This window comes from Triticum aestivum, chromosome 2D, assembly GCF_018294505.1.
Source record: "Triticum aestivum cultivar Chinese Spring chromosome 2D, IWGSC CS RefSeq v2.1, whole genome shotgun sequence".
NCBI lineage: Eukaryota > Viridiplantae > Streptophyta > Magnoliopsida > Poales > Poaceae > Triticum > Triticum aestivum.
Window position 1 is genome coordinate 91,568,369 of NC_057799.1, and position 72,089 is coordinate 91,640,457.

The 72,089-nt window shown below is 48.6% G+C and overlaps 1 protein-coding gene across 1 annotated transcript; it reads left to right on the forward strand.

Moving 5' to 3' along the window:
- The first annotated feature begins 11,840 nt into the window (after nucleotides 1-11,840).
- On the forward strand, nucleotides 11,841-37,063 carry LOC123051877 (uncharacterized). The gene is made up of 16 exons (XM_044474868.1): nucleotides 11,841-12,076; nucleotides 12,179-12,223; nucleotides 12,924-13,041; nucleotides 13,957-14,163; nucleotides 14,264-14,362; nucleotides 14,447-14,518; nucleotides 14,602-14,750; nucleotides 19,279-19,431; nucleotides 19,510-19,783; nucleotides 19,871-19,973; nucleotides 35,039-35,153; nucleotides 35,226-35,287; nucleotides 35,370-35,553; nucleotides 35,647-35,720; nucleotides 36,495-36,596; nucleotides 36,692-37,063. Exons 4-15 carry the CDS (start codon nucleotides 14,004-14,006, stop codon nucleotides 36,544-36,546), a joined length of 1,497 nt encoding a protein of 498 aa, XP_044330803.1. The 5' UTR covers nucleotides 11,841-12,076; nucleotides 12,179-12,223; nucleotides 12,924-13,041; nucleotides 13,957-14,003; the 3' UTR covers nucleotides 36,547-36,596; nucleotides 36,692-37,063.
- The last annotated feature ends 35,026 nt before the right edge of the window (nucleotides 37,064-72,089 follow it).

Genomic DNA, 72,089 nt, shown 5'->3' on the forward strand with positions numbered 1-72,089 from the left:
GTAGCCCCCAAGTGCCGGGTTGTAAGCCTGCAGCGACTCGGGACTATTCCTTTCATTGTAGAATAAATCATATCCATTGATAAAAATAATAGCCGTTGCGCTAAAGCGACTTTGAAAACCTCAATCATAACACTGGTTATTGATAATCACAATAGAAATCCAGCCATGATGGCTATTCAAGATTTGAATAATATAATCCGGTATGAAAACCTCAATCATTCAATATCATTATGAAAGTCCAGCCAGTTTTGGCTATTAAAGATTTGAATACCTCATCGGTTGACAAGTAAATCCAGAGTTTAAATACCTGGCGGCTCATGGCCGATGACGACTTAATGCGGATTCCTTATAAGCCGGAATTTTTGTAATCCGCTGGCCTATATCCTTTGAGAAAATCAATAATTGATAACCCCTGCACATAATTAGATCACAAGATCCCTTGGCGGTTTACCGCAGGGCGGGTCATAATATCTCACATATAACCACTGTGATATTGAATTTGTACTGCCGGTTTACATGACCTGTGCAGTAAGGGTGATAACCCAATCCTTAGAAGCCAATGCTTCCACATAGATGATGATTGCCGTAAGCTGGCGATTTATCATTGAAAATCAAGCCGGGTTAAATAACAACCACTCATATACACTTTAGATATGAAAAAGAGCTTCAAATAAAATCCAAAAATTGTTTGCAAAAAGAGACTTCAAAGTTTTTGAGACTTCTGATTCGAATACGATCAGAAAACCATCCCAAAGGGGTTAAGCTAAGATTCGAATACGATCATATAGCCCCCAGTGGCTTTGGCGTTGCCGATCAAGAGGGTACCGACAGCTATGTTCTCTTTGGTTCGAATACGACCTATGTTTGAACAGGAAGCCCCCAAATGACCTTGAGAGTTGTTTAACGACGCTGATTCGAATACGATCCACGTCGGTTCCCAAAGGGGTTGAGCTATGGTTCAAATATGACCAAGAAACTCCCCAATGAGCTCGGCAGTGTGCCGATCAAAAGGGTATCGACAGCTATGTTCTCTTTGGTTCGAATACGACCTATGTTTGAACAGGAAGCCCCCTAGTGATCATGAGAATATTTAACGACTCTGATTCGAATACGATCAGGGTCACACCAAAAGGGTTAAGCTAAATTCAAAATACGATCAGCTCCCAATGGTCATTAAAGCAGGGTACCTATATTTGAGTTGTGCTTTGTAACAGACTCTCTTTGGTCCCTTTAATTTTTCCTGAGAACTCGAACTTTGCGAGAGATAACCTCTTTTTGAACCGGAAATTTGTAAACCGGATATTAAGAGCTTCAAAGCTTTATTAGATACAAATTTACCTTGAGCCGGACGTTTGAACCAGATTTGAGAGCTTCAAAACTTTGCGGGAGAAAGATATCTCTGGAACCGGATTTTAAACCGGAATCTTTATTTGAACCGGCAATTTTCTGACGGCCTTTAAAGTTTCATCAACATGGTAGCAGCCTCCGGAACCGGGTTATCATTCCCTCCAACGACCCGGGGTTCCCGAGTCACGTCACTGTATCCCTCCAACGACCCGGGGTTCCCGAGTCACGTCACTGTAGCCCCCGAGTCTAAAGATGACTCGAGGAGTTGGCTTGAGATTCTCCATATTTAACCGTGATATAAACCGGCATAACTTGTATATTATTGGTGTTGATAACACGATGTGTATCCACAGAAGGTTGAGGTGACTCCGGCGGGTTATAAATGATCCCGTATGAGCCGTGTCAGCAACTCGGCCAATGGTTCCTTCCAACTGGCTGTTCGAAGTTAACCAAACTGTAGTGGCGGTGACTCGTGCGCCTGCCCATTGAACCATCCAGTGCAGACGATGGCTGATAATATACGATAATTTGCCTCCAGTTTATTGGAAGAAAACCGGGCTTCCCAAGTAGTGACTTGCTCATAATCAATAAATAACTCATGCAGACGGGTGCGGCTCGATGCGTTGATGTAGACCAGGCCGCGAGAGACGGATGGAAAAGACGACCGCCGCGTCAGAGGCAGCTCAAACAGATGATCCGGCCGTGGCATTGTAAGCCGGCGCGGATGAGTGACTTTAACCACATCGTTTTGACGTAGTGAACAATTGTCCTGCATCAACACTACTGATGTGCCAGGCCGGAAATAATCCGCCATGAAATTAATGTCTGCTAGGTGAAGTTGAAGTCGCTCATGGGTGAACCGGCCGCGGCGTGGTAAACCGGTGCAGACGAGTGAGTCGACCGTGGCGTTGTAAGCCGGCGCAGACAGCGAGTCGGCCATGGCGTTGTAAGCTGGCGCAGACACGTGAACCGGCCGCGAGGGCGGACGGGCGAGTCGCCCGTGGCGTTGTAAGCCGGTGCAAACGGGCAAATTGTCCTCCTCGTTGTAAACCGGCGCGGTCGCAAGAAACGGCCACGGCGTGGTAAGCCGGCGCGGTCGCAAGAGACGGCTACGGTGCTGTACGCCGGTGCGGGGTCCGTTGAATAACGAAGACCACCTGTGCCAAAAGATGTTGGCGTGCCTCCATCTCCGCAGTATAGTATCACTATTTGTCATAAATAATTGCCCTGCATAAACAATATTGCAGATCAAGGCAGAGATAAGCTTGTTCTTTTGACAAAACAACATGTGCTAATAAAACAAACTTGGATGTATATCACCTGATTTGTTTGGACGACGTATGATCCGTTTATCGTGATAGAGGCGGCTCAGGCAGACCGACAACTCCATATTGCCCGGGCGGCTCAACATGGCAGAGGCGGCTCAACACAGCAGCGAAACGGAGGCATCACCATGGCGGCGGCTCAGAAACTGCAGCGGCAGCGCGTTTGAGACGGCGGAGGCGGCGACTTGAACAGCTTGACACGAACGCGAGACGACCCGGGGGCAGGCGGCGGCTCATCGTGTGACGGCGGCAGAGACGCCCGGCCGGTTCATCGGTGGAGAAAGCTCGCAGGTGGAGCAGCTATGATTCATATAGTATCTGAAGACCACCATCGATCCAATGATTATATCACAAACTATTGCGGCGAGGTGGCCAGCGCGGGACTCCAGCGTGCGACAGGTCGCGGGGGTTCGAATCCTGCCTGCGCGGAAAATTTTCTAGTGTAGCTCATCTGTTCTCAGATGAAATTACTATACGGTCTTGATTAGCAGTAGCATCAGGGAAACAACCAAAGTAGCATGCTGATTCGGTTTTACTTCTTCATGAATACAGATCGTAGCATTCCTCCAAGATGTATTCCTTCAGTATTTGTACATGAGGAGTACTAGTTGAGATAGTACTAATTGGAGTGCTTGTCTGATCCGGTCTTTACTTCACATCGAGATTTTTAGCAGGTCCCCTTGGGACGTGAGACAGCCGCGCCGCAGAGCGACTCTCAGGCGTGGCCTGGCGACTTGGCCGCGGAGGATTGAGATGGAGACCCGCAGAGGCAGAGGCGGTGACAGCGACTCGACGACGCAGGGCCACGGGGCGAGCTTTGGCCATGGCGGCTCAGAGGCGACGCCGGTCAACGGAGGCAGTCCGACGAGTCCGAGTCCACGCTGAAGTAACCAGCCAACTCAGATTTGACGTGTCTTCTTCAGAAGTCTGTCCGTTTCGGCGACTTGTAAAAAACAATTAAATAAATCATAGGAAGGCCGGGGCGGATCGACTGTAACCCTAATTCTTTTTCAACTTCAATCTCATGGATTGTAAAATCTTCATCCGAAAAATTGCAAACTCCTCGATCCTTGGGGAGATCCCTTCAAGAACTCATCACCACCGTGCGCATGCCCCACGGTGGGCGCCAACTGTCGTGGAATTAACACGTCAGATGTCCTAAGTGTAAGGACTTAGTCGTGAGGCCAACGCATATATGTAGTAGCTTGAGAGGGGTTGGTTGGGATGAGAGACGCAGGGCGGATCAATGCAGAAGACAAGGGTTTAGACAGCTTCGGGCCCCGGGAAACATCATCCGGTAACAACCCTACGTGCTGTTTGAGGCTAGGTCTCATTATGATCACGGGAGAGTCGCCGGCTCCGGCTCTCGGTGTTTAGCCCTAGAGGTTGTTTCTTGTTGCTCGTCCCTCTTTGGGGTGCCCTGCCCCTCCTTATATAAGCGAGAGGGGCGGGTTACATGTGGAGTCCTAGTAGGACTAGGACTAGTCTATCTTCTCTTACAAGTTAATTACAAGTCCGGGTCTTGCTTCCTTGTAAAGGAAATATTCTTCATCCCTTTCCTTTTAAGCCGGCCCATCATAAACGTGAGCCGGCCTTCTGGGCCTTGGGCCTAGTCTTCTATCTGACCCGCCGTTGGGGTCATCCGTGAGTCGTCTGGTAGTGAGTCGCCAGACCCGTGAGTCGCCAATCTTCCGGCGGGTCACGGTGAGGTGCCAAGTCCGGCCGGGTCATACATCTGGCCGGGTCATACCGCGGGGTATATCCCCGACACCTCTCGACACGGGCATGAGTATGAAATACCAATTTCAACTCTTGGAACATCTTATATGCTCCGTGGCGTTCAAAACATTTTTGAAGTCCCGGGTCTAAGCCGTAAAGCATGGTGCACTTAACTATCAAGTAGTCATCATACCGAGCTTTTGTCAAAACGTTCATAACGTCTGCATCTGCTCCTGCAATAGTTCTGTCACTTAGCGGTGCATCAAGGATATAATACTTCTGTGCAACAATGAGGTTAATCCTCAGATCACGGACCAAGTCCGCATCATTGCTATTAACATCTTTCAACTTAGTTTTCTCTAGGAACATATCAAAATAAAAACAGGGGAGCTAAACGCGAGCTATTGATCTACAACATAGATATGCTAATACTATCAGGACTAAGTTCATGATAAATTTATGTTCAATTAATCATATTAATTAAGAACTCCCACTTAGATAGACATACCTCTAATCATCTAAGTGATCACGTGATCCAAATCAACTAAACCATAACCGATCATCACGTGAAATGGAGTAGTTTTCAATGGTGAACATCACTATGTTGATCATATCTACTATATGATTCACGCTCGACCTTTCGGTCTCAGTGTTCCGAGGCCATATCTGCATATGCTAGGCTCATCAAGTTTAACCTGAGTATTCTACGTGTGCAAAACTGGCTTGCACCCGTTGTAGATGGACGTAGAGCTTATCACACCCGATCATCACGTGGTGTCTGGGCACGACGAACTTTGGCAACGGTGCATACTCAGGGAGAACACTTTTATCTTGAAATTTAGTGAGAGATCATCTTATAATGCTACCGTCATTCAAAGCAAGATAAGATGCATAAAAGATAAACATCACATGCAATCAATATAAGTGATATGATATGGCCATCATCATCTTGTGCTTGTGATCTCCATCTCCGAAGCACCGTCATGATCACCATCGTCACCGGCGCGACACCTTGATCTCCATCGTAGCATCGTTGTCGTCTCGCCAATCTTATGCTTCTACAACTATCGCTACCGCTTAGTGATAAAGTAAAGCATTACAGGGCGATTGCATTGCATACAATAAAGCAACAACCATATGGCTCCTGCCAGTTGCCGATAACTCGGGTACAAAACATGATCATCTCATACAATAAAATTTAGCATCATGTCTTGACCATATCACATCACAACATGCCCTGCAAAAACAAGTTAGACGTCCTCTACTTTGTTGTTGCAAATTTTACGTGGCTGCTACGGGCTTAGCAAGAACCGTTCTTACCTACGCATCAAAACCACAACGATAGTTTGTCAAGTTGGTGCTGTTTTAACCTTCGCAAGGACCGGGCGTAGCCACACTCGGTTCAACTAAAGTTGGAGAAACTGACACCCGTTAGCCACCTGTGGGCAAAGCACGTCGGTAGAACCAGTCTCGCGTAAGCGTACGCGTAATGTCGGTCCGGGCCGCTTCATCCAACAATACCGCCGAACCAAAGTGTGACATGCTGGTAAGCAGTATGACTTGTATCGCCCACAAATCACTTGTGTTCTACTCCTACATATAACATCAACGCATAAAACCAGGCTCGGATGCCACTGTTGGGGAACGTAGTAATTTCAAAAAATTTCCTACGCACAGGCAAGATCATGGTGATGCATAGCAACAAGAGGGGAGAGTGTTGTCCACGTACCCTCGTAGACTGAAAGCGGAAGCGTTAGCACAACGCAGTTGATGTAGTCATACGTCTTCATGATCCGACCGATCAAGTACCGAATGCACGGCACCTCCGACTTCAGCACACGTTCAGCCCAATGACGTCCCTCGAACTCCGATCCAGCCGAGTGTTGAGGGAGAGTTTCGTCAGCACGACGGCGTGGTGATGATGATGATGTTCTACCGATGCAGGGCTTCTCCTAAGCACCGCTACAGTATTATCGAGGTGGACTATGGTGGAGGGGGGCACCGCACACGGCTAAAAGATCAAACGATCAATTGTTGTGTCTCTAGGGTGCCCCCCGCCCCCGTATATAAAGGAGCAAGGGGGGAGATGCGGCCGGCCAGGAGGGGGCGCGCCAGGAGGAGTCCTACTCCCACCGGGAGTAGGACTCCCTCCCTTTTCCTTGTTGGATTAGGAGAAGAGGGGGAAAGAGGTGGAGGAGAAGGAAACGGGGGGGGGGGGGGGCGCCGCCCTGTCTCCTTGTCCTATTCGGACTAGGGGGGAGGGGCGCGCGGCCCTTGCCCTGGCCGCCTCTCCTCTTCTCCACTAAGGCCCACTATGGTCCATTAACCCCCGGGGGGTTCCGGTAACCCCTCCGGTACTCCGCTAAAATTCCGATTTCACCCGGAACACTTCCAATATCCAAATATAGGCTTCCAATATATCAATCTTCATGTCTCGACCATTTCGAGACTCCTTGTCATGTCCGTGATCACATCCGGGACTCCGAACAATCTTCGGTACATCAAAACATATAAACTCATAATATAACTGTCATCGAAACGTTAAGCGTGCGGACCCTACGGGTTCGAGAACTATGTAGACATGACCAACACACGTCTCCGGTCAATAACCAATAGCGGAACCTGGATGCTCATATTGGCTCCCACATATTCTACGAAGATCTTTATCGGTCAGACCGCATAACAACATACATTGTTCCCTTTGTCATCGGTATGTTACTTGCCCTAGATTCGATCATCGGTATCTCAATACCTAGTTCAATCTCGTTACCGGCAAGTCTCTTTACTCGTTCCGTAGTACATCATCCCGCAAATAACTCATTAGTTGCAATGCTTGCAAGGCTTAAGTGATGTGCATTACTAAGTGGGCCCAGAGATACCTCTCCGACAATCGGAGTGACAAATCATAATCTCGAAATACGCCAACCCAACAAGTACCTTTGGAGACACCTGTAGAGCACCTTTATAATCACCCAGTTACGTTGTGACGTTTGGTAGCACACGAAGTGTTCCTCCGGTAAACGGGAATTGCATAATCTCATAGTCATAGGAACATGTATAAGTCATGAAGAAAGCAATAGCAACATACTATACGATCGAGTGCTAAGCTAACGGAATGGGTCAAGTCAATTACATCATTCTCCTAATGATGTGATCCCGTTAATCAAAGGACAACTCTTTGTCTATGGCTAGGAAACATAACCATCTTTGATCAACGAGCTAGTCAAGTAGAGGCATAGTAGTGACACTCTGTTTGTCTATGTATTCACACGTGTATTATGTTTCCGGTTAATACAATTCTAGCATGAATAATAAACATTTATCATGAAATAAGGAAATAAATAATAACATTATTATTGCCTTTAGGGCATATTTCCTTCAATTTGCAAATTATGTTGAACCGAAGAGCTTTTGCACTTTTAGTGGCCAGAAAATGAAGTAATACATCTAAAATAGCAATCCAACTCATAACGTGACAAATACGATGGCGGCGGTGGTAGCCATAGATTTGTCATTTTTGCGCCGGCAATGGCACGGAGAGGCTCAAATCTAGGTGGGAGAGGACCGCGGTGGGGCCTATGGAGCGTCCGCGGTGGTGAGGGGCGGGAAGGATGTCGCCGGCGTAGATGCAATGAGAGTGGGGTGGGTGAGCCAACTAGGGGAGGGGATTTTTTTTCTCCAGCGGTTAGCAGCCCAGTAAATATAGGCGCCACATAGGAGCCAGAGTAAAGAATTTACCACTCTATTCGGTTTAGGGAATCGGCCAGGTGCCGGTTAGAGAAGTAAAACCGAATTTTTAATCTAACGTCGGATAGGGGATCGACTAGAGTTGGCGTAAAGCATTACAAACAATTATAACGGATCGGTTAGAGATGCTTTTAGAGCATCTCCAATAGGTGGTCCAAATGTAAAAGTAACTAACTTTTCGATCGTCTGAGACGAAAAACGCAGCTTCAACAGACGGTCCATATGTAAAAAAATAGATCGCGGCCTCCTCGTGATGTAAAATACAACACCTCGCGGTGCAAATTTACATCACGAGGTGCATCTGGTCCAAAACCAGCCGCCGCCCGCGAACGCCCAACCGCCAGTTCCTTTCCTTTCCCGCCCACCCGCCTGTGACCTCCCGCCCGTCCGCCGCCGCCCCGCCACCGCCCCGCTGCCTCCACACCCCGCCGCCGCCCCCCGCCATTGTTTGCACGCCGCCCGCCCGTCGCGGATCCGGCCACGGCCGCAGCGCACGCCGCCGCCCCGTTCGCCCCGCCCCGTCTGCCGCAGCTCCGCCCGGCCCCGGCCCGCCCGCCGTAGCTCCGACCCGCCCCGGCTCCGTCCGCCACCGCCCCGCATGCCGCCGCCGCCCCGCAGCTCCGCCCCACCCGGCTCCGTCCGCCACCGCCCCTCAGCTCCGCCCCGTCCGGCTCCGTTTGCCACCGCCCCGGCCGCACGCCGCCGCCGCTCCACCGCTCTCACTGCTCTTCGATGGCGCCGAGGAAGACGCCGAAGGGCAAGTCGGGCTTCTTCGGTGTGAGGCAGAAGCCCTCCGGTAACTTCGGAGTGGAGTTCTCCAACGCCGGGAGGCATTGTGGATCGACATGTACCCCTCCGCCCACGAGGCCGCGCGTGCCTATGACGTGGCGGTGTGGCGTGCCGAGAGGCCTCGGGAGCACCTCAACTTCCCAGAGATCGAGAGTCGGCGGAAGGGGCGGAAGCGGAGATGCTTGTGCCGCAGGGCATCAGGATGAAGGAGATCCCGACGAAGAAGAAGACGACGAAGAAGCCATCGGTTGTAGTCAGTGCCGGCGAGACCGGCGAGGAGGCGATGGCGAGGTTTGCTCGGGAGCATCCGGAGTACGTCCAGGCCGAGCTGGAGTACTACTGGAAGCATGAGGCGGAGCAGAAGAAGAAGGGGGTGAAGAAGGAGGACGAGGCATCGACTAATTGGTATTCGAATGAGTTTCTCTGTAAATGTGGACAAGATTTGTATCATAAATATGAAAACAGAGACATGATACAGTAACAGCAAGCAAATTGCTGAGTTAGAACAGAAGAGATGGAAAATACTGCTGCTGCAAGTCAGACAATACTTTCATTGTTGCGGTTTGTACAAATCCTGATGCATGAATTCCACAAACACTGTAACCTAATGTACATAAAATTATTATTGACCTAAACCCTGAAATCAACGCGCGCATGGACGATCGATCGGTTGCATCTTGCGCAATCTGACGTAGCTCTAGTGCTGAAGCCCATCTTCGACGATGATGAGTTCCCACCGGACAGTGAAGCAATCGTCCTTGAGATGCTCGGGACCTTTCGAAGGCCTCCCTCGATATGTACCTGGGGGAGCCGATGCAGACTCTGCTAGGCACGTGAGTTATCGGATTTGTACCAACAACTCTAGGATCATGATATGCAACCTGGTCGACGAAAGTGAACAGGGCGTGCACTTTCAGAGGGCGCGTGACATCCTGGATGAGAGTGAAAGAGAGAGCCATGAAATCGGCGTCCTCCGGGACTCTACCATTGGGGAAGATCTCGATTACCCAACGATAACCGCCCAGCATGAATGGGGAAGACTCTATTGCCATGCCAGTTGGTAAATCTTTGGCGCGGGAGTAGCCGACGACCTCGAACAGGTGGAACTCGCTGGGCGCTTCGGCTCCGGCAGCGGCAGCGGCATCGGCTGTTGCCCATGCCGGCGACGGCATGGGCGCATGGCGAGCTACTTTGTGCCTGACGGATATATACGGTGACTAATGGATGTTTGCTAGAGTTTCTTTTCTCTCTCATCCAACTGATTCTATATAGAGTAGCAGTGTCAACCCTGATTTGCGGATTGGTTTGTTTTGCCTTTTATTTAGCTGATTTGTTAAGATACGGTCCTCATAAACTTAGAACAGACATCTCTCGCAAAAAAAAGAAAAAAAAACTTAAAACAGTCGCCCACCTCCCCGTCGAGGGCGCCATGCGACCATTCCAAGACTGAGCCAGTAAGTTCTTCCACTCAAGGGCTCAAGCACGGCCCATACCCGAACGAGAATGGTATGAGATTTCTTCTACTCCCTCTGTCCACTTTTGTAAGTCGCTTAATACTAGGTGATGTCTTAAATATTTTGTGTTAATGTTTTTTGAGAATGATATCTTAAATATTTAAAACGTCTTACAAAAGTAAACCGAAGGAGTACTTTTTTTATTTTTTGAGGAAGTTCTATAATCTGCACTCAACCTTAATAGAACGACACGATAGCGTGGGACCAAATAGAACAATATGATAACAACGCCTTTGGTTAGCATCTCTAGAATATCCGGAAATATGCCCGGGCCGCTATAATAATCACCGTTTTTAGGTATCGGGGCGAAAAATGTCGCGTGCAGGTCTTAAAAAATAGCCCGTCCCAAAAAAACAGGAGTAGTGGTATATTTTGGCCCGAGCGCCGCATGTCTAGTTTTTGGCCCCTCTTTAGCCGTTTCCAAATAGCTAGAAAAATTTTGCGGGGTGAAAGTTTCAGCTCACGCCCTCCATTTCGTTGCGGCGTCTCGCCTTCGGTTCCTGCTCCCCCGACCACCCTGCAACGTCGAGTAGCTCCCCCGTTGTCCGACACATCTTTTCCATCAATTCGGGACCACACGGGTGGCCATTCCATCCCCACGCGCATGGCCGCCGCGGCCATGGACCAGTTGTGGGCTCCACGCGAGGTACCGTTGTAGCTGGAAGAGGGTGCTCCAGGCATGCTGACCGCGGATTTGTGCTCGCTGCCGCCGGACCCGTCGGCGCCGCGGGTTTGGTGCCGCGCATCCGTGGGGAAGTAAGGGTTTTTAAGACCTAGTTTATAAAATTTGATTCTACAATGCAAAGACTCATATATTGAACATATAAAGCCTCCTAGAGTACCCGCTTAACCAGCGCCATTGCGGTTTGAAATTGATCCTGCGCGTTCGATTGGCCTCGCTGGCTGCGGTAACAGTAGTTCTCGTCGGGCTGGTAAAGATCCCGCCGCCCGTTTTCCTGTACGTCCGGTGATAGGCCCAGGAGCAGCTGACGAGTGGGCGACCCTTGCGCGTGGGGCATCGTTGCAGCGACACGCTCGGTGCGTGTTTCGTTCGATGAAAAGCAGGGGTGGGTCGGTGGTGGGTTGTGCCCGGTGGATCGTGGGCTGTCAGGATTTTTTTTACCGTCAACCTACGCACCCGCCAGCGGCGTCTCCGCTTTAGCCGCGCCTGGCCCCATATGCCGGTCTCTTGTGTGCACCCTGCTCTGGTCATTGTTGTTCCTGTGGGTGGCTCCGCTCGGCCCGCTAGGTAAAGGAGGGTTTTCAGCTGCTGCGTGCTGCTACGCGGGCTTGCCTGCCCTTCTCTCACTGGAGGTGGTCCCTTCTTATCCTTGGTCCCACACGTCGGGAGGTTTGGGTTTCTTCTTAGGTATATGTAAAAGTAACAGCGCGTGGGAGAAGCATTCTTGACCGGGTTCGTGGTTTCCTTCTGCTCTCCCTGCCTCTCTGCCTCCTGTCTCGTCCCACTTCCCCCCGCCTGCGCCTCTTCGCCTTACTCTCGTCCGCCATCCAGCCACCATTGTCGCTCGTTCTCGTTGTTCATCGGTCATCAACGGCTCGCTCGTTGTCTGCTTACCCCGTCGTCGGCTTGTTTCGGCATGGCTCCTCGCGCTGCTGCTGTTGTGTTTGGTTAGGGTGGGTTTCTTGTTCAATTTGGTCGATTTCTGCTGCTCTCATCGTAGATTAATGTGTTCTGACTTGTTCTTGTGTGTTCCTTCCCTGTTCTTTTATTTACAGGGATGCTGCATCTGCTTGTGCGTGTTCCTCTTCATTCTTTCCGAGGTGAGGTTCTCCCCTGCTTTACAAGTGTTTGATGAAATGCGTGGCTGGGTTTTCCCCGGTTTGAGATCAATCTTTTGTTTTCCGAGCCATGGATGAGTGTTTGTCAGGTTAGATCTGTTCTGTGATGCGTCGGTTGTTTTGTTTCCTAGCCCTAGGGATTGGCTCTGTTAATTTACATGGATGAGTGCCTGCCATGTTTGATCTGACGTGTGATGCTTTCGTTGTTGCCGTTCCTAGACCAACGGATTAGCCCTATTAGTTTAGGTATGTTTTGGTTGCGCTCTTGTCTTCGTCTCCGTTATGGTTATGTCTAGGTTGGCATGGGTTCTATTGCAGGTGATTTCTAATTTTGTTTCTTCCTCGGTTGTCTAGGCTTTAATTCTCCTGACCGTCTGGCCTGTGCATGTGGTTTAATGCTTGTGCCTTTCTGAATGGAGCTTGTTTCTGTTCATTAATTATTTGTCTGCTGCTGGTAGGCATGTGTGTGCTCAGGTTGCCATTGTTCTTTGTCTGCTGCTGGTAGGCATGTGTGTGCTCAGGTTGCCATTGTTCTTTGTCTTTCTTCTTCCATCCTATTTAGTCTAGACCCTACTTTGTTTGCTGGAGAGTAAAGATATTGCAAAGGGCTGCTCGGTGGGAGGCGAGCCCATGGCCTTGTGCGCATTCGCTTATGTTCGTTCCTTTTTTTGGTGTGCTGCAGGTCTTCCTCTGTGACGTTTGGCTGCTTGGTCGCCTGGTTTTCACGCCCCCGGTTCGCCAGATTTGTGCTGTGGGTCAGCTCACATGACGCCTCTCGCTCCGTCTTCCGGCTTGGCAAGGTTTTGCCTCCTTCCCTGGCTTTTGCTTTACTGCATTCCTTTAGAATTTAGTCTTTTAATTGATTCTAATCATGTGTGTTACGTGCGTTGTGCTGTTCTGTGCTTCTATTTACTATTGTTTATTGTTCATTGTTCCTTGTGGCTCTCTTCCTTGTTTGCTCTCGGGTGCTGTTTCTTGCTTATAATTCGGTCATTCTTTTTCATGTCCAGGATGCCTGCTATGGTATCCTTTGTTTTGCCGATCCTAGAAACTGTCATGGCTCATTATGAACTTCCTCCTCCTAGCTATCTGTGTGAGGTCGATGGGAATGCCGATGTCCTTGCTGGGGTAGAGGTTGAGGTTCCTGGGGATGGTGTGTTCGAGATGCCACAGAGAGTTTTCTTTTGGAGTCCTGCGTGTCTGGGTTCTGCAGAGGCGTATGAACGGGCTGCTCTTCAGGCAATTAGTTTTTTGCAGGGACTGTATGGATTTGTAGTTAGAGATTACAACTATGACTGTGTTGTTGTCTATAGGAATTATGGAAAGGACGCGGTCGCTGTTGCTGCATCAGCTGTTCGCTATGCAGCTTATTTGGAGAGGATTCTTGCTTGCACGCGCTCGTCCGCCGCAGACCCATCTAGAAGAGTGTTCCATGCCCCGGCCCGGCCACCTGCAAATCTAGTGTTGCTGTACTCAAGCCTCCTAGCATATGTTTCCTTTATTTAGTCAGTCTGGGATGTTGTTATTGTTCCATTGTCTTGTTTAATTGATGGTAATATTGTCCTCACCGTCCTTGGGTTTGGTTCATAAATTTGAATTCTGTTGCCATGTCGATATCGCTGCCTTTTATGTTTTATAAACTGGGCTTGTCTTGTTTAATTTCCATCAACCCAACTTCAAGATTTTCTGGGTGTTTGTTTTCTTTTTTGTTGCAGCACTATGTTGTGTATTTTCTCGTGCTCTTAGTCCCTTTGCTCGTGGTATGGCTCTGCGTCGGGCTGTGTCCTCACGTTCTGCTGCTCCTTTGGGGAGGCCTCCTGCTTCGGGGCGTGTGGTTGCCCCGCGCAGGGCTACTCGTGCTGCTGCTGCATTGCCTGCTGTCCCGGCCAGCTCTGCCATTCCCCTTGTTCGGAAGAGGAAGCGTATGTTCTGTTCCGCTTGTCCACCTCTGAATTCAATTGCATGAGTTTTAGTAGCCAGCATTTGGTTCCTTAGCATTCTCTCTCTTTTCTATATCCATAGGAGATGGCTTCTTTCCTTTCCTATCTTCTATTGAGAGTGCACGGAATCGTAAGAGGTGCAAGTTCTTGTTGAAAATACTACGCGCTCATAACAAGGGTGGTCAGTTCGTATTTCCTTTAGTTGTTCATAGGTTTCTTCTTTTTTGTTATCTGGCATGTTAGTGTCTTCTTATGGTTTGCACAGAGCATACCCTTGCGTCGCCTCTGCATCCTGATTGGGTTGGGTTTTCTCCTGACGAAGTGGGAATACTTAAAGGTATGCCTGTGTGCTGTTATCAGCCATATTGCTTTCTGCCTTCCCGGTGTCATTTGTCCTTACTAGATACGGTTCTCCTACAGCTTTTTATCCAAAAAGGTCGTACTATGGAGGTCCAGACTACCGATGCAACCGCTGCCAGGCTAGCTTTTGGTGGCGCGAGAGGGTTAAGTCACAGTCTGCTATCACCAAAAGACGAGTGGCCTACAACAACTGTTGTAAGGCTGGGAAGGTCTTCGTTAAACCCTTTGAAAAACCACCTCCGTTCTTAGCAGATCTGCTTGATTATAAAGGCCCATCCCGCAGCTTAAAGTTTATTAAGCAAATACGCCAGTACAATTGCCTGTTTGCTTTTACATCTATGGGGGCAAAAATTGACCGATCTGTAAACGATGGTGGAGGTCCAAAGATTTTTAAAATTAATGGTCAGGTCTGTCATCGTATAGGCTCGCTGCTTCCAAATGAGGGTGATTCTCCCAAATATGTAGAGTTATACATACATGACAGAGAAAATGAGGTTAGCAATAGGATCGAGGCCTTAAGTCAGCAGAATGAAACTGGCGCTGGGTTAGATAAGGAGATTGTGAAGGGTCTTATGCAGATGCCTGATGCAAATAATTCTTTGGTCAAAAAATTCCGTATGGCCAGCGAGATATTGAAAAATAATAAACATGAGGTGATTTCAATAAGGCTTATAGCTCTTGGAGAAAATGATAGCGCACAGTTTAATTTGCCTGCAACTGATGAGCTAGCAGCTTTGGTTTATGGTGAGTTTACGTTGGAGGCGCCATGTAGAGACCAGATAATACGCACTAAAGCAGATCGTCTTCGTCGTATTTCCTCTTTAGATACTACTTACATGCCTTTGCAATATCCTTTGTTGTTCCCGTACGGTGAACGTGGCTTTCAGCTCGTTGTGCACTATATTGATTCTGATAGTGATGACCCGAACAAGAGGGTTAAAATGACCATGCAAGACTTCTATTGCTTCTGCTCGCATTATAAACCAGAACAACATAATCCATATCTATGCTGTGGCCTGTTTTCATCACAGGCTGCTGTTGATTTCTGAGCCTGCATCGATGAATGCCGGCTCAATTTTATTCTTAAGTGTAACAATGATATGCGGGCTGAGAATCTTCAGGGTGTTGTCGATGCGGTAGGACAGGGTATGGTTGGTGGGTCCGAGGTTGGGAAGAAGAATATTATGTCGTTGGCTTACACTGGTGGTCGCCGGTATATGTATGAAAATTTTCAAGATGCTATTGCTGTCTCACGGGTTCATGGGTCGCCGGATGTCTTCACAACTTTCACATGTAACCCAAAATGGGAAGAAATCCTTGACTCCGTTGAGCCTGGCCAAACAGCAACGGATAGGGCTGACATTGCTGTTAGGGTGTACCACATGAAACTTTTGCAGTACCTTCATCGAATTAAAAAAGGGAATGCCTTTGGTCCCGTAGTTGCTGGTACTGCCCCTTGCAATCCTCTTTCAATTCCCTTCTCCTCCTTTTATTTACTTACTGTTTCTTCCGCCTTTTCCTCCTATTTTCAGTCTTGCACACTATTGAGTTTCAGAAGAGGGGGTTGCCGCATGCACACATACTTGTTTGGCAAAAGAAGGACGACGATAGGGTCGTCACACCAGCCCTTATAAATTCTTATATCTCAGCTGAGATCCCTGATCCTGTACAGGATCCTTTGGGATATGCTCTTGTCGCTGAGTTCATGATGCACGGCCCCTGTGGCGTTGATGGTCCAAAATGCCCTTGCATGAAAAAGGGCTTTTGCTATAAAAAAATTCCAAAACCATTTCAGGATGAAACTTCCATTGATGAAAGTGGGTTCCCCTTATATAGGCGGCCTGACAATGGACGATTCGTAATGAAGAACAATGTCAGGCTTGATAATAGACATGTGGTCCCCTATAACATGCTTATATTAAAAAAAATGGCAAGCACATATTAATGTTGAATAGTGTAACAAAACGTATGTTATCAAATATCTATATAAATATGTTACCAAAGGACCAGATAAGTCAAAAACCCTGTTTGAGAACCTTAGACGTGATGGGAACCAGGATGTTGATGAGATTAAAGAGTACAGAGAGTGTCGTTATATAGTTGATTATGATTCTTTTTGGAGGGTTTACAGCTATGATATACACGGCAAAACACCATCTGTTGAGAGATTGCCTATCCATCTCCTGAACATGCACATCGTGCGCTTTCGCACACATGCTACTCTGAGTTCGGTGATTAGTGATGCCTGGCTCCAAAAAACAATGCTAACTGAATGGTTTGTGGCGAACAGGGTTCACCCTGCTGCTAGGTCCTTAACTTACTGTGATGTCCCAACTAGGTGGTCTTGGGTAGCTGAGGATAAGAGATGGAAAACTAGGACAAGGAGCGATAGAATTGGTAGAATATACTCTGTGCATCCAGCGACCGGAGAGCTTTTCTATTTTAGAATGCTCCTTATGATTGTCAAAGGTGCGACGTGCTATGAGGATGTTAGGACTTACAATGGCATCGTATACTCAACGTTCAAAGAAGCATGTGGAGCAAGAGGGTTGCTTGGCGATGACATGGAGTGGTATACTGCTTTGACGAAGCTGTTAAATGGGGTATGGGAAACCAATTGCGTCAGCTGTTCGTTACTATGATCCTTCACTGTGATGTCAATGATGAAGCTGTTTTCTTTGAAAAATACGAGATTTACTTAGCTGATGATATTAGGTACAGAATTCAGAAGTCGAAGAATAATTTCACATATGTTGTTCCTCCTGTTGAGTTAAGAGACATTCTACTTGATGAATTAGCTGTTATATTTGCTGAGAATAGTGCATGCATCCTAGATCACAAACTACCCTTAAAATCTGCATACCATGATGCTTCTGTGCAAAATGATATGCTTTCTGATGCGCTAGATGTTGATGTTGTTAGTCTTTTAAAAAAGGCAGAGGTGATGTATAATAGAGACCAGTTGCATGCTTACTGTGCTCTAATTGATTGTGTCAAATCTAGAAAACCTGGTTTTTTCTTTGTCTCTAGATATGGTGGTACTGGAAAAACATTCCTTTGGAATGCACTTGATGCTTATCTTAGAGGTAGTAAGAGGGTGGTGCTGTCGGTTGCATCCTCAGGGGTTGCTGCCTTGCTTTTGCCTGCGGGCAGAACAGCGCATTCTAGGTTCAAAATCCCTATTGATTTGCCTGATTATGGCAATTGTGAAATTAAGAGGTCTTCCATGCTCTCCACTCTAATTGAAGCGTCTGATCTTATTATATGGGATGAGGCGTTGATGTCCCATCGGAAATGCTTTGTGGCCCTGGACCGGTCATTCCGTGATGTCCTGTCAGCTAACGATCCTGCCTTAGCTAAAGTTCCTTTCGGTGGCAAGATTGTTGTGTAAAGTGGAGACCTTAGGCAAATATTACCAGTCATTGAGGGTGGATCTCGAGCACAGATTCTTGATGCTGCAATCACTAACTCTCCTATTTGGAATATTGTTGAAGTTCTGCACCTAAACATTAACATGCGTTTGACTGCGCACACACATGATCCGGTGCTCCAGTCTGAAGTGGCTGACTTTGCTGAGTGGGTTCTCAGTTTAGGTGATGGCACAGCACCTGCTGTCGCCCGTGAGGGGGAATCAGATCCATCATGGATAACTATCCCTGATGAACTTCTAGTTCATGCCGATGGTGATAAAATTGATGCTATTGTTCAGGCCGTATACAAAGAAATTCCTACTAGGTACTCTAATGTTGATTATCTAAAAGAAAGAGCAATCCTAACACCAACGAACGAAACTGCTGAAAAAATCAATGAGCATGTTCTGTCTTTAGTGCCTACCAGTGAGAGAGAGTACCTGAGTTGTGATACTATAGGGAATTCATCTGATGCGGTTCGCAATCAAGATGCTTTCTACCCTGTCGAGTACTTGAATGGGATTAAGGTCAATAACTTTCCGTACCATAGGTTAGTACTAAAGGTAGGCGTTCCCATCATGCTCTTGAGAAATCTTAACCAATCAACAGGGTTATGTAATGGCACAAGGCTTATAATCACAAAGCTTGCTGATAAGGTTATTGAGGCGATTGTCATGACTGGTTCAAACATAGGCGACGTTGTCTTAATTCCAACGATAGGGTTGACCTCCAAAGATCCTAAATGGCCTTTCACTTTGCATCGTCGACAGTTCCCTGTTAGGGTGTCCTTTGCAATGACTATTAACAAAAGTCAAGGGCAGACTCTTTCAAATGTTGGTTTGTACTTGGATACACCCGTGTTCATGCATGGGCAGCTCTATGTCGCGGTGTCTCGTGTTACTTCAAGAAATCACTAAAGATCTTGATCAAAGGAGAGGATGATGAGCCTGTTTCTCAGACAAGGAACATCGTGTTCCCTGAGATATTCGTTTCCATTCGCTAGGCGGGATTAGTAACACCCTGTAATATATAACCAATGAATTTGCTTAGGTATGTTTTTGTGGTTTCTATATTCTTCCTGCAATAGAACCGTGGTTTTTTTGCATATTTGCCGCTTCTTTTGCCCTATCTGCCATGTCCTCCAATTTCATGCATCAAAAAAACTTTTGCGCGCGTGTGTGATGCTTTCTTTACCTGCTTGCTCACATCGATTTGATTCCCCTCTACCTTCCAGCTGATCAAGTGAGTTCATGTGAATAGTATCTTTAAACTTGCTCTTTCTTTCTCTGTCTATGCTCGTTTTCTCACCTCTGCTTGTATATTGCAGATGTCGGGCCAGAGGATGAGCCTTCTCTCCCAGATCAATGACAGAGAGATGTTCTGGAATGCTAAGGTTCTGGTGTCCCGCATGTGGCACTACCGAGGTGGGACCGATGAAGGTGCCATTATGCATACTGACATTGTGGTGCTTGACAAAGAGGTTTGTTTGGTACTGCAAAATCTATGCTCATGTTGCTAATTCTAGCTTGTGCCCCTAAATTCTAATGTAAATGTGTAGGGAACCCACATGTATGGCCGGATCCCTACTGAGCCAGCTATCAGCCTGCAAGATGTCTTGCAGGAAGGCAGTGTTTATATAATGAAGAGATTCATGTGCAAACCATCAAAGCCCACTTACAGGGTTGTTGACAGCCCATTTATGATGCAGTTCACTCGCTTTACTACTGTTGATCCTGTGGTGGATGATGAAGAAGATTTCCCATACTGCACTTACAGCCTTATGTCCTTCTCGGATATCCCAATACCAGGCCCGCACACTCCTCACTTTATCGGTTAGTCATTCGATGTTGTCCTCATGTATGCCCTGCTTACTCTTGCTCTTCCATTAAATTATCTTACATTTGCTTTGCTATTTACAGATGTGATTGGCCGGATTATTGCTGTCACAGACATTATTGTTGTACACTCACAACATCAAGCTGGTCCTTCAGATACCAGGACTGTGGTTCTCCAGGATCAAATGTGAGCCCCTTGTTTGTTTTTTGTTTGTTTTGCTTTTCTTCTGCCCTTTCCTTCTATTTACTCGCTCCTGCTGGCTTGTAGCGGAAATGAAATCAGCCTTGTTCTCTGGGTGCTCGAGCCCATGAGTTCGAGGCAGAAGAGGTCCGTGCTGCAAGTGAATCCACAGTTGTCATTGCTATCTTTGTAGGAACACTGCCAAAAGCATACCGAGGTGATTGTTTGATCTATAACTCACTTTGTCGGGTGGTTGGTGCGACACTTGCCAAGGGATGGCTTATCATTGTGGGAGCCAATAAAACGTCGCCGGTGCCTAGAAACGGGATGAGGCGAAGACATGCACGCCGGCGGATCTTACCCAGGTTCGGGGCTCTCCGAGGAGATAACACCCCTAGTCCTGCTCTGCGGGGTCTCCGCATGATCACTAGATCGAGAAAGGGTAGCTACAATCGCTCCTAGAGCTGTTTGGGGTCAAGGGAGAAAAAGAACAAGGCTAGCTCTCATTTCCCTCTATCTATGGTGTGTGTGCTATGTTTGGAAGCCAACTATGCTCAGAGGCCAACCCTTTGCATGGGTGCTCCGAGGGGTTTATATAGGCCTACCCCCCGGGGATACAATGGTAATCCGGATGGGCTCTGGTCCCAGCCGTCAGTGTCTACGCTCGCCGGCTTCTCCGCCGGCTGCTGGGTCCCGCCGGCTGCCGGCTACTTGGTCGACAGGCCGACCCCACTGCCTGGGGTCTTGTCGGCGGCTGCTTACTGTAGCCGCGCCTCTGATGACGAGGGCTTTGTCGAGGTAAGCGTGGCTACAGTGGGCCACCTCGGGGGCTCTCACTGTAGCCTTACCTCGTCTTGTCTCCTTAATGGGGCTCCTGCTTCGAGGAAGGGAGTAGCCGGCTTCTGGAGGCCGGCTACGCTCTTGGCCGACTGGGAAAGGCCAGGCCGCCTTCACGCCTCTCTCTGGCTGAAGGGGCCCGCCGCCCGCGGGCCGTACGGGAGTCGGTCGTGGGTGACATCAGGGCCAGCAAGGCTAGAGTGCCGAGCCGCACGGGAGACGGCCGTCCCGTACGGCCTCCTGTAGCCATGCCCGCCTCGGGCTTTGGGGGTAGTGGGCCGCACTGTGGCCACACCCCGTCATGTCGCCGTTATGTGGGAACAGCTTGGAGTGGTTGTGGTCTCGGCCGGCTCTTTGGAGTCGGCGTCCTTCTTGGCCGGCTTCTTGGAGTCGGCCACCCTGTAATCGTCCTGGGGAGGGGTTGCTGAGGTAGGGTCGCCTTCCGGGAGTCGGCTTGAGAGGTAGCCGGCCAGGGAAGGCGGCCCGAATGCCTGGAGTGCTTGAAGGCCCAAAGGCCTGATAATTTTTCTGAAGAACCAGGGGTAGTCGGTTGGGCTACTCGTGGCCATTTACTCCGACAGTAGTCCCCGAAGCTGATTGGGCTTCGAGGTGGAGTAGGGGTTGAGAAGCTCGATCAGCTTCCTATCTTTACAAGCCGGCAGTTAGGAGCCGGCCTTGGTCAGGCGTGCCGCCTGAGTCGAAATCTTCTGGAGTCAGAGGGTGGGAGCCCGCTAGCGCGCGCACCGGGCCGCGGGCCGGCCGCTGGCCGTCTGCGAACCACGGGGCCGGAAGGCCAGCCAGCCCACGCGCGTGACGGTACGTCGCCGCAGGGAGGGGGCCCGCCACGTCCGCGCCCCGGCCCAGGCGCGGATCCTTTGTACCCCGAAACCGCCCGCACGTTCCGTGCGGCAGTTTCGGCTCGCATTTATGCGCAATAATCGCGAGACGTGGGGGGAGTGGGCGTAGTTAATCCCACGCCCCCCACGTCCGGCCTCTTCGGCCTCGTGAGGCTATAAGTAGGGGGAGGTGGAGGGCGGCAGGCCCTCGCACGCTCCTCCTACTTCCACCGTCTTCTTCCTCTTGCCAGTTCTTGCGACAGCGCCTCGCCGCCGCGCTCTTCCACCGCACGCTCCTCCGCCACCGTGCTAGCTTTCGCCATGCCTCCCACCGTAGAGCAGCTTGGCGGGGATTGGGACGGCTCCAACGTCCATGACGACCACGCCGACTTCCTCCGCGACACGCGGCGGCTGCCCAGCGCGGACAAAGTGGAGGTCCGCCTCGCGCCGGCGAAGGATATCTCGCCGAGGCCGCAGGAGGGCGAGCGGGTGGTCTTCCGCTCGCACTTCTTGTGCGGCTTTGGCCTGCCAGTGAGCGCCTTATTCCGCTCCTGGCTCGACTTCTATCAGCTTCAGCCACACCATCTCACCCCCAACGCGGTGGTACTGCTGTCCGCCTTCGTCACCCTGTGCGAGGGCTATCTCGGCGTCCTCCCCACCCTTGAGCTCTGGGGGGAGTTCTTCCAGTCGAAGCTGGGCACGCGCATTAAGGGCGTGCCGGCTCATACTGGCGCCTTCATCGCGTCGCGGAGATCGGCTGCCGACAACCCCTTCCCCGTCATCACGCTGATCCAATCGGTGAAGAAGTGGCAGAAGTCATACTTCTACGTGCAGAACATCGCTCCACGGGGCGACTACATCAACCTGCCGGCTTACGTAGCCGGCCCACCGGCGGGCAGGCTGCCCCAGTGGTCCTTCCGGGCTGTGACGCTGTCGCCGGCGGGAAACGCCGCCATCGCCCGATTGCGGGTGATGGTCCAGTCGGAGGGCCTGACGGGGCCCGATCTTCTGGCCGCGTTCGTCACGCGCCGGGTTCTTCCGCTCCAGAGCCGGCCTCATCTGATCTGTCAGATGAGCGGCCAGCTCGATCCGAGCCGAATGTGCACCAAGGAGATGCCGCGCGAGGAGGTCGCCTACATGGTGAACTACCTTGCGAACTGCAAACTCGCCGAAGCGTGGCAGTTCGGCAAGGAGCCGTATAGCCGAGCCAATCCGCCGCCTACGGTATGCTCTCCCTGTGTCTTTTTCTCTCTCTCTCAGCCTTGTTGCCGAGCATCTCTTGGCCGACTCTGACTAAGTCGGCTTGTTCTTCGACAGTGCCTTCTGCTTCGGCCGGCCGGCGGGTCAGACGCGGAGCGCCGCTTCGTGCCCGACCGGACCGAACATGACCTGGAGGACCCCGACCTGGGGGCGGTCCATATGGACGATGACGTCGAGCCGGGCGGAGGCCAAGCCGGCGGCGAAACAGGCGGCTCCGGGTTCACTGCCACCTTTGACGACTGGCCGGACGACGATGAAGCCGAAGCCGTCCCGCGCCGCCAGCCGGCATCGGGACGCGGCGCGGGCTCCTCCGCCGCGCAGCCTGCTCGGGGTGGAGGTCAGAAGCGTCGTGCCGCCCAGGGCTTGTTCGGCAGCCGAACGAAGAAACCCAGAGGCGGGGCCGCAGCCACCAGGCGGGAGGAGGCGGCCGCGAAGGCGGCTCGTTTCTGCAAGGTGGTGAAGCAACCGCAGACCGTGTCGGCGTAAGTCCGAATCTTTCTTTGTGTACTCTCTTTCTTTCTTTTCTTTGGTGGTTATTGAACTCTCGTCTTTTTCTTCAACGATCAGAGCTCCGTTGTCACTTGAGCGGGCGGCTGCCGGCTCTGTCGTCGAGTCGCCAAGGGGCTCTGGGAGCACCACCCGCCGCGTGGACCCCCGCACCGACCTCCAGGAGGCGACGGAAAGGCGGCCGCCGCCCAGGCGGTACGGGAGGAGGCGGCGAAGGCACTCCCCGAGGCTGCAGCCAGGGCCCAGGCAGAGGCTGAGGCCGCGGCGGCGGCGGGGGAGGTTTTAATGGTCACCCCGCTGCGCGTCATGGCGCCTGGGGACATGGAACCCTCGCTAGGGGAAGCCAGCAGCGACCAGCCGGGGCTGGGAGGGAAGCGGCGACGATGTCATCATCTTGGAGAAGGCGCCGGAGCCGACCCCACCAACTGGGGCGGCCCAAGGCGGCCAGCCTGATCCGCCGCCTGCACAGTCGGTGGAGGGTGAGCCGGCCGCGGGGGCTGAGGTGGCGGTCCGGATGCCGCCGAGCCGGCGCGCGGGGAAGGCCGCGTCGGAGCCACAGAAGGCCGCGTCGGAGCCACGGCCGGCCGTGGGCTTCAGCTCGTCGGCCCGAGACGCGGAGGCGGCCAGCGCTACCTCGGGGTGGACGCCAGGCAGAGGGACAGCCGTAGTGAACGTGGCTGCACAAGACGTCCGGACCCGGCTCCAAAGCCAAGCCGCGGCGCTGAGGCAGTTCACCGACGAGTTCCTCGCAACGCGGGCGGCCATCCGGGTTAGTACTCCCATCTTGTTTCTTCTTGATCTTGATTTCTTCCGTGGGGGCGCGTCAGCGCACCCACTGGGTGTAGTCCCCGAGTTCCGAGTCGGCTGCTGAGCAGGCGGCTTGGAACTTCTTGGTAGATTTGCCTTTGCTATTTTTATTCTCACTTCGGTCTTCTGTCCATCTTGCAGGACTACCACAACCTTCGAGCGGCCGCCTTCAACTCCCAGACTCGGGAGCTGACTCAGAAGACCGCCGACCTTACTGAGAGCCGAGGTACGTGACTTGATCTTTATCTCATGTGGGGGTGCGTAAGCGTACCCACTGGGTGTAGTCCCCGAGATTCGGGCCGACTGCTGAGCAGTCGGGTCGGATCTTCCTTGACGATTTCTTACTGTTCTTCTTCTTCTTCTTCCGACTTTGCAGCGGCCAACGCCAGTCTGAGGGCACAGCTGGGGGAGTCCCAGACTGCTCTTCGTGCCAAGGATGCCGAGCTCGCCGCCTTGGTGCAGGAGCGCGACCGCCTGGTCAAGAAGCTGGCCGACCAGGAGGAAGGCCACAAGGCGGCGCTGAAGGCTGTGCAGGATCGTGAAGCCACTCTCCAGGCCGAGTTCGAGACGGAGGCGGCTGGCTGGGCTGAGGCCAGGCAGACTCTGGTCTCTGGCTACGGCCAGATCGAAGATCTGGTTGACGGTAAGCCGCCTACCTCTCCGTCCTTTTTTGCCATCTGCCACATTGGCTTGTTTTCTGATTTTAGTGTTCTTTTCTTCCTTTCTTCTTCTTCGCGCAGAGTATTTCCCTGGCTATTCGACTGCCGCCAACCAGGCCATCGAGGCCCGTCGCCAAGCGCGAAGGCAGGCCGGTTTTAAGATCTCGCCAACCGCCGGCCGCTCGCTGGAGGAACAGCTCCTGGCGATCCAGGCTTGCATCCAGCCGGCTCACCGGCTGCTCCGCCGGCTTCAGCGTGCCGGGGCGCAGGTCTTGGCCGCCCTCTGGCCCGGCCAAGTGGTCCCTCGCACCCCCAGTCGGACCGCCGACTGGCTGGAGGTGGCAGTCGGCCGCTTCGAGGCTTGGAAGGTGTCGGCGGCTCGCTCCGGTGCCAGGCGGGCGCTGGAGTTCGTCGAGGCCTGGTATCCCGGCCTGAGCCTGGACCAGCTGGCTACCTGGCGGCAGCAAGTCGACACGGAGCTGGAGCCAGCGCGTCCGGCCATCATTCGGCGGGCTTCGGCGATCGCCGACTACACCGACACCAGCGTCTTCGCCCCCGAGGTGGACAACAATGGAGTCGCCCAGCCGGAAGAGTGGTTCGGGCTGGACCCGGCGTACGGTGAGGACTCGGCGGAGGAGATCGACTCCAGCGACGAGGGCGAAGAGGAGGAGGAGGAGGGTGAAGACGCCGAGCCGGCTGGTGGAGTAGCCGGCCAGCCACAGTCTGACCGCGCCTCCAGCACTACGTCGCGCGCCTCCACGCCTCCCGCCGCAGGTGGTGGTCAAGCCGGGGCCCGTTAGTCGGCCACTCCTTCAGCCGGCGAGGCTGCCTTCACCGACCAGCTCGGCCTCCATGTCGCGCCCTAGTCTGCCGTCTTTTGCTTTTCCTGTCTTGTTACTCTTTATAAACATATTTTGGTTAAATTCGCACAATTCCACCCACTGGGTGTATTCGAACTTATGTCTGTTGCCGGCCTGTTGACGGCTTTATGTATATATATGACTTATGCATTTGGCCTTTCCTTGTACTTTTTGCTTTTTGTCCTTCTGCTTTTTCCTTTGCCGCCCTCCCTTGGTTGCCGCCTCCCCAGTCAAACAGTTGCTCTGCAATCTGTAGCCGGGGGAGTGCCTGGCCGATTGGGGAGGGGGAAGTACTTTAGCTCTGCTGGACTAAAGCTAAGTTTTTTAGGAAGCCGGCCAGCCGGCTGCTCTGGTAGCCAGCAGGCATGTTTGGAGGTTGTCTCTTTGCTATATAGGTTCGTTGTTCCTTAGCCGTTTTTTGTGTGGGCGTCCTTTCTGTCTTTCCTCTTGCTAGTCGGACAGTCAGTTCTTTGAGCTGCGACTTTCAACAAGAGAGGACTCGGGAGCCGGCGCACTACTTTTCTGACTTTAGGAAAAACTTTCGATATAGCTCAAGGCGGCCAGTCCCCGGGCCGACTAGTCGAACCCGGTGCCGGACAAAAAATCAAAATGTAATAATACATTCATGGATATGACACTCGTCATTCATAGATAAATAAAAGGCAGTCCCCGAGTACTGTTCGGGGGGCCTGTTGGTTTGTACTTAATACAAAAGGGGAGCGTGATACATACTGCTTTTCAGCTGTAAAATCGTCTTAGGAGGTTTGCGTTCCATGGTCGCTCCGACTCCTTGCCGGAGTCGTCTCTCTTGCGTGCTCTTGGTTTTTGCGCGTCGATCAAGTAGTAGGAGTCGTTGCCGAGTGCCTTGCTGACGACGAAGGGGCCTTCCCAAGGGGCCGAGAGCTTGTGCTGGCCGGCTGTTCGCTGGATCAGCCGGAGCACAAGGTCGCCCTCTTGGAAGGATCTTGGCTTGACCTTGCGGTTGTAGTAGCGGCGCAGCCCTTGCTGGTAGATGGCGGACCGGCTGAGGGCTAACAGCCGGCCTTCTTCCAGTAGGTCGACGCCGTCTTCTCTTGCTTCTTTGGCTTCCTCCTCCGTGTACATGGTGATCCGAGGCGAGTCGAACTCGATGTCTGTTGGGATGACAGCCTCGGCACCGTACACGAGGAAGAATGGAGTGAAGCCGGTTGACTTGTTGGGTGTAGTGCGCAGACTCCAGAGGACAGCCGGCAGCTCTTCGAGCCAGCAGCCGGCCGATCGCTCCAGTGGTACAACCAGTCGGGGCTTGATGCCGGAGAGGATGAGTCCATTTGCTCGCTCGACCTGGCCGTTTGACTGCGGGTGGGCAACGGACGCTAAGTCCAGTCGGATGCCCTGCGTCGCGCAGAAACGTGCCAGTGCTCCTTTGGCGAAGTTCGTGCCGTTGTCGGTGATGATGCTGTGCGGCACGCCGTACCGAGTAGTGATGTCGGTGATGAATGTCACGGCAGTCGGCCCGTTCAGTTTCTTAATCGGTTTAGCTTCGATCCACTTTGTGAACTTGTCCACGGCGACCAGTAGATGTGTCAGGCCGCCGCGGGCTGTCTTGAAAGGGCCCACCATGTCTAGTCCCCAGACGGCAAAAGGCCAAGTAAGGGGAATGGTCTTGAGGGCAGAAGCCGGCAGGTGTTGCTTGGAACTAAAAACTTGACATCCTCTGCAGCTCTTGACTATTTCTTTAGCATCCTCCAAGGCAGTCGGCCAGAAGAAACCATGGCGGAAAGCCTTGGCCACAAGGGATCTTGAGGCTGCGTGGTGGCCGCATTCGCCTTGGTGGATGTCTTTGAGGATTGCCACTCCTTTTTCTGGCTCGACACAACGCTGGAAGACTCCAGTGACGCTGCGCTTCACAAGCTCTCTGTTGATTATTGTGTATGCTGCGGCTCGTCGTTGCACTAGTCTTGCTGAGATCTCGTCAGCCGGCAGCTCTCTGCTGACTAGGAACTTGAGGATGGGCTGGGCCCATGAGGGAGCTGTGACTTCTTCTTCTGTTAATGTGGCCACCATGACTCGGGTGGGTGGGTTGGGTGTTGCATTGGAGTCGGCCACCGCTTCTTGTGCCGCTGCAGTCCCCGGGCCGGGTGCGACTACGGTAGTCCCCGGGCCGGTTGTCGAAGTCCCCGTGCCGCCTGCGGGATTTCTCCAGTCGGATCCGACTATATCTGGCTCAGGCGGTACGAAAATGGAATCCGACTCTGGAGACGGCTTGATGGACGGCTTGAGGAGGCGCTGGAGGGAGACGCCAGTCGGTATGGCTTGTCGGGTGGAGCCGATCCGTGCTTGGGCATCTGCTTGGTCGTTGTCGGCCCTTGGCACGTGAAGGAACTCGCACCCTTCGAAGTATCCGCTTATCTGCTGGACGAGGAAACGATAGCTCGCCATGTTCGCGTCCTTGGCGTCCCAGTCGCCAGATGATTGCTGGACCACCAAGTCTGAGTCGCCGTAGCACAGGATCCGGCGTATACCAAGCTCTTTGGCTAGCCGGAGCCCGTGTACGAGCGCCTCGTACTCGGCGACGTTGTTGGAGGCGGCGAAGTGGATCTGCAGCGTGTACTTGAGCTTGTCGCCTTTGGGAGAGGTGAGGACGATGCCGGCTCCCAAGCCGGTGCGCATCTTGGACCCGTCAAAGTGCATCCGCCAATGGGTAGAGTCGGGAGCCGGCGGTAAGTACTGGGTCTCGGCCCAGTCGACGAGGAAGTCGGCCAATGCTTGCGACTTGATGGCGGTGCGGGGTTGATAGAAGATCGTGTAGGGCGCCAAGGCAATGGCCCATTTGGCCACCCGGCCGGATGCATCCCGGCTGCCTATGATCTCGGCGAGCGGGGCAGTGCACACGACCGTGATGGGGTGCTCTTGGAAGTAGGGCTTCAATTTCTTGGCAGCGAAGTACACCCCATAGCACATCTTTTGGTAGTGCGGGTAGTTTTGCTTTGAGCTGGAAGTACTTCGCTGAGATAGTACACCGGCCTCTGGACCAGCTGGGCTCGGCCTTCCTCCGGGCGCTGGACCACAACAACAGTGCTGACGACTCGGCTAGTCGCGGCGATGTAGAGGAGCATGGGCTCCTTCTCAGTCGGCGCTGCCAGGACAGGCGGAGTGGTCAACATTTTCTTCAACTCATGGAAGGCTTGGTCGGCTTGATCATTCCACTCAAAGTGAGTGGACTTCTTCATGAGTCGGTACAGGGGGAGAGCCTTTTCTCCTAGTCGGCTGATAAAACGATTCAGGGAGGCTAAGCAGCCAGTGAACTTCTGCACATCTCGCAGCTTGGTGGGAATCTCCATCCTCTCGATGGCCTTGATCTTGACGGGGTTGCACTCAATGCCGCGTTCGGAGACCAGGAAGCCTAGCAGCTGGCCGGCTGGCACTCCGAACACGCACTTCTCGGGGTTGAGCTTGATTTGGAATCGGCGCAAGTTGGCAAATGTTTCTCTCAGGTCTTCCAGCAAGGTACCGCGCTTCTCTGTCTTCACCACAATGTCGTCTACGTAGACGTGGGCATTTCTGCCGAGTTGTTTCAAGAGACATTTCTGCATGCAACGCTGAAAAGTGGCACCGGCATTTCTCAAGCCGAATGTCATTGTCAGGTAGCAGAAAGCTCCAAAGGGTGTGATGAAGGCAGTCTTCAGGCGGTCAGCTGGGTCCAACTTGATCTGATGATACCCTGAGTATGCATCCAAAAAACTTAACAGCTCGCATCCGGCTGTGGAGTCTATCACTTGGTCAATCCGTGGCAGGGCAAACGGATCCTTTGGGCAGGCCTTGTTCAGACTAGTGTAGTCTATACACATACGCCACTTGTTATTCTTCTTCAGAACCAGAACTGGGTTGGCAAGCCACTCTGGAAAGAACACTTCCATGATAAAGCCGGCTGCAAGGAGCCGGGCTATCTCTTCTCCCACAATTCTTCGCTTCTCTTCTGACAGTCGGCGGAGGGGCTGCTTGACCGGCTTCGCATCATCTCGGACATGTAATTTGTGCTCGGCGAAATCCTTCGGGACACCCGGCATGTCCTTTGGGGACCATGCAAAGATGTCTCGATTCTCACGGAGGAAGTCGACGAGCTCGCCTTCCTATTTACTGTCCAAGTTCGCCCCAATGACAGCGAACCTCTCCGGGTGCTCCGGGTCCAGAGGTATCTTCTTCGTCTCTTTGCAGGCTGGAAGGAGCCCTGCGCATCACAATCCTTGGGGTTGGGGGACAAGGCCGGCTGCTTGCCGGCCATGGCCACAACCCGTTCCAACATCTTCTTCTCTTCTGCCACCACGAGGGACTCGGCCAGCCGGCTACTGGCCATGGCGCACTCGATGGACTTCTTGTAGTCGCCGGCTACCGTGATGATCCCCTTCGAGCTCGGCATCTTCATCTTCAGGTAGGCGTAGTGGGGCACAGCCATGAACTTGGCCAAAGCAGGTCGGCCAAGCAATGCATGATAGGGGCTCTCCAAATCCACTACCTCGAACCATATTGCTTCCCGGCGAAAATGATCTTTGTCTCCGAAGAGAACATCCATTTTGATCTTGCCGATTGGAGAGCAAGACAGGCCGGGTACGATACCATGGAAGACGGTGCGGCTCGGCATGAGCTGCTTCGCTTTGATGTTCAGCTTCTCCATGGTATCGCGGTACAGTATGTTGATACTGCTTCCGCCGTCTATCAGGACGCGGGAAAATCTGGCAGCTCGCCTCTCCGTCGCGAGGGTGACGTCCAAGACCATTGCATAGGAGCCAGGCGAAGGCATCACCTCTGGGTGGTCGGCCTGGCTCCAGCTGATTGGCTTTTCTGACCAGTGCATGAACTCGGGGGCGCTGGTGGCGACTGCATTCACTTCTTGGTGCTGTCGGCGTCGGCTGCGCTTGTCGTCGGCTTGACTAGTGAAGACGACGTAGGCGGCGTGCTCTTCGGGGAATTCGTCTTGGATGGCGCCGACTGCTGGCCGAGCTGCCGGCTGCTGGGGGGCTGGAGGCGGCGGGCCGGGAGGCGGAGGCGGCAGCATTCCCTCGCCCTTGGTGATGCGGGTGAGCCAGTGGCATTTCCGGGTTGTGTGGTTGGACGGCTTCGCGCAGCTATGGAACTTGCAGGGGGCGTCTAGAGCTTGTTCGTAGGAGAAAGACGGCTGCCAAGGCGGCCGGCCACCCTTCTTCTTGGGAGCGGGCCGATTCTCGGGCTGCTCGTCTTCAACTGTGGCCACCTGCCTACTGGAGGAAGTCGGCATGGGGCCCTTGCGCTTGTGGTCGTTCTGGTAGGGGCGCCGATTAGGGTCGCCAGCCGGCGTCTTGGGAGCCGGAGCAATTACTTTCCCCGAGGCGTCCACTCGGAGCTCGGTCTTCATTGAGGAGTCGGCTGTGGCGTACTTGTCGGCGATGACTAGTAACTCGTCGAGGGTAGCCGGCTCGTCGCAGAGGAGTCGGTGCTTGAGGAGGGTGCCCTCTCGGCACCCGACGGTGAAGTACTTGATGGCCTGGACCTCGTGCACTCCCTCGCAGGAGTTGCGGAGCTCGGCCCATCGCGTGAGGTAGTCGCGGGTCGACTCGTTGGGCCCTTGGACGCAGAGGGAGAGCTGGCGAGGCTTGGGAGGCCGCTTGTAGGTGCTGGTGAAGTTGCGGATGAAGACTTCGGTGAAGTCCAGCCAACTGTTGATGCTGTAGGGCTTGAGGCTGTTGAGCCATGTGCGCGCCGTGCCTTGCAGCATGAGGGGGACGTACTTCACGGCGACGCGCCGATTGCCGTTGGCTATGCTGACGGCCGTGGAGTAGTCGATGAGCCAATCTTCCGGCTTCACCGAGCCGTTGTACTTGGGCGTGTCTCTGGGGAGCGAGAACCCTTTGGGGAAGGGCTCGTCGCGGATGCGGGGGCCAAAGCATGGCGGGCCGACATCGTCTTCTTCTTCTAACGCCAAGGATCGAGCAAGGCGGTCGATCCTGTGGCGGGCGTCGTTCTCGCCGACTCCTTCTCGGCGGCCGAGTCGGTCGCCAAGAGTCGGGTGTGTGATAGGCGGCGGAGTGAGGCGTCTTTCTCTTCGAGGCGGGGGAGAAGGCAGATTTCCTTGGTGCTCTACAGCTCGAGGGCGGCCATCCGCGTTGCGCTCGATGGTGATGCGAGTCCGGCTACGGCTGGCAGCCGGCTCCTTGTCTTTCTTCTGGCGCGCGCCGCTCGCAGTCGGCGAGCGGGACGTCGCGGCGTGCTCCCGGCGCGGGGGATGATTATCAGCACGGGCGCCGGCTTCGTGCCGTTCTGCAGCCGCGTCGAGCAGCTGTTGGATCCGTCTCGTCATGTAGGGGAGCTCATCGGCTCCCAGCCCATTGAGCTCTTCTGCAGCCGCCTGAGTGGCTCGCAGATTCTCGAGCGGGGTGGCGTAGACGGGGCGATCTGCGCCCAGCGCGCTGCGACGGCTGCGCCGCGCTTCTGGACGAAGCCGACTCGGCTCGCGCCGCTAGGCGGCGGCGTGCCGAAGGCGGCGCGGTCGACTTCGCGCTGGTGGGCCTCGGTGAGGCGTCTCATCGAGGCTATCTTCTGGCCCTCCGCGATGAGGGCAAGGCGGCGTGCCTCCAGGGTCTCGGCGTCGGCGTCGGCCGGGATGGGGACGGAGAGGTCGTGCATCGCCGCTTGCTGAGTGTCGCGGGCATTCTCGGCCGAGTTGGAGACGTGGCTGATGACCAGCACTTCGGTGACAGCGCTGCTCCCGCTGTCAGCTCGAGGGAGGGGGTTGTCGAAGACCACCATGTCGGAGGGGTAGGCGTCAAGCGACGCGGTGTCGGAGTCGATGAGCATCGGGTCGGTGGAGCCGACGGACTCCATGTCCGTAGCAGGCTCGCTGGAGACGTGAAGTTGGTCGAGGAGGCAGATGAGGCGGCTCTCGGGGTAGCCGGTGCCTGCGTCGGACGCAGGCTCGTCGGAGATGCGAGTCTCGCCGAGCAGATCGGCGAGGCGGCGCGCTGCGCAGGCGTCGTCGACGCCTTGCAGCGCGTCGAGGCAACCGCCATCGGGCGCAGCAGGCTGGCTGCGCTCGCGGGGGAGGAAGAGGGTTCCCGTCCAGAACAGGTCGACGGTGCACCTGGCCCCAGGGTGGGCGCCAAATGTCGGGTGGTTGGTGCGACATATGCCAAGGGATGGCTTATCATTGTGGGAGCCAATAAAACGTCGCCGGTGCCCGGAAACGGGATGAGGCGAAGACATGCACGCCGGCGGATCTTATCCAGGTTCGGGGCTCTCCGAGGAGATAACACCCCTAGTCCTGCTCTGCGGGGTCTCCGCATGATCACTAGATCGAGAAAGGGTAGCTACAATCGCTCCTAGAGCTGTTTGGGGTCAAGGGAGAAGAAGAACAAGGCTAGCTCTCACTTCCCTCTATCTATGGTGTGTGTGCTATGTTTGGAAGCCAACTATGCTTAGAGGCCAACCCTTTGCATGGGTGCTCCGAGGGGTTTATATAGGCCTACCCCCGGGGGTACAATGGTAATCCGGCTGGGCTCTGGTCCCAGCCGTCAGTGTCTACACTCGCCGGCTTCTCCGCCGGCTGCAGGGTCCCGCCGGCTGCCGGCTACTTGGTCGACAGGCCGGCCCCACCGCCTGGGGTCTTGTCGGCGGCTGCTTACTGTAGCCGCGCCTCTGATGACGAGGGCTTTGTCGAGGTAAGCGTGGCTACAGTGGGCCGCCTCGGGGGCTCTCACTGTAGCCTTACCTCGTCTTGTCTCCTTAATGGGGCTCCTGCTTCTAGGAAGGGAGTAGCCGGCTTCTAGAGGCTGGCTACGCTCTTGGCCGACTGGGAAAGGCCGGGCCGCCTTCACGCCTCTCTCTGGCTGAAGGGGCCCGCCGCCCGCGGGCCGTACGGGAGTCGGTCGTGGGTGACGTCGGGGCCAGCATGGCTACAGTGCCGAGCCGCACGGGAGACGGCTGTCCCATACGGCCTCCTGTAGCCATGCCTGCCTCGGGCTTTGGGGGTAGTGGGCCGCACTGTGGCCACACCCCGTCGTGTCGCCGTTATGTGGGAACAGCTTGGAGTGGTTGTGGTCTCGGCCGGCTCTTTGGAGTCGGCATCCTTCTTGGCCGTCTTTTTGGAGTTGGCCACCCTGTAATCGTCCTTGGGAGGGGTTGCTGAGGCAGGGTCGCCTTCCGGGAGTCGGCTTCAGAGGTAGCCGGCCGGGGAAGGCGGCCCGAATGCCTGGAGTGCTTGAAGGCCCAAAGGCCTGATAATTTTTCTGAAGAACCAGGGGTAGTCGGTTGGGCTACCCGTGGCCATTTACTCCGACACACTTAGCCCGTTGTTCAATCTGGCGGTTTGATGCACATTTTTCCTTGTCTGTGTGTCTCGATAGGTATTAAAGGCCTGAGTGGTAGCTCTGCATGCCGCTGGTACATTGATGAGGACCCGCCAGAGATGAATGCCTTTCGTGCTAGGTATTTCCTCTTTCTATGTGGTTGTCAGTCGTCGAGATTTATAGAGCTATTCTGACTCGGTTACAATTAACCATTTTTAATCCAGCCTTGCAGAAGGGCTTCCTGCCGTCACTGCTCACATCCCAGGAGAACAAGCGATTGTTCCAGCACCTGTTCACGAACCTCCTGTTGAATTGACTGTTCAGGAGTTGCTTGCCCTTGACCCATTTGACAACTTGGTACCTCCTCTCCTTACTTCTTCTATACCTTTCCCTTTTCTTTTTAGCATCCTCTCACTATACTTGTGTTCATCATTAAATGCAGAAGAAACAGTTTATTGTCAAGGTTACTATCACAGGCTTGGGCTCTGACAACCGCTGGTGGTTCCTCTCGTGCCGGAAATGCCATAAAACAGCCTACACCTCCGGATGGCAGTACCGTTGCTCAGACTATGACTGTTCTTCTATCATAGCAGATCCTTCGTGAGTGCCTTTCCCTCATAGTCTATTTTGGTTTGTCTACTGGGTTGATTCTGAGTGCATTTGCCTTGCAATGTCTAGATACTACGTGTGTACTTTCGAAAGCGATGGCGCAAATGAAGCAGAATTTATGTTCTTTGATAGGGCTGCAAAACAAGTTGTTGGCAAGCCACTCATGACTTTGATTCACTGCAAGTACCCAGGTTTTACAAGTGCGCTTGATCTTGCTTAGATAGGAGGTTCTGATGTAGGTTTGCCTGTTGAAATTTCCCGCCTTGTTACCCAGAAGTATAGGCTGGTCGTTTCTATCTCCAACAAGAATTTTCAGCCTGCAAGCACCCAGCTGTCCTTCCAAGTTGGTAGAATTGATGAAACCTTTAAGCCTGACCTTGTACCCTTTGCATCTGCTAGTGCATCATCTTCCTCTGGAGCATCGTCTTCTGCTAAGGGCTCAGACATGACAGTGCCCATTCCCACCTCTTTCTCTACAGGATCGTCTACACTCGTTGTGCTACCTCTCGATGAGGTATATATGTTGCTGGTTTCCTCTCTCAAGTTCTCTTTCACCCGTTTAATGCCTGTGTTGTTTCTTTGCCAGATGAACACTCCTATATCTGCATTCAAAGGTAAAGGACAGGCTATTGTGCCTAAAACACCCAGGTATCAATCCTCCATTTCTCCTAGCATACATTCTGAAAATACTTCTTCTTTGCCCATGACTGATGTTTTTTCTTTTTTGCAGCCGGTCCCCATGCCCAAAAAGTGCTCGCCGCAAGCTTCTTATTGGCCCCCCTAAGTCTAAGGGCACTGAACTACCTGCCTCTGTTAGCAACGTTACTGTCCAGGCTGGAAAGGTTGTCGCAGTTACCCAAACTGAAGAGGTTGCCGCCACTGGAAATGTTGTTCAGCCTACACCCATGCCAACCGTTAGTGCATGTACTTAATATGCAAACATCATTCTTATTCTGCACAAATTATGCTTGATGTGCAATAATCTTTGTTCGCACCAATCTGTACAGGTTCGACATGAGACTGAAACCACAACTGCTGAGGATCCAAAGATCATCATTCCTGACCCCTCTAAGGCCAAGAGGTAAAGGCTCATGAACTGTTACATTCAGCTACTTCTGCGCCTATGACAAAGGCATTGACTTTACTCTTGTCTTGCTCTGCCTTTTATGAAACAAACTAGGTTGTGATATTAGATTATGGAATATCTCCTGGTTTAGTATGTGCACATGGTCTGTGCTCTTTCTAATATAGTTCTATGGTCCAGTGACCATTGTATTTGCTGCTTTGTCATATCTCTTAAGAAACTGGTACATACTATTTTGTTGCCAGGTTTGCTCCCTTTTCTATGGCTCATTGGTATATGCAGATTAGTTATCTGGCCACAACAAATATTATCAACTTTTCTCTGTTTCGTTGTTCATTGATGCACTGTAAGCTAGACGCCTATACAGTTATACTAGGTCGTGATTTAGTAATCCAGTGGGTCTTTTGTTCTTTTAGATGAAAACCACCTCTCTACATGCATCTTGACTATATTTCCTTCTTCGCTGATGCATGCGATGCCATTTGATCAGGCATTTCTTTGTACGCCTGCTATTTCCACATTCATGAGAGGCTCAATAAAACATCCTTTTAGCTTCAGCATTTTTATATACGTTCTCAGTTATTTTTCCTTGCACGTCCATGCAAGATAATTAGCCATAAAGCTGGTTTTCTGCTTATTTATGTTGTTCTCCAATTCACGTGTCTAATCTTTAAATCCATGTTGTTTCTACGACATTCTATGGGTCTAGACTTTCTTGCGAAGACAAGATTATTAAAATTTCTTTTATTTTTGCCAATTGATCAAATTCAGGACAAACAACCCTAGCAAGGGTGCTGGCATCCCAAAGAAACTAAAGCAGTAGTTCTTTCATGGAGTGGTCGTTCCATGTAGTAATCTAAATATGTACATACGGTAAGACTAATACCTCTTCAATTCCATCTATTCTACATCCATGATGCATGGTATGTCGCAATATGATAATAACTGTGATTCCTCTTCTTTCTCAGGGTTTCTTCTATGTTCTGCTTGCTTATCAAGTAAAGTCTACGATGGACGGATGTCGTGCTGAACAGGCCTTCTCAACTGTACTGCATCACAGCAGCGGTTTGGCCATCGGGCCGGGTTTGAAGATCGTCGACTCAGTGCGCTTTTGGGCATGCACTGGATTTACTTTTGTGCGGCTTTATAAGATAGGGCTTTGACGCCTGCAGAATTGTGTTAAACCGCTGTCATGACAACTCCTTTATTTACGTCCTCGAACAAAGCATCATGTGTTGTAAATATCGCCGTTAGCTCTTCCTGTCTGAACTCCTTGTGACAACTATCCACTGTAAATACCGCTGGATCATGCTGCTTGCTCTAAGTCCTCTTGTTGTTCTTATGCTGTGTGCTTCTTCTTATGTCTTATATTTACTGCTACCCTTGCTAACATAATAATGGCCCTTGTCCTTCGCTGATTTATCTGCCGAGCTAAACATCATGTTCCTTCCTGTTGGTTAACTGTTCCAGATGACCATTCAAGATGTTCTTTGTGTATGTTTGAATATCAATAAGAACTCGCCACCTAATCAGGATTACGAATCACTGGTTAAACTTATTGTTTCAATATCATTCATTCTTTGGCTTTCTCCTGATGCTGTATGGTTGCTTTCTGCAAAGGGATCCTACGAATTTAGTTTCCTATCATCCTAAGCCTTTAGTTGTGTCTGCGAGTCTATGAGTCATCTGTGACCCACCTTTCGCTGCTGTGTGATTTATATCTGGGATATTTGCTGCTAGACAAAGCATATTACGTGCTTTCTGTTTTCATTTTTATTTTTTACTGGTTTTTCAGTATTTGCATACGGGTGAACTAATAATTCATTCACCAGCTCTAGACTTTTCCCATATATGAAACATTGGGAAAGAAGGTTCTATACCAACTCGCTAATTTCTGCGGCTCTTTGCTTCCCATTATATCATCTGCTCAGTGGTCTTACGACAAAATAAATCTTAGATTTATAATCAAGGCCCTGGTTTACAATCAAAGTCGAATTATGCCCTTCAAATAGCAACAGCTGCCAAAATATTATATGTACTTTATTTTAAATTCCAAATTGCCATTGTGCGTTCCAATTTGTTTACGCATAAAAAAGCTATTTTAAATTGGCGGCTGCTAGGCGTCAACCGGCTGATGCCAGGAAGATTTAAGCCGCCTTGCTGGCCGTTTGATCAGTCCCGCCACACCGTTGGATCTCTCCTCTCAGCTGGTTTGAATGGTCAACGCCAACACAATCTCTTCCTCACATCGCACAACCGCAGCACTGCATCGGAGCCCAGGTAGCCGCCGGCGACGCTTCACTGTGGCGATAACATCGGTGCGGCGGCGCTCCATCGCAGCACCGGACGCCGCCGGAGATGCTCCATTGAAACACAGCCGCTCCGGTGATGCTTCAGTGCAACTCCGGCGGCCACCGGCGAAGCTCCATTGCAGGAGTGGTGGCCCCCGGCGAAGCTCATTGTAGCACTGGACGACTCTCGACGGAGCTTCATTGCAGCACCGCCACTGGAATGGTGGTGCTCTACCGCAGCACCCCGACGACCGCCGCAGCGCTTCACTGCAGCTTCCACGTCTTCATTGCAACCTCGCCGGAGCTCCGACGACCGCCGCGGCGCTTCACTGCAGCTTCGACGGTGCTTCGTTGCAACCTCGCCGGAGCTCCGACGACCGCCGCGGCGCTTCACTGCAGCTTCGACGACGCTTCATTACAACCTCGCCGCACCCGATGGGAGCCGGCGAAGCTTCACTGCAGCACAACGCGACGGAGGCGAGGTGCTGCGACGAATCAGGCGGTGGCGACGAAGATGTTGCGACGCAGCACGCGGTGCCGCCGGAGCCCGATGTTGCCCTGCTCCTCTCCTCAGCTTCCCGATTGTAGCATGTGCGACGAGTGGCAACCCATCTCCAACACCGTCGTCATCTGCAGCTCCGGTGGCCACTACCACGCAGCCCCGCGGGATTCCGCGCCGCCGCCCCACACCATGCGCACCATCGTCCTCTTTGTTTTCAACATTGACTGGGTTGGGCGGAGGATGCAGCAAGCTAGCCGCCGGCGGCAGCCCCTGCTGTTTTTCTAGCTGCTTTGGTGGTGCTCGCCATGGGTACTCTCCTCTGGCTGTGGGGATGAATGGGATTGAAAAGGGGAAGAAAAGAAACATGTGGAGGAGGCAGCTTCCCGTTAGAGATAAGGTTGAGGGAAGCGGTGGGCTGCCTAACGAGGGCCACGTGGCGCACACAGGAGGGGGTTTACGAGAAGAAGAAATCAGTCGGTGGATCTAGAGACTTTTCCTTTTAAATTTGGCCGTAGGTTGAAAAATTATTAGCAGCGTGAAAACTTTTTCATTATTCTCAAAAGTACTCTCTTTGCGAAAGGTCAACAGTTAAAAGTTTTCCCTGTTCCAAAATTGTTCGTAAATTAAGAAATTTTGCTTCTTCTTACAAGTGTTCAAAATTCAACAGTTGTTCATTGCTGTGAAGAGTTGCCCGTAATATTTAAAAAATGCTCCTGCTTTCCCATCGTTTGTTCGCAAATTCAACAAATGTTCGTGCTTTCCTATTTTCTAAATTTTCTTCCTTTGTACCATAAAATGATCATCGTTTCAGAAAAATGTTTTTGTTTTTCAATGGTTGTCCAAATCTTCAAAATGCGTGCTATTTTACAAATTCAGAAAATTTCTAGCATTTTTTTAAAACCCGTGTCTTCTGTACCGAAAGCAATCGTGCTTTCTAAAAGAAATTGTTCACATCTTACAAGAAAAGATCCACAAAAGAAAAATTAATCCAATCTGCCGGGGTGACTAGGTCCAAAGTATTAACATTGCCATTGCACCAACAAATTGCATCAGGCCTGGTGGAATAGGAATAATGCAGAGCTTCAGCTGGGAATTCTGCTGTTCCACAGGAGCATGAGCAGTTCGCTGAGTCGAAAAAACAAGTATTCTGTTCTATTCAGGCCTAATGAACATGTAGCTATGTGCGGCCCAGATACAGCCTGCCTACAGCCCAGTCGCAGAGAGTGGAGGTGACACTAGGACCAATTATCCCCTCCGGTAAATCTTTCACGCAACAGGACACACACCTGTCCTGTGGCTACTCATTGAAACCTCGGTCACTCTCTGTTCATCGACGGTGCATGCGGTGAATCTCACCGCCGAGGCCCACAGCGGGCGAGGCGCTCTTATCCTCTCCTTCTCTGCATCTTATCCATTCCTCTCCTCCCCATTCTCTCTGGTAGCACTCTCAGATCCAACCCTCAGCGACAACCATTAGAAGCTTGTTCATCGACGGTGCATGCGGTGAATCTCACCGCCGAGGCCCACAGCGGGCGAGGCGCTCTTATCCTCTCCTTCTCTGCATCTTATCCATTCCTCTCCTCCCCATTCTCTCTGGTAGCACTCTCAGATCCAACCCTCAGCGACAACCATTAGAAGCTTGCCATGGAAGCTATGAAGACCGCCGCCGACTGACTCTTCCCCACGGTATTCCCTTCGCCGACATTGTATTTTACTACTCTACTATGTTCCCTTCTCTTACTGCAAATTGGATGCTCAAATCCGGTTTCTCATGCTTCTTTTAGATCCACGATTTTTCTGCCGACCCGCCTAGCAGTTCTTCTACCACCAGTCACCATCGTCTTCCTCAGGTATATATCTATTCCGTTCTGGTCTAATTTACTGTTAAGCTGGCTTTGAGGCACCCGTACATAATGTGGCTGAAACCCCTTGTGCCAGTGCATTTGATTTTTTTTATCCTTAGTATTGTGTCTGACTACCTAAGACGTGGTGGTGTTTTAGTGTGGTCAGGCTTAATATCCTTTCTGTCCAAGGTAAACAAAATAGATGAGAGCGATGGATCTACCTAATAATTTACTTCAATTCCACAACCTTCCTATAAGCTGTGAATTATATATTTCAGGAAAATGATAGTAGACATCCTGATCCACCTGCAGTTAGTCTTCTCATCACAAAATCCAAAATGTAGAACCCACTTGTCACCTATCATGTTTTCTTCCCCTTCCAACCCATACAGACTTGAGGCTGATACTATACTTCAAGCCAGCTCTTTGTGATAGTGACATTCTCACTCGCTTGCGGCAGGTCCGGACAATGGCTTCTGTTCCAATTTCATCTATGATCCTGCTTGATGCTATGTTAGAGAAGGTTCGCCTGCCAGGGGCCACCTACTCAGCAAGCCCAAAAGATGGTGCCCGTCTGCAAGTCACTGTTACCTTCTATCCAATCAAGATCAGGCTCAAGCGTTCACCTGTCAAGGTTTCCCTTTCTACCTCGGAGCACCAAGATCTTTAGGAAGCTCAAGATTATGTAGCTGATGCAGCAATTGAGTACATGGATGCTTATGAGGGCGTGGTTCCAAAAGACTATAGTTATGATCAACTGAAGGCTGTGGAAAAAACAAATGCACTATTGTATCAGCAGCTTAAGGCAATGAAGAGGGACAACGCATGTCTGAGACAGAAGCTAAAAGAGAGCATTGGCAAAAACAAACTCCTGAGCAAAGGATGGGATGGATCCCTGGACACAGAACAGAGCGTCACCAACAATCTTAAGCATTTGGTTAGTAGGAGGATGAGCCCAGGATCTGCTTCAGATGACCTGGAGCTTAACAATGTTCTTCTCAATGTAGAGGCCAAAGGCGAACATCTTCAGCAGTGCACTGATGACACAATGGTTAACCTTCAGGAGACTGGCGTTTATCCATACGGTCAGGAACAGCCAATAGATGAAGATGAAGGTCTGTCAACCCAAGGCGATGGAAATCCACCGTCACACCCGGAACTAAGAACCTCATTTTATGATGAGGAGATCATTGACAACAAAGGGTGCTGCTCTGATGACTTCCGTGCCCTCCCTGAAGATCGCTTCTAATCTCATAAGGACCATCAGATCGCCATCATTATCATTAGAGCCAGTCGCTGTTCCCTACTAATATAGTTATCTATAACCATGTGTCGTGTGTTTCTTATCGAACCATGGTACAATCAGTGCGTCCGAATCTATCTATTTGGTTGTGATGGTCTGTATGTAAGTGTGCACCTGATAATGTAATCTACCGTATCGAACCATATCCTATCGAACCATGGTACTCTCGGTTATGCAGCATATGCTACCAAAGCTTGGTGCTTTGTCTATTTGTTTCGCTGCACGCTATTGTATTTGAATCGTGTGTTGAATTGCATTTCTATGCTTGCAAATTTACTTGAGCATTCTGCCTTTACTATCATACTTCTGTTACTTTGCTTACATAGGTCCCTGTGATTGCCTTTAAATAGTTTTAACTTGTGCTTTATTCCCATGCCACTCAAATTTTATATAGCCCCGTCCTGCGGACATTGCCAGCTCAATGGACGATGATGATTTCATAGTCAAGGGGCTTCCACAGGTTGTGACTAGGCCATGCATATGCTTCAACATTCTTCATGTTGCCGTATCCAGTTGACTTGATAAATTCTTTCGTCTTTCTATTGAATGTAGCTCTCTGCCATCTCTGTTACCATTAGCAGAAGGTATATGCTTGAACAGGCTATCAAGCGGATCCGCGTTACAATGCATGCATTCGAGCTTACTGATGATGATGACGCCACGGTGATGGCATCAGTGAAAATCGATCTACAACCTCACAGCAAAAGCATATTGCCAACCCAACAGGTGTTCTTTGGAGAATCAACTCAATTTGCCAGCGACGCTGTTGAATCAACATGTTCTGCTGCTTTGTCCTATCTGTTGACGACGGGCATAATTACGATAGATGACTACAACTCAGCAGATCTCAATAATTGCCAGAGACAACTCAAAGCTGAGCAGTTCTGGTCATCAGAGCTATATGATCGTGTGGAGTCATTTCAAAAACAGCTCAGCTCCTTGACTACAACAAAGAAGAGGCCTCGTTCAGAGAGTAATGATGATAGCACGCCAACAGCTAAATGTGTGAATAAATTAGAGGTAATCATTGCTTTTTTGTGCTCTCCACTTGCGTTCCTCCAATACCACATACCATTTTACATACAATTGCTCATTGACTTGTAGGATGGCCTCAACGACACTCCCGGTTCGCTGCCGCCAAACAAAGAAACATCAACCAAGTAACATGCCCTCCCTCCTGCTCTTTAGACTCATGCAATTATATACATTACTCATGTCTATTGCTTTCCCAGTGAAACAGATCACAGCTCCAACAAAGAAATAAAATCTCAGCCTGTTGCCCGCAGAGCTTTACTCTTTAAAGACTAAATGCACGGATCACATGTAAGACAGCTTGTAGGATCATTTCCTGTGTAGCATTCTCAAATGCACTGCCTAGACCTTGCTCGCCTTACATACCGTTCTGTGCTTATCCTTATAAGTTGGTGTACAAATCCCGGTCCTGCACTATTAACATATGCACTTTCTTTTAGAATTGAGCATACCCTGCTTGTCATTAGCACTCTCTTTACAACATCTACATCTCTCTGTACAGAAGATTATCTGTTTCTTACTTTCCAATAGTGATCATCCTCATCCACCCATACGTCGTCTAGAAAATTATTAGAGCATTTCTTTGACAACGTAAAGCCTCGCAAAAAAACATCAAAATGTAGCGTACTAACTTGGCGTTTGTTCCCTTATCTACTGTTCCATACATATATAACCAATGTCTTTGAGTCAGCTTTTTTATCTGATATTGCATACTTCGATATCGCCTGTTGATGTGTCTTTGAATGTAAACGTCTAACTGCTTTATCATCCCCAACATCCAGGGTGCGTAGACAGCACTGATGTTGCTCAAATGTGAGCATACGTGCCCGTGTTGAAGGAGTTTTGCCCTCTGTCTATGCCTCAAGTGTCAATGATGGCTCTCCGTATTATCGCTACCATGTCTTATTTGTTTTGTTTGCTCAGCAAATGTTTTGTTGTACAAGAATTAGACGATACTGGACCTGTATAATTATGTCCTACTCATGCAGTTTATTATGTAAGTTTTGAATGATGTTATCTGTTTCTATTAATATCATATCATGTATTGGAAACTCTTCTCTAAAGTAGTCCTGCTCTATGTGAACTTTTAAATGTTTGCAGAGTTTTTGTGTTAATCCTTGAAATGTTCCAGTGGTTGTATAAATATGCTATATGTAGGTGCACCCAGCACTTCCCGCCTGCTAAAGTTATCTTTTACTAATTTTTTTGATTCTTGCTTCATTTCTTAGTGTTGTGTAGTCAGCTGTATTCCATAGAGAATTATTTCATATTCTGACAGTACTCCTATTCAAATTCCAGCGTTTGCCCATTTGACCATTTTTATAATGACTTTCTAACAATTTAAATGTATTAATATTGTACTCACAAATTATTTGTATCTGGCCCAACAAAAACACATATTCCCTGTCCACAAAAAATAGTAAACGCATCTGCTTTTGGATAATGGCACCTGTCGTGGAATTGTCACGGCAGATGTCCTCGTGCAAGGACTGAGTCATGGAGCCATCGCCGCTAGGAAGCTTAAAGGGGTTAAACGGGACAAGGAACACGAGTGTTATACTGGTTCGGCCCCTTACGGTGAAGGTAAAAGCCTACGTCAAGTTGAGGTGGTATTGCTTAGGGTTTCGATGACCAGGGAGCTTAATCGCTATTCCCGGCTCTCGATCTGTTGTCTCTCGTCCTGAACCGCCGCCGGGTCGTCCCTTTATATAGAGAGGTTGACGCCCCGCGGCTCTCAGAGTCCCGGCCGGCTTATAACAGTATCCGGCTCGGACTCTTAACTACTCTTGCCTTACATTACAAGTCTTGCCATAACGGCGGGTTATCACTACGGGCCTTAAGCCGCCTCCGGGTCTTAAGCCCATTATTGATCCGCCATCCTCAAGCTTGGTATTGGGCTTCACGTGATGATCATTATGACGTAACCCGGCCCCTCCTGGGCGGGTAACTCTAATGGTTATATCCTCAACATTAGGCCCCAGATTGATTTGAACCGGTTCATGTCAATCTTCAATCCCTTTGAAAGAAAATCTTCCGGCTTCTGCTTGTGCGAAAGTTATAACCCGCCGTGACGTCATCTTCTGGATTCTTGGTAACCCGCCGTGACGTCATCTTCCATTAAATTCATTTTTTATTCTATCATATCGCAATGGATCTTATCTTTAATGACCATCCCGAAAATCGAGGCATTTTTGTGGCGAGATAATCACGTCTTGGCCTCCTCGTTTCTGGCGCCCATTTAACAGTCACCCTTATAAATAGGCCCGGCCCATAAGCCTTCATTCACTCCTTTCTTCCATCGTCTTCCTCCTCTAACACCCGAGAGCTCGAGCTCCGCTGCCGACGCCGCGCCCCTTGTCTTCCTCAACCTTGGCCGCTGCATCACCCTGAACTGATCCAGAGGAAACGGCGGCGACCTCCGCATCTCATCAGCGCCAGTAAATCCTTGCACCTCCCTACAGTAGATTCGCATTAGGGCTATGTAGTTCTTCCTCTGTTCTTCGTAGTTCATCCCGAGTTCTTCACAGTTCTTCCACCGCGACCCCTTTTGATCTGGAAACAGGGTAGAACTCCTGCGGTAGTGGTTTCGCACTCATTTTTATGCTAGTAGATCCCTTCTGTCCGCAAAAAGACCTCGTTCTGAGCTCATGAACTTCTCTGTATCAGCTTTCTAGGTCTAGAAATTTTTCCTTTCTGGACGATCGTTTGATCCAAAATAATTACTGCGATCTGTGAAACTTTTTTGTGCCACACTTAGTCAAAAATTGCATCTGTTAGCTATGGCGGCTCATGTCTCCGGCTTAAAAGAGGCCATGCGCTGTGAAATTTCTGGCTCATTTATGATAGAGTTTTAAACAACTTGAATGACACATGAAGCCCACAGCGGCTTAGATAACCCGACACAATTAGCCATATGTCATTAGGCCCCTTCATAAGCCGCCATCTTGAATACTGAACTGTAATCTTCCTCCGGCTTATATTTGAACCGGACATTTCCCTTTGTCATAGGCTTTCGTCTTTCACAATGCCGCCCAAGGTTCCCAAGGCACCCATTACGTGCAACTGGATGAGATCCAATGTTACTGATGATACTTTAGCTGATTTCGTGAAGACGGGTTACCTGCCTAAGAAGGAGGTCATGTCTTATCGTGCCCCTGACCCGTCCGAAGAAAGACCTCAACCAAGAGATGGAGAGGTTGTGATATTTGCTGATCACATGAGCCGGGGCTTTGCTCCTCCCGGCTCAAAATTCTTCAGAGACGTTCTGAACTTTTTCGATCCGCGACCTCAAGACATTGGACCCAATTCCGTGTCGAACATTTGTAGCTTTCAAGTGTTTTGTGAGGTATACCTTGGAGAGGAACCCAGCCTGCTACTCTTTAGGGAGTTATTTTACTTGAACCGCCAGAATGAGTGCGCCAACGGGCCTAGCTTGGAACTTGGCGGAATCTCCATTCAACGACGGAGAGATTGCCTCTTTCCTTATGCTGAGCCGCCAAGCCACCCAAAGGACTGGTACCAGACATGGTTCTACTACCAAGATACTTCTCCGGCTGATCAGAACCCTTTGCCCGGCTTTCGTGCCCTGCGTCTGGAGCCAAATCACCCCCTGCCAGACAAACTATCTCAAGCTGAGCGTCAACCACTGATCCCCACCATCAACAAGATTAAGGCTCTTCTGGGAAATGGCCTTAACGGCGTCGATCTGGTCCGGGTCTGGATCTCTTGGCGGGTGATTCCCTTGAGCCGCCGCCCCGGCTTAATGTGTGATTACACGGGCCGGAAAGATGACCCTCTGCGGCACAGCCCCAACGACCTACCTAAGGACGTCGTTGACGACATGACCAAGTCCCTCTTGAACGAGAGCTTAGCAGACTACGGGAGGACCGGCTTAAGCCCCTTCTGCCAAGCTAACCCGGCTCCGGCGGTAAGCTACCAATCTGAGCACTTTACCTTCCATTTTAACAATTTTTGTTTTATCTTCAAGGAAACCTTTGTTGCTTTTTTTTTCAGGCTAATTACAAGTTCTGGAAGGTCAAGTATGACCATGAGGCTGCTAAAAAAGCCAGGAAGGCTAAGAAAGCCGCCAGGAGAGCTGCTCCCCGCAAGAAGGGGAGTAAGCCTAGTGCCTCAGAGCTGCTTCAGTTGGATGATAGCTCCGAGTCAGAGGTAGCCCTTGATTCTTTAGGCTCTTCTTTTGTTTTTCGTCTGTTTTTAACCACCTTATTGACACTGATTATTAGCAGGATGATACCGGAGCGAGTAACCCGGTGATTGAAGAGGTAACTATACTTTCCTCCGACTCGGAGCCCTTGCCAAGGCTGAAAGTCCGAAGAGTAACCCGGAAAGTAAGATTTTCACATCCTTTAGCTTATCAAGATCCTCAATTTCTTTTGAAGCAACAGATTCATGAGAGCCGGAGGCAAACCCGGGCCAGTAAGGATGCGGACCTCTCCTCCGGCTTACCCGAAGCATCAAGAAAGCGCTGGATTGAGGTTATCTCCAACTTATACCCTTTTCATCCTTTAGCGGGCGTCACTCATCAACCACTCAATTCGTCTGATTCAAACTATCAGGAAACTTCACCTTCCTCCAGTGACTCCATGCAATCTAACCTGCCGGCTTTCAAGACCGCACCCGGGTAATGATAATCACCTCATTTTGTGCTTATCTCATTTATGTTTTTTGTACTAACCTTTTGACTTTCAGTGCCCAAGCCAAGCTCAGCAAGAGGGCAAAGAAAAATAAACCGGTCGAAGAGACGGACTTAACTGAACCCAATGCCGCTGCCTCTGAGCCGCCATCTGCACCAGCTCCGGAAACCGCCGCTTCAACTGAAGAACAAACCATGGCGGGTTCTGACAACCCGGAGATTCCGAGCTCAGCTCAACCGGCCGCTGACCCGGATGTGGTGATTACCCGGACTGAATATGTTGAGCCGGGAAGACCCACTGTGCTGGCCAGATACTCTGCCAAAGAAGAACTGCTTGAGCGCCGTAGGGCTAGACTGGAGATCACTGACTATGCTAACTTGAGCATTGGAGACATTGTTTCTGGTTACATTGGTCAAGTGCACAACAGTCGGGACCTGGAGATTGATATGGTGAAGCAGATACAGCAAAAATCTGAGGTACAACTCTCTTGCTTACTCCATAGTCATCCTTACCATGCTAGCCCCCAATTCTATTACTTATGATAGAATATGTTGTAGACTTAACTTCCGGCTTACCTTCATGAACCGGCAATTATAAATAGAATCTTTCAGCATACATTAGCCCCCAAGTGCCAAGTGTCTTTGCTTGCTAAGTGCTTGGGACTTTAATGTTGCATAATAATCACTCACACTGTAACCCGGAATTTGTACAGGCTGCCTGCAAGAAATTTGAATCTGAAATCTCTGAGCTGAAGAACCGCCCGAAGACTCAGGAAACTGAGACCCGGAAGGCCAACGCCAAATTTGAGTTCAGTGTTGCTGCACAAGAAAAGCTGAAGAAGAAATTTGAAACAGAAAGAAAGACTTGGGCCGAGGAGAAAACTGCTTTGCTCAGCCGGGCCGAACAAGCAGAGGCTGCTCTGACTGAGAGAACCGCCGAACTCTCCGGCTTAAAGCGCCATGTGTCACAGATGGTCTCTGCAATCTTCGGTAAGTCATTCTGCAAGCTTTTAACAAGCTTATATTCTTTATGTCTTATAAGTCCCACAATTGCCATCAGCTCACCTGACTTTGTTATGCAGCTCCCAGAAGCTCCAACCTTAATCAAAATGTTCTGACCAAGCTGAAGGCTGTTTACACTTTGGTGGAGCAACTCTACACCGGGTCACAGCGTGCTTTAGCCGTTGTGGCTCTGTCCAATGAGGTTCCGACTCACCTGGCGGACGTACTCAGGCGGCTTGCCGTTCTTCCTCAACGCTTCCAAGAGCTGAGACGGGCTTCTGCAAGAGCCGGAGCTATAGCTGCTCTGAGCCGGGCCAAGGCTTTTCTCCCGGAGCTAGACCCGGCCGACATCGCTCTTGGATACCCCAGCCTGAAGGAAGACGGCACCCCCTTTGACCAGAAAGACTTCGCTGCCTGTGTGAAGAGCGTGCGCCCTGTGGCCACCCTGATTGGGAATGACACCGACCTTACCAAGTATCAGCTGGGCTATGACGCGGAGAATCAGAGGATCCCCACTCCACGCTATGAAGCAATCAGCTTGATCCCTCCGACTCGTAAGCATACCTTCGCCCCAGAAGTTGACCCGGCTGGGTTAATTGATGACGAGGCTCAATTTGAAGCTTTGAGCGGCATTGACTGGAAATCATCAACCTTCCAGGTCCTGGAATCAGCCGGAGGAGCGGAGAGGGATGAGCCGGAAGCTTCGACCCAACAAGCACCTTGATTTTTAGGCGGCTCATGGTTACACCTTAAAAACAATGCCTCACCTTTTGGACTCGGGGAGTCTTGTAATAGAGTAGGACAAACACTTAATTTTGTCGTGCCATCGTGCACGTGCTGAATGCTTAACTCCATTGAAGCTGCTTCTATATATTCCTCCGGGTTATAATTGATCAGTTATTTTCCTTAAGCTTGAAGAACTGTCTTTAATTGTTCTACATAGAAAAATAAATCACAAGTCTCTAGGCGGCTTACCGCATGGAGAGTCATATACTTAACCCGGAGCATAACCAAGGTCGTAAAAGACCGGCTCTCAACCGTATCTTCAGGATAACCACAATAGCCTACCTGCAAACCTTGCAAGTATATGTCCGGTTTATGTAACCCAAATAATGAGGTTGAGAACTCAACTCCGGTTCACCAGCATCGATAATGCTTATTGTGTGCTAGCAACATTGTTAATCAAAGTTAAGCCGGCGGAGTAAGAACCGCCCTTGCACAGTGTTGATATGGCCAGAAGAACTTGTTGCAAATCAGAAGATCAAAACTTAGGGGCTTCCGGTTCGAATACGACCAGAGAACCGTCCCAAAGGGGTTAAGCTAAGATTCGAATGCGATCATATAGCCCCCAGTGGCTTTGGCGTTGCCGATCAAGAGGGTACCGACAGCTATGTTCTCTTTGGTTCGAATATGACCCATGTTTGAACAGGAAGCCCCCAAATGACCTTGAGAGTTGTTTAACGACGCTGACTCGAATACGATCCACGTCGGTTCCCAAAGGGGGTTGAGCTATGATTCAAATATGATCAAGAAAAACTCCCCAATGAGCTCGGCAATTTGCCAATCAAATGGGTATCGACTGCTATGTTCTCTTTGGTTCGAATACGACCTATGTTTGAACAGGAAGCCCCCAGGTGACTATATTGTTAACGGCTAGATTCGAATACGATCGTAAGCCGGATCCACCTCCAAGTGACCATGTGATGTTGTAATGGAAATAACACGTTTACCTTTGGAGGAGAAAAGGACAGAGGTCCTGCTTTATTATTTATCATAATATATACATGGCTATAAAAATATGTACATTATGAGAGCCGGTGGCTCAAGTGTAATAAGGCCGAAGCTGAGCTATGTTCCACGGCCGACGGGTTTCTTCCTCCGACTTGCGTGAATCTTTGTGCTCCCGAACATCGATAAGGTAGTATGACCCGTTGTGCAAGTTCTTGCTGACCACAAAGGGCCCTTCCCAAGGCGGGGATAACTTGTGTGCATCTGTTTGATCTTGGATGAGCCGGAGCACCAGATCACCTTCCTGGAAGACCCGGGACTTAACCCGGCGGCTGTGATAACGGCGCAGGTCTTGTTGGTAAATCGCCGAGCGAGCTGCTGCCACATCACGCTGTTCGTCCAACAAGTCAAGAGCATCTTGGCGCGCCCGCTCATTATCCGCCTCAACATAAGCGGCCACTCGAGGCGAGTCAAGACGGATGTCGCTAGGGAGGACCGCTTCCGCCCCATAAACCATGAAAAAAGGCGTGTAGCCCGTAGACCTGTTAGGAGTAGTATTGATGCTCCATAACACGGAGGGTAACTCCTCGACCCAACAACCCGGCGCCCGTTGCAAAGGGACCAAAAGCCGGGGCTTGACGCCCTTCAAAATCTCCTGATTAGCTCTCTCAGCTTGACCATTGGATTGAGGGTGAGCCACTGATGAAACATCAAGTCGAATATGCTCTCGTTGACAAAACTGCTCCATGGTGCCCTTAGACAGATTGGTACCATTGTCAGTTATAATGCTGTGTGGAAAACCAAAGCGAAATATCACCCTTTTCATGAACTGAACCGCTGTGGCCGCGTCACACTTGCTAACTGGCTCCGCCTCAACCCACTTTGTGAATTTGTCAACTGCCACCAAGAGGTGGGTCTTCTTATCCTTGGACCTTTTAAAAGGCCTAACCATATCAAGCCCCCAGACCGCAAATGGCCAAGTAATTGGAATCATCCTCAGCTCCTGAGCCGGCACATGAGCTCGTCGCGAGAACCTCTGACAACCGTCACATTTACTGACCAAGTCCTCCGCATCAGCATGAGCCGTCAGCCAATAAAAACCATGACGAAAAGCCTTGGCCACAAGGGATTTTGAGCCGGCAGGATGGCCACAATCCCCCTCATGAATCTCACGTAAAATTTCTTGACCTTCCTCAGGGGAAACACAACACTGGAAAGTTCCAGTAACACTGCGACGATGCAGCTCACCATTGATAATTATCATTGACTTAGACCGCCGGGTTATTTGTCTGGCCAAAGTTTCGTCCTCAGGCAATTCTCCCCGGGTCATGTAAGCCAAGTATGGTACTGTCCAGTCCGGGGTAATGTGGAGATCCACCACCAACTGTGCCTCCGGGTCAGGGACAGCCAAGTCTTCCTCTGTAGGCAACTTAACAGAAGGGTTATGCAAGATGTCCAAGAAAGTATTAGGCGGCACCGGCTTTCGCTGAGAGCCCAGCCGGCTTAAAGCATCAGCCGCCTCGTTCTTCCTGCGATCGATGTGCTCTACTTGGTAACCCTGAAAGTGTCCAGCGATGGCATCAACTTCGCGGCGATAAGCCGCCATGAGAGGGTCCTTGGAATCCCACTTGCCCGACACTTGTTGAGCCACTAAATCTGAGTCGCCAAAGCACCTTACCCGGCTCAAGCTCATCTCCTTAGCCATCCGAAGACCATGGAGCAAGGCCTCGTACTCAGCCGCATTGTTAGTAGAGGGAAACATCAACCGTAGCACATAACGAAACTTGTCACCTCTAGGGGAAGTTAATACAACTCCAGCCCCCGAGCCCTCCAATTGCCTAGACCTGTCGAAGTGAATAGTCCAATATGTATTATCCGGTTTCTCTTCAGGCACCTGCAGCCCTGTCCAATCGTTGATGAAATCCACCAATGCTTGAGATTTGACAGCAGTGCGTGGCACGTATTTCAGACCATGAGGCCCAAGCTCTATAGCCCACTTAGCCACTCTTCCTGTGGCTTCTCTGTTTTGGATGATATCTCCTAGGGGAGCAGAACTAACCACAGTGATGGGGTGACCCTGGAAATAATGCTTAAGCTTCCGGCTTGCCATGAACACACCATAAACAAGCTTCTGCCAATGTGGATACCGCTGTTTGGACTCAATGAGCACTTCACTGACGTAGTAAACCGGCCGCTGAACCAGATACTCCTTACCCTCTTCCTTGCGCTCCACCACCACAGCCACACTGACGGCTCGTGTGTTAGCAGCTACATACAGTAATAAGGGCTCCTTGTCAACCGGAGCAGCAAGAACTGGGGACTCAGCCAGCTGTCTCTTCAAATCCTCAAAAGCAGCATTAGCAGCATCATTCCGGACAAAGTCATCTGTTTTCTTCATCAACTGGTACAGTGGCATGGCCTTTTCACCCAAACGGCTTATAAACCGGCTCAAAGCAGCGATGCGGCCTGCCAGACGCTGGACGTCGTTGATGCACGCCGGCTTAGCCAGAGAGGTGATCGCCTTGATCTTTTCCGGGTTAGCTTCAATGCCTCTGTTAGAAACCAGGAAACCCAAGAGCTTGCCTGCGGGAACACCAAAAACACACTTGGCCGGGTTAAGCATCATCTTGTAAACCCGGAGATTATCAAAGGTTTCTCTAAGATCATCTACCAGGGTCTCCTTCTCCCTGGACTTAACCACGATATCATCCACATAGGCATGAACATTGCGCCCAATCTGGTTATGAAGACAATTCTACACACAACGCTGATAAGTCGCCTGTGCACTCTTGAGTCCAAAAGGCATAGACACATAACAGAAGGCTCCAAAGGGAGTGATAAACGCCGTCTTCTCCTGGTCCTTAACTGCCATTTTAATCTGATGGTATCCAGAATAAGCATCCAAAAAACTTAAGCGCTCACAACCCGCCGTAGCATCAATGATTTGATCAATACGGGGGAGAGCAAAAGGATCAGCCGGACAAGCCTTGTTTAAGTCCGTGTAGTCCACACACATCCGCCAGGTGCCGTTCTTCTTGAGCACGAGTACCGGGTTAGCTAACCATTCTGGATGAAAAACTTCTACAATAAACCCGGCCGCCAAGAGCCGGGCCACCTCCTCACCAATGGCTTTCCGTCTCTCCTCATTAAACCGCCGAAGGAATTGCCTGACCGGCTTAAATTTCGGATCAATATTGAGAGTGTGCTCAGCGAGTTCTCTAGGTACACCTGGCATGTCAGAAGGTTTCCATGCAAAAATGTCCCTATTCTCACGGATGAACTCGATGAGCGCGCCTTCCTATTTCGGATCCAGATTGGCACTGATGCTGAACTGCTGAGATGAGTCACCTGGAACAAAGTCAACAAGTTTAGTCTCATCAGCTGACTTAAATTTCATTGCCGTCTCATGCTCCGTGGTCGGCTTTTTCAAAGACGTCATATCTGCCGGGTCAACATTGTCCTTGTAAAACTTCAACTCCTCTGTTGCACAAACAGATTCTGCATAAGCCGTGTCACCTTCCTCACACTCCAAGGCTATCTTTCGGCTGCCATGAACCGTAATGGTCCCATTGTGACCCGGCATCTTGAGCTGCAAATACACGTAACACGGCCGTGCCATGAACTTGGCGTAAGCCGGCCGCCCGAATATAGCATGATACAGACTTCTTATCTTAACCACCTCGAAGGTTAATTTTTCCGCCCTGTAGTTGTACTCATCTCCAAAAGCCACTTCCAGCTCGATCTTACCAACTGGATATGCCGACTTACCAGGCACCACACCATGGAAAACAGTTTTGGACTGGCTGAGGTTCTTATCAATCAACCCCATACGACGGAAGGTCTCATAATAGAGGATGTTGATGCTGCTGCCTCCGTCCATGAGCACCTTAGTGAATTTATATCCCCCCACCTGAGGAGCCACCACCAGGGCCAGGTGACCCGGATTATCAACCCGGGGAGGGTGATCTTCCCTACTCAACACAATAGGCTGCTCAGACCATCTTAAATAGCATGGAACCGCCGGCTCAACAGCATTCACAGCCCTTTTGTGAAGCTTCTGATCTCGCTTGCACAGACTGGTGGTAAACACATGATACTGTCCACCATTGAGCTGCTTTGGATTGGTCTGGTATACCCCCTGCTGCTGCTGCTGATGACCCTGGCCGGACTGCTGATTAAAGCCCCCTTGAACATTCTGAGAATTGGAATTTGAGCCGCCGCTGGGCCATGAAAGCCGCCGGCGCCTGAGCCGCCGCCCGGGCCATGAAAGCCGCCGGCGCCTGAGCCGCCGCCCGGGCCATTATTGCCATTGAAAGTATTGGAATTTTTGAAGGCCTTCATGATTGCGCAGTCCTTCCACAGATGAGTGGCCGGCTTTTCCCTAGAGCCATGCCTTGGACAAGGCTCATTCAACAACTGCTTTCTCTATTTCCTTGTGATTCATCACTTGCTTTCCAATCTCCTTCTCTATTTCCTTTCTCCTCACTATAGTATCCCTCTTCAATCTCAGATCCAGAAGCTCACGCATGGAGGACATGGACATTGGTATCGTCTGTGACGAGGGTTCCCCGGGATCAATGGCGTCAAGGACAGGAATGCCTGCACCCAATGCAATATTCTAAACACCTGTTATAGTTCATTCATCCTAGAGATAGCTTCGATCGAATTGCCATGTCCAGTTGAAATCCTCATCTATTGGTTCAGCTATTATTTTGTGAGACAAAAAATTTACCCTTGCTTTCTCCCTACAGGATAATGACTACCTGATAGTGATTCCTTATGCCCACATATTTGACCTCATGCTGTAAGCTCTGAAGCTGCCCCCTGCAACTTACCATCACAAAATATACCCAGGCGGAAAAAATCGTGTGACAGTCACTTTCATTTCTACTTTGGAATTGCTAGATGGTTCACTTGTCCCGAGTTCTATACCAGGTGCAATCTTAGATAGCTATGAAGATGCAGAAGATAGCGCTGCTATGGAGGCTATTAGATACATGGAAAATGCATATGGCAAAGAAATGAGGGGCTACCACTACACCCATGTCAAGAGGCTGGAAAATCAAGTGAGGCACCTGGTCAAATGGTTGACTGCATCAAATGAGACAATCAAGAAGCTGCGCAAAACATGCTACTACGCTGTCAGGTATATGAGCTCGTATTCTGCCCAAATAGAAAACACAACGGCTGCTCGCCACCTGAATGGGCAGGATAACACCAAGGGAGTTATGAAAACAGCTCTTGCAAGCATCGAAGGACTGACGCAGAGGCTACGCTACATTGCTATGAAGTTTGAGCAGCGCCTCGAAGCAACAAGAAACAGTTTCTGGTAAACTTTGCTCAATGTATCCTGGACAGCGTGCTTCAGCGGTTACTGCAACAACCACGTTTTGTTTCATATCTATGAGACCAGTATCTTTCCCATTTTGGGCTACTCTCAGCAAGATATGTATAGACTTTAGTCCTCCCTTGCTGCCTCTATGGTGAAAAGTAGTCTATGATGTAGTCTATGATCTTTAGATTTTGTTGTTGTCTCTATGGTTAAAAGCGGTTTACCATCGCTTATTATATATATGTGAAGGACTCCTCTTCTACTGTTGTTTCCAGAGCACTATGCCTCAAGAAACAACATTTCCTTTTATGCATGCTTTCACATTAATGTTTCCATCAAACATTCCCTGTGATCATATCTGCAGCACTTACAAGATCATATTAAGATTTCCCAATGGATCCTGTACACATTCCACCGATCTTATCTACTTACTACATATAGTATATAAGCTATTCTTTTCGAACAATAATATGTTAATGCATACTCTTACACCAGTTAGCTAAACAATACTCACTTCCCTAGCTTGACTGCACACAATAGCACGCTCTCAGTTCTCAGTATAACACACTTTCTCTGTCTTTCCATTTTTACCTACAATAAAACTAGACAAAGCCTTCTCCATACATATTCGTATTGTCCATGTATTCAAGTTCATAGGCATATATATTGACATACCATGTATAGTTTTTTTTGCATACAATGAACTACCACTTTGTTTCAACAAATTTATCTTACGTATTTGTCCTACTTCATACTAATTAATTGCTTGGAATTTATAGACGCTTACAGAATATGATGCCCTATTCCTAAAAAAGCAAAAACAATATTCAGATGCTCCTATTTTCCCACTTTCTTACACACATCGAACTCCATGGAAATTGGCCTTCATAAAAATCACATTCTTATTTTCCTTTATTATAGCTAAGCTGTTGTGATGTTTTACCCTGGGATGTTTGCTACTGGCAGAAACCATATCATGTGTTTTCGATATTCATGTTTTCTTTCGTGAGCTTTCAGTATGTATGTGCAACCGAAAATTATTTGCCAATAACTCACTTGTTAATTTTTAAATTTTATTGTGTGTTGGCAGCAGAGTTGGTGCAGAACAATAAACTTAGCCATTAATTTATGAGAATTCTTTGTTTCACATGATACCATCTGTTCAATACTCTTACAACAAATCCATAATAGCAAGGTCATATATAAGTAAAGAAATTACAGCTAAAATCACAATACATCCTTCAATGATCGTTACATGAACTATTTATCGTGTCTCTTATGCCCCAAATTGCCATTGCACCTTCCTTCGTCAGATAAATAATGGAAACATCATGGTAAAACTGTGACCATACAAGCTACAGATCTTCATCCAAACAAAGATGAACTGGGAATTAGCACATTGTTGCCCAAAAAATAGACCCGGTTCAGCTGCCTGGTCTTTTTTTTGTGGGTAAAAGGAACAAGACTATGATGAGCAAAAACACAAAGACATGTGACATCAAAATAATGCTGGCCAACACAAATCCGGTCACAGAAACAGCAGCAAAGCAAGACCCCAGCTAGCAACACCTACAAGATTTATATCACTAAATTTCTTCTCCTGGTGAAAGTTACTTCATGCCTTAAAACAAACAGCATTGGAGGCTTAGCAAACAGCGCACAGGTCACACATGGTTCACAATTTCAATCACCGTTCCATTACATGAACATCATGACAGATAGATCACTACCAAAAGGAATGCATACTGCCCCCCCCCCAACTCAGCACACCTGACTAGAGTCCATGCAACACCTAAACATAACTAGACATGGAACCATAACTAGACATAGGTATATATACATAGCCTTATGGAACACCTTAGATACACGTCCTTAAACGCTGCGTTGTAGACACCTGCACAAGTACAGACTTACTTAGACCAGGCAATAAAATAGCAATCCTTGTACAAACTAAACGCACGGTGCATGTACAAACCTTCTAGATCTTGTGAACGGTGAATTCTGGTTTCCCTTTGCAAGCTCGAACAGAGAAAACACATGTTTCCCCTTTTGTCAGCTTTGCTTCCTCTGCAAAGTCACTCCAGTTATGTGTTATGGCGGCCCTGTTGTCCACGCCATTAATAAGGCGAACACGTCTTGCACACCGACCAACTGATAGCTTGATCTTCACCCCATCAACTGGAGTGGTAATGAAATCCACCAGATGCTCTTTAGTGAAGGAAGTACAGAAGTACTACAAAAACACATCAGAGCTATAGTCAAATGATATGATAGGCTAATACGCTGATGCCAATGTAAGTACACTCAAAAAAGTCATACCATTCTCTGCCCAGCCTTGGTAAAGGTTTTGTTCATCTCACAAACGTAGTGGCCAATAGCAGGCTTAACTGACTTAATATAGTGGCTGAGACGCTTCCGAGCACACATTGACATCTTCAAATTCTTTGAATACATCCATCTACCATTAGAGTCTGGATTATAGCCTGCAACCAAAACCAAACAGATTGATTTGATTCAGCCAACAAACAGCTGAATCAGTTAATCATGAGCAAGCAATGCTTACCAACTGTGTAGTGTTTAGGACAGTCACACACGGACATGCATAGCTTCCAAGGCTTCTTTACCTTCATCCTCTTATGCACTCCTACATAATTGAACAAGCCAAGAAAGTATAAGTGCAAAGGATTACAATAACTGGCACGGTTATATCCAAGTTAGGCTGTGAATTTAAAAAAGCATTCCAAACAAAAATAACCCAAGACTAGATAGTTTCATCATTGCTGAACAAATAAAATAGCAGAGATGGTATTCGTCTTATGATGTTATTGATCATATGGAGATGTATAACATCATGCCAGCACAGGTTGATCATTCGTCGCCTTCACGATCCTATACATATGTCACCCAAACAATAAAATACTTACTATACATATACATACGTCCTCCAATTTCCATAAATTATAACAAATAGTCTTCAGCCAAGAATAGAGCTGGGAGCAACAAAAATGACACAATTAATCAAAGCATAAACCTAAGAATAGGTCGCAATGTTACATAGTGCTCAAGGAATGTTCATCCCGCTACTTTTGCAGCCTAAAAACATTCTCTGTAGTCTACTCTCCTCCATTTGTTGCCTATCCCAGCAAGTACATGGCATGAGGGTTGAATAATGAATATATGTAGCTAAAAAGACAGAGAGTTGAGGCATCTTAAAATATAAAAAAGGAAACCGATACAATAAATGTGATGAAAGCCAGCAAAACAGATACTTCCATCACAAACTGTATCGCAAATTGAGATCATATAACCACTGTTAACGAATCGGACCTAAAACCATACTTCCATCACACACTATATCGCAAATTAAGACCATGTAACCACCATTAGCAAATCAGACCTAAAATCGTGTCGGCCAGTTCGGTCATACATATCTTTAATACCAGGTTTTGAGAATAACAATAAGCTAATAACCACACCAAAGTACTGCATGCCTTTCTTCTGCTTTATACAAACTGAATTTCTCTGAAATCCTCACAATTCCTGTCAGAGCTTCTGCCTTGAAAGTGAAAGCTTTCATGCCTTTCTTGTACTTTATATAAACTAAATTTCTCTGAAATCCTCACAATTCATGTTCGAGCTCCTCCCTTGAAAGTGAAAGCTTTCAGTTCTAGAATTTGTGGCTCTAAGTACATGCAATGAAGCTCCAGGATACTTAGATGCACGTGTGAAAAAGTACCTTTAGAAGAGGTGGTATGTGCACCTTCATCAAAGCTCTTGTATGAATCTTCGTCAGAGCTCGTGTATACACCTTCATCAGAGCTGGTGTATATGCTTTCATCTGAGCTGGTGTCCCCGCCTTCATCAGAGCTTATGTGCCTTCCTTCATCAGAGCTGATGTACATCACTTCATCGGAGCTCATACGCATTCCTTCATCAGAGGAGCTATCAGCACACCCATCTAAGCTCCTATTCGAGTGTTCATCAGAGCTACTGTCAGTGCTTCCATCAGAGCTGATATCCACAGGATTGGTTCGAATCCCCTCATGAGCCCCCGTCGCAGGAACCTACAAAATGATGGATCTTCAATCAAAACAATGCCGCCATTGAAATAACCACGGCGATTTACTTCCCTATGGGCACATCCCTAGATATAAAAAATACAACTCGGGATCTATCATGCCTAAAAAAGGAGACAGGAGGGGTGGAAATCGACACATAAATAGGGGAGACGCAAGTTCCACATAAGTCAAAGCTAAATCCAAACATGCAGACAAATCCAAAATCAGAACAGAGCAAAAATCGCACCGGGCGGCGGCTTCGGAGACGCCGAACTGAAGAGACGAAGAAGAAAGGGGATACACAGGCTCGCTGGATCCACTCGCTGCTGCTTCATATTCAGCTCTTCAGGGGCCACGACTGTCGCTATTCGTGTGCCGGGCTACATAACATTGGGCCATCGAAATACTTATCTCCATATACACAGAACAAAAAGGTGTTTTTTTCTTTTTTTTCTTTTGTTACTCACAAGAAAAGGTATTTCTTTTCCTTCACGTAAAAAAACAAACATTTGCAAGGCACGGTTCTGTTTTTCCATTTACTATTACATCTACTTCAATTCCTCTAACAGAAGCCAGTATTCATTTATTCAAAGAGCATCGTTATTTCATATTTGTGACATAACTAAAAAGGTTATTTACCTTTCTGCGAGACATTGGCCATCCTACATGACTTAGTGCATCATTTCCAACCTACTGTACTTACTGCATATAATATATGAGCTATTCTTTTCGAACAACAATATGTTAACGCATACTCTTACAATGATTGGCTTACACTCGGCCTTTGCGCCATTGGCGCAACGGGTCATCTAGTGGGGAAGAAACAGTGCTGCTCTTGTAGCCAAAGGTAGTTTTTCTTACGGCTGTCGGTTGCAATTTTGGGACACGGATGATATGAAGATTGAATTGTGGATTTATTTACTTTTTGATAAATATTGATTGGAGTTTGTCGTTGTTCTCGGAGTCAAATGATTCCGACATAGAGGATTTTCTTTTTGACAACAATGTCGAACAGCTCGTCTTCTTGCAACTCGTCCAAGAATTTGAGGCCGACAAGAAGAGAAAGCATCGAGGATCAACGGTTGGCCGTCTTTGCATTCCACGGAACTGAGCTCTCAGCCATTCCTTACTCATGAAAGATTACTTCGCTGAGGTGCTGACCTATTCGGCTTGCCTCTTCCAAAAGCGTTATCGAATGCGCATATCTCTTTTTGTTCGCAATGTGGAAGCTTGCGAGCAAACTTGTCGGTTTTTCACTCCCCAGAGGAATGTCGCTGGTTTGCTTGGGTTTAGGTAATACCAAAAGATATCGGCAGCAGTGAGAGTGATAGCATATGGCATTCCAGCTGACTACACCGATGAGTATCTTCGCATTGAAGAAGATACCACGCTCAAATGTGTGTGGTGTTTGCCAAAGGTTTGACCTGTGTTTTTGGTCCCAAGTATCTCTGAGCTTACAATGAGGACACATAGAAGTTGATGGTGGTAAATGAAGTGAGAGGGCGGCCGAGAATGCTTGGGGGTGTGGGTTGCATGCATTGAATTTGGAAAAGAGTGCCCCTACGGCTCGGCACGCGTAGTACACCGGCCATCATCGTGGTCCCACTACTGTGCTAGAAGCCATGGCTTCAAACGACTTTTGGATTTGGCATTGCTTCTTTGCTATGCCGGGTTCACTCAATGATATCAATGTATTGCAAATATCACATTTTTTGCTCGGCTTGCCAGTGTAGATGCTCCGGCTTGTGACTACACCGTCAATAGATATGACTATACCATTGGATATTATCTTGCCGACGATATCTATCCTTCGTGGTCAACATTTGTGAAGACCACTAGTAAGCCAAAAGGCAAGAATCAAAATTATTTTGCTCAAGCACAAGAAGCATACCCAACGGATAATGAGACGACATTTCGTGTGTTCCAAGCTCAGTTTGCCATTGTTCGAGATCCTGCTCGCTTCTAGGATAAGAAATACCTCTCAAATATCACAATGTAGGGGTCCAGAAGCCTCAAAGATCATAGTATCTTTGGTCAGCACATTTAATTCCAACCTCGCATTGCATGAGATGATATGTGTAAAAACACTCGCACAATGCATTAATGGTAATAGCAATAAAAAAACTTTTGGAAGGATTATAGAATTTTGTACCGCTGCAGTAACAAAATTCGGTTGGCAATAGATATTGAACGGTGTGCCAGTTGCAAGGCTCCTGCCACACCTTGACTTGCACAGTTGACATGATGGTGGCGTCATTTTCCTATTAGTGAAGATACTTAATGGCTAAAATAGACTACAAAAATTCGATTGTGCACAAAAGCATTCATCGGATTGTACACAAAATCATATCAATCGATGATTCAACACTAAAGGACTATATATCATCTGATCGTTTCTAAACTAAAAACTATTATACACTCAACAATTTCTACACTAAATACTCCATTAAAGTTGGATTCTACACAAAAGCAATCAGATTCCACAGTACTAAAATTTCTACACAAAGCAACCAATGGATTCTATGCTACTAAATCGGATCATACTAAGTATAAAATCTAATCCTACACAACTAAATCGGATTGCACTAATTATAAATCCCGATTCTACACGACTACAATCGAATTCGAAGGAACAAACATTGGATTCTAAATCACTAAAATCAAATTAATACTACTTAAATTCTACAAAAATCACCTTATTCCATGAAACCCATGGATTCCATGGTGTCCGCGGACGAATGAGGCGCGAGGGGAGTGGTAGGAGTGGCGCGAGGGGAGGGAACTAAACCTGCTGCCGACGGTGTGGCGATGAGCGTGCATGTAGGTTCGGCGACGATGGGCGGCAAGGTCCGAAGCTGGTTGCGGTGGATGGATGAGGGAGCGCGTGAAAATGAAACAGAGAAGAGAGGTCCCTAGTTTTTTTTACTGAGCAAGTGAATTGAGATGGACCAGTGCTGGCGCGAGCCTAAAACGCCACGCCATAACTAAGTATAACCCAAATAAAAAAGACTAAGAATAATAAAAGACAAAATATAATAAAAGACACAAAATAATGAAAAAGATACAAAATAATAGAAATAATAAACAAATCAAAATAATAAAGGACTCAAAACGATAAAAAGAGTCAATATAATAAGAGTAAAATACACTGGAGATCCTAAAATATCAAGTGCGTCAAGTAGGTCCTAAAAGTTTGAAACCATTTGCCGCAGGTCCTAAATGTGTGTAAGTCATTCACCGTGTGTCCTAAAAGTACTCAAAGTGTGTCAAGTAGGTCCTAAAAGTCGCGGGTAAAATACAGATAAAGGATTAAAAATAATAAAAGACTCAACATATAATATAAAATGTTCACTATTTACAAATGATATTATTACTTTAATAAAAGTAATAACATTATTTTTTCTAATATAATTACTAAATACTTAAAACACATGATAAAAATAAAAAATTATTTCCGGCATAATAGAAGTTTGCATGCCAGCACTAGACTAATTAACTACGGCGTGCATAGAAATCTAACACACCACCATCTTCCAACTGGTCAGTACAGATGGACTCATCAATTGTGGCGCGTTAAAAAAAGCAACGCCAGCACTAACATTATAAAGCTGGCATCCAAATATGTTAACGCCATCACTATTTTAAAAAAGAGTGGTGACATTGATTGGAAATGGCGCGCCACCAACTAAAGTTATGACTAACAATTTCTCTACTAAAGTTGTGACTAACCATTTCCCTACTAGTGCCCGCCATATAACCATTTCAATTTTATATATAGTAAGGAAGGTGTTTAAAAACATATTTACTAAATCCGGATAGTCTAAGATTTGAGCATGGCACTTCAAATGGTGTGTAGACAACACTGAAAAAAATTGAACGAAAAATGATGTAAAATATTTGATTTTTGTGTGGTAGGCGATGATATCTTTGAAACTCTGATACTTTGTCAAAGAGTGTTCAGTTTGTACACGAACTGCATCAAGTTTTTGTCGTACCGCTCTCAAACTTTTACCACACCATATGGAGGTCCTATGATGCCACCATGCCAAGTTTCACCCCATTCCGAGGTCATTTCCACGTGGTGTTGAACCAAAGAGCGTTTTCCATTTTTAGTTACTAGAAAATGAAGTAATAATGTTACGAAAATAGCAAACCAAGTCATAAAGTGGTAGAATTTGAGAATGACATTTCCCATGGTGTGTAGACAACACAGAAAAAGTTTGAGCGAGAAATGATGTATAATTTTGTTTTGTGTGCGGTAGGCAGTTGTTTTCTGTTCGAAACCCTAATACGTTGCTAGAGAATGTGTAGTTTGTACACGAGGTGCATCAATTTTTTGTTCTAACAGCCTCAAAATTTTACGATGCCATGCCAAGTTTCATCCGTTCCGAGGTCATTTGTGTTGGGGAACGTAGTAATTTCAAAAAAGTTCCTACGCACACGCAAGATCATGGTGATGCATAGCAACGAGAGGGGAGAGTGTTGTCCACGTACCCTCGTAGACCGAAAGCGGAAGCGTTAGCACAACGCGGTTGATGTAGTCGTACGTCTTCACGATCCGACCGATCAAGTACCGAACGCACGGCACCTCCGAGTTCAGCACACGTTGAGCCCGTTGACGTCCCTCGAACTCCGATCCAGCCGAGTGTTGAGGGAGAGTTTCGTCAGCACGACGACATGGTGACGATGATGATGTTCTACCGACGCAGGGCTTCGCCTAAGCACCGCTACAGTATTATCGAGGTGGACTATGGTGGAGGGGGGCACCACACACGGCTAAAAGATCAAACGATCAATTGTTGTGTCTCTAGGGTGCCCCCTGCCCTCGTATATAAAGGAGCAAGGGGGGAGGTGCGGCCGGCCAGGAGGGGGCACGCCAGGAGGAGTCCTACTCCCACCGGGAGTAGGACTCCCTCCCTTTTCCTTGTTGGATTAGGAGAAGAGGGGGAAAGAGGTTGAGGAGAAGAAGGAAAGGGGGGCGCCGCCCCCCTCTCCTTGTCCTATTGGACTAGGGGGGAGGGGCGCGCGGCCCTTGCCCTGGCCGCCTCTCCTCTTCTCCACTAAGGCCCACTATGGCCCATTAACCCCCGGGGGGTTCCGGTAACCCCTCCGGTACTCCGGTAAAATCCCGATTTCACCTGGAACACTTCTGATATCCAAATATAGGCTTCCAATATATCAATCTTCATATCTCGACCATTTCGAGACTCCTCGTCATGTCCGTGATCACATCCGAGACTCCGAACAATCTTCGGTACATCAAAACATATAAACTCATAATATAACTGTCATCGAAACGTTAAGCGTGCGGACCCTACGAGTTCGAGAACTATGTAGACATGACCGAGACACGTCTCCGGTCAATAACCAATAGCGGAACCTGGATGCTCATATTGGCTCCCACATATGCTACGAAGATCTTTATCGGTCAGACCGCATAACAACATACGTTGTTCCCTTTGTCATCGGTATGTTACTTGCCCGAGATTCGATCGTCGGTATCTCAATACCTAGTTCAATCTCGTTACCGGCAAGTCTCTTTACTCGTTCCGTAGTACATCATCCTGCAACTAACTCATTAGTTGCAATGCTTGCAAGGCTTAAGTGATGTGCATTACCGAGTGGTCCCAGAGATACCTCTCCGACAATCGGAGTGACAAATCCTAATCTCGAAATACGCCAACCCAACAAGTACCTTTGGAGACACCTGTAGAGCACCTTTATAATCACCCAGTTACGTTGTGACGTTTGGTAGCACACAAAGTGTTCCTCCGGTAAACGGGAGTTGCATAATCTCATAGTCATAGGAACATGTATAAGTCATGAAGAAAGCAATAGCAACATACTGTATGATCGAGTGCTAAGCTAACGGAATGGGTCAAGTCAATCACATCATTCTCCTAATGATGTGATCCCGTTAATCAAATGACAACTCTTTGTCTATGGCTAGGAAACATAACCATCTTTGATCAACGAGCTAGTCAAGTAGAGGCATACTAGTTACACTCTGTTTGTCTATCTATTCACACATGTATTATGTTTCCGGTTAATACAATTCTAGTATGAATAATAAACATTTATCATGAAATAAGGAAATAAATAATAACTTTATTATTGCCTCTAGGGCATATTTGCTTCAGTCTCCCACTTGCACTAGAGTCAATAATCTAGATCACATCGCCATGTGATTTAACATCAATAGTTCACATCATCATGTGATTAACACCCATAGTTCACGTCGTCATGTGATCAACACCCAAAGGGTTACTAGAGTCAATAATCCAGTTCACATCGCTATGTGATTAACACCCAAAGAGTAATAAGGTGTGATCATGTTTTGCTTGTGAGAGAAGTTTAGTCAACGGGTCTGCCACATTCAGATCCGTATGTATTTTGCAAATTTCTATGTCAACAATGCTCTGCACGGAGCTACTCTAGCTTATTGCTCCCACTTTCAATATGTATCTAGATTGAGACTTAGAGTCATCTGGATCAATGTCAAAATTTGCATCGACGTACCCTTTATGACGAACCTTTTGTCACCTCCATAATCAAGAAACATATCCTTATTCCACTAAGGATAATTTTGACCGCTGTCCAGTGATCTACTCCTAGATTACTATTGTGCTCCCTTGCAAAACACAGTGTAGGGTATACAATAGATCTGGTACACAGCATGGCATACTTTATAGAACCTATGGCTGAGGCATAGGGAATGACTTTCATTCTCTTTCTATCTTCTGTCGTGGTCGGGCTTTGACTCTTACTCAATTTCACACCTTGCAACACAGGCAAGAACTCTTTCTTTGACTGTTCCATTTTGAACTACTTCAAAATCTTGTCAAGGTATGTACTCATTGAAAAAACTTATCAAGCGTTTTGATATATCTCTATAGATCTGTAAGTGCATCTAGTGCCCCTTAGTGATTTTGGTGTATTGAAGACTTATGGGTTAAGGGACTAATGTGTTTATGAGTGTACACAGGTCTATAAGTCTATGAGGAGTTTGATATTTACAGAGAAAGTCGACCCCTAAAAATGAAGTTCCTCGACTAAAGACTTTGGATTTCTGAAGACTTTCTGAAGACTTTGAAAGTGAAGAAATTGGTGTGACCTTGAAGACTTGGTATTCATTTGAGGAACATGAAGCGTGAAGACTTTTGTTTTCGTAGTTTCATTTTCTCTTTCTTGAGTCATAGGAAACACCGTACTGTTAAAGGTGGTCGAGGAAATACTAAGGAAAAATTTCCATGTGATGCTCAACTCAAAATCCTACACCTACCAATCCCTTCGAGTGAAGCCATTGGAAATCTCATACAGTTCAGTCATATTCTTCAGTGACAGAGACGAAGTTCTTCTGGTCTCTGAGGAATTTGTTCTGACTGAGGAGTTAGGAATTCGCCAGTGCGGATTGCCTACACAGTGAGGAACATGATAGCCCTGAGGAATTTGATACTCAAATTTCCGACCGTTGCTGTGCTATGCGCCAGCTGTCCCAAAATATCTACCCACCTAACGGTCATATCATTGAAGGGCATTTATGTCTTATCATGTCGGGCTGCTCCCTAGGCTATAAATAGCCGCCCCCTACAACCACTAGCTGGTTGGCTGCTCCGAGAGAAACTGACATTTGTCATTTGAGAGCATCCCATCCTCCGAGGACTTTGAGCGAAAATCATCAAGTGAGGAAAACCCAAACCCAAACACCTACAAACCCAAAGTGATTGAGCATCACTGAAGAGATTGATCCTGCGTGGATCCGACGCTTGTTACCTTTGAAGACTGTGCTTCTTCCAGACGGTTAGGCGTCATGGTCTAGAGCATCCAAGAGGAATTGTGGATCGCCGAGTGACCGAGTTTGTGAAGGTTCGGAAGTCACCTGAAGACTTACCACGAGTGATTGGACGAGGTCTGTGTGACCTTAGTTCAAGGAGAATACGGTGAGGACTGTGTGTCCGGGACTGTGTGTCCTCAGGTTTAAATACCTAGCCGCTCCAACCAGATGTACAACTGAGACAGCAGTTGGAACTGGTCTACCAAATCATTGTCTTCACCAAGCTTACTGGTTCTATTTCCTCAACTCTTTCATTTCCTCATTACTGTGTTGTGTGCTTGTCATATCTGTGTTTGAAGACTTTGACAGAAGACTTTCTCAATTTCCTCAGTTCAATTTCTTCAGTCTGTTTGTCTTCATCCTGTGCTATCCTGTGTTTACGCTTTCTGTACTCTGTGTTTGTCTTCATTTCATCATGATGACCATGCCTATGTTCTGCTATGCTTACTCTTGAGTACTTATTCCGCTGCAAGTAGTTCTTCGCTAAGGAATTTCCTCACCCGCAAATTCCTCAGTGAAGAATTCATAAAAATCGCCTATTCACCCCCCTCTAGTCGATATAACGCACTTTCAATTGGTATCAGAGCAAGGTACTCCCTTGTTCTGTGTGATTTTGGTTTAACCGCCTGGAGTTTTAGTTATGTCGACCGCAGGTATGAAGAAAGTGACATGCCCCATCTTTGACGGTCATGATTATCCCAAGTGGAAGGCCATGATGAGGAAGCGCCTCATGGCACTGAACAGCGAGCTGTGGACCGTCACTGAGATTGGTCTTACCGATCTATGCAAGATGGCGGACACTGATGATATTCGCAAGTACACTCGACTTGACATCATGGCGAAGGATATCATCTGTTCCTGCCTATCCAGAGATGAATTCAGGCGCATTATGCATCTTTGCAATGCGAAGCTTATCTGGGACCGAATCTCTGACGTCTATGAAGGTCATCGAACTTGTCATGATCCCTGGTTTGAGGATTTCAAGGAATCACTCAAAACGATGACTTTCGAACCTGAACCATCATCTTCTGCACCATGCCTCATGGCAAAAGGTGCCAAGGTAACCGAATGTTCCTCATCCGAGTCTAGTGATGATGAATCTGATGATGATTTTGGACCTAGCTATACCAAGCTTGTTTGTATTGCCACTAAACAACAAAAGGCCTTGGAAAAGGTTCAAAACATGCTAGATAAAAGTGATGATATGTTGGGTGAAGAAATGGATCGCACTAAAACCTTGACTGAAAATCTTCAGAGACTTCAGTCTAGATTTGACAACCTTCAAGGTCATCATAACACTCTCTTATCTGATCATGAGAAGCTTTCTTATGAATTTCTTCAAAGAAAGCAAGATCTTGAAAAGCTAAGAGTGAGTTATGAAGATCTTCAGAAGGAGCGCGATTCATTACTTGCTCAACAAATCAGCGCTGCTCAGGAAGAATTTGTTCCTCCATGTTTGAAATGCATTGAACGTGAATCTGCTAATTCTTCACCTGAATGTTCAAATGCTTCTAATGCTACAAATTCTTCAACTGTCTCTGCTATCACTAATTCCTCATCTGAGGACATTGCTAGTATCACTGACGATGCAGGGCTGAAGGAATTGTACATGACAGGCATGTACAAAAGCCTCAAAGGGCATCAGACTCTTTGTGATGTGCTTAAAAAGCAGATCCTCAACAGGAACCCTAGGAAAGAGGGTATTGCCTTTGAGAGGAAACTCAATGCTGATGGTACATATTGGAAGCCTGAGCAGTACCCCAAAACCTCATGGGTTGCTGCAAAGGGACCTCCAGTTGATCCATCTAATTTATCTGGCTTTACATGTGAATCTTCTCATTCTTCTGATGAGTCATTTGACTCCAACTATAAACTGTTTAAAAATCAGAATGGTGAAGTATTTGCTAGATATGTTGGCACTAACTGCAGGAACGGTTCTCCTATGAAGAAAATCTGGGTTCCCAAAAGGTGCCTTGAAAGTCTTCAGGTGAATGTCCTCATGACACCACCTGTGAAGAATAGGAACCCCAGATCAAATTCTTCATATGGACCAAATTCTTCATATGGATCCAAGTCCTCATACGGATCGAATTCCTCACGTGGATCATATTCCTCAAAAGGATCAAAGTCCTCATATGAACATCATCGTGCTAACAACTCTGTTTCGCAGGGAAGAGCTAAGGGCTATGAATATGAGCATTATTCTTCTAATCATTATGTTCATAAGTCCTCGAAGAATTTCTCTGCTTATTCATATGCTTACCCTAACTCCTCTTATGTGAAACGAAATGGATTGGCTTCTATGCCACCTTTCTCGTATGGAGCTCGCAGAGTGATGAACTCTTTGCCACCCCTTCAGATGTGGGTGGTGAAGAAAAAGGACTAATCTCTTATGCAGGGTCAGGTCTCCAGACGTGCTCAAACGTCTGAAGAATTTGCTGGAGACCTGAAAAGTGCCTGAAAGGACGCAGGCTAATCATGAAGAAATGAACTTTCATTTCTCACGTCCTCATACTGTTTTAACTGTTGCATTGCTTGATGAAATTGGTCTGATGAATTGTGATGTCATATTCTTCACTGATGAAGTATATGAAGTTCGTAAGCTGCACTAATTCATCTGCAGGATGATCAACCCAAAGCCACTGAGTGGGTCCTCGATAGTGGATGTACAAATCACATGACTGGTGACAAGAATCTATTGATGGATGCTCCCTTATCACCATCGCATCTGAAGCATATCATCTTCGCTGACAAAGGCAAAAGTCAGGTATTGGGTCTAGGTAAGGTTGCGATCACAAAGGATCGACACATGGACAAAGTCATGCTTGTCGAGTCCTTAGGATACAACCTCATGTCTGTCTCAATGCTTTGTGATCTTGATATGGTTGTTGTCTTTGGCAAGTATCGTTGTGTTGTGGTTATGGAAGCTGACAATTCCAAAGTCTTCGAAGGCTTTAGGAGAGGAGACTTGTATATTGTTGATTTCTCTACAGGACCGCAACCAGCCGTGTGCCTACTTGCAAAAGCTTCAGAAGGCTGGCTATGGCATCGACGACTTGGTCATGCAGGCATGAGGAATTTGCACACGCTTGCGAAGAAGAAGCACGTCATTGGCATTGAGAATGTCAAATTCCTCAAGGATCACTTATGCGGAGCCTGTGAAGCTGGAAAGATGACCAAGGCTAAGCATCCAGCAAAGACTATCATGACCACTACTCGACCATTTGAATTGCTTCATATGGATCTCTTCGGTCCTAACCATTACTCAGCAGTCACAAATGATGCATCTCTCTATGGCTTTGTTATTGTTGATGATTACTCTCGTTACACTTGGGTACATATTGTCACTTACAAACATGAAGTGCAGGAAGTCTTCAAACGATTTTCCTCGAGGGCTTCAACCAACTTCGGTGTGAAAATCAAGCACATCAGAAGTGACAATGGAACTGAGTTCAAGAATTCTGGTCTTGATGACTATCTTGATGAACTTGGTATTACTCATGAGTTATCTGCTCCTTACACTCCTCAGCAGAATGGCGTCGTGGAGCGCAAGAACAGAACTCTTGTTGAGATGGCTCGCACTATGCTTGATGAGTACAAGACGCCTCGTCACTTCTGGATTGAGGCAATTTATACTGCGTGCCACATCATCAACAGGGTATATCTTCACAAATTCTTCAAGAAGACTGCCTATGAACTCCTCACTGACAAGAAACCCAATGTGAGTTATTTCAAAGTCTTCGGTGCTAAATGTTGGATTAGAGATCCTCATCACAATGCTAAATTTGCACCGAAAGCACATGAAGGTTTTATGCTTGGTTACGGAAAGGACTCGCACACCTACAGAGTCTTCAACAACGTTCTTCACAAGGTTGTTGAAACTGTAGATGTGCGGTTCGATGAAACTAATGGCTCGCAAAGAGCACCTACCCTCTGTGATAGATGAACCAGCACCTGAGGAAACTATCAAGTTCAAGGCTACTGAGGATGTCATTCCTACCGAAGAATCTGCTGAAGAATTCATTCCAGAACGTGAAGAACGTCGAGCTAATGCACCTAAAGAAAATGCTGAAGAAAATGGTGCTGAAGAAAATGCTGATCAAATTCCTCGACGACAACCAGCTCATCCTCGCGTTGCAAAAGAAGTGCAAGTTGAAAAGATCATCGATGACATTGAAGCACCAGGTCCTCTCACACGCTCAAAAGCTTCACATTTATCTAACTTTTGTGGGCACTATGCTTTTGTCTCTATCACAGAGCCCACTAAGGTAGATGAAGCATTTCTGGAGCCTGAGTGGATTCAGGCCATGCAAGAAGAATTACATCAATTCGAGCTCAACAACGTCTGGGAACTGGTTAAACGTCCAGATCCTCGCAAGCACAATATCATTGGCACAAAGTGGATCTACCGCAACAAGCAAGATGAAAATGGCCTTGTGGTGAGGAATAAGGCACGACTAGTAGCTCAAGGCTACACACAGGTTGAAGGAATTGATTTCGATGAAACTTTTGCACCTGTAGCTAGACTTGAGGCTATTCGCATATTACTTGCTTATGCTAACCATCATGATATCACTTTATATCAAATGGATGTGAAAAGTGCATTCCTCAATGGTAAGCTTGAGGAAGAAGTATATGTTGCTCAACCCCCAGGTTTTGAAGATCCAAAGCATCCTGACAAAGTCTTCAGACTCAATAAGGCCCTCTATGGCCTCAAGCAGGCCCCTCGGGCATGGTATGATACTTTGAAGGAATTCCTCATGAAGAAAGGCTTCAAACCCGGTTC

What these genes read in the sequence shown, in the direction of transcription:
- LOC123051877 (XM_044474868.1), top strand. Translation starts at nt 14,004, where the DNA reads ATGGCTCTGCGTCGGGCTGTGTCCTCACGTTCTGCTGCTCCTTTGGGG. An exon ending in ACTGTTGTAAGGCTGGGAAG is followed by an intron (nt 14,751 to 19,278) that starts GTCTTCGTTAAA and finishes TGTATATTGCAG; the next exon opens with ATGTCGGGCCAGAGGATGAG. An exon ending in GTGGTTCTCCAGGATCAAAT is followed by an intron (nt 19,974 to 35,038) that starts GTGAGCCCCTTG and finishes TGCATCTGCTAG; the next exon opens with TGCATCATCTTCCTCTGGAG.